The 72089-nt window shown below is 41.1% G+C and overlaps 2 protein-coding genes across 6 annotated transcripts; one reads left to right on the plus strand and one right to left on the minus strand.

The window, feature by feature from the left end:
- Positions 1 to 3320: 3320 nt before the first annotated feature.
- On the plus strand, positions 3321 to 24729 carry CSTF2 (cleavage stimulation factor subunit 2; the record flags this gene model as incomplete). 5 transcript variants are annotated; one of them, XM_084258712.1, is made up of 14 exons in its annotated part: positions 3321 to 3378; positions 4497 to 4575; positions 4907 to 5076; positions 5855 to 5991; positions 6477 to 6596; positions 6713 to 6850; positions 9073 to 9196; positions 14603 to 14665; positions 17942 to 18001; positions 18637 to 18778; positions 19872 to 20047; positions 20324 to 20616; positions 23846 to 23956; positions 24607 to 24729. In XM_084258712.1, 14 exons carry the CDS (start codon positions 3321 to 3323, stop codon positions 24727 to 24729), a joined length of 1794 nt encoding a protein of 597 aa, XP_084114838.1. The 5 variants fall into 5 exon arrangements, with proteins under 5 accessions (XP_084114838.1, XP_084114840.1, XP_084114839.1 ...); XM_084258714.1 differs by having other exon boundaries at positions 18715 to 18778; XM_084258713.1 differs by lacking the exon at positions 17942 to 18001.
- A 7012-nt stretch (positions 24730 to 31741) lies between these two features.
- Positions 31742 to 53660, minus strand: NOX1 (NADPH oxidase 1; the record flags this gene model as incomplete). The annotated part of the gene is made up of 6 exons (XM_084258950.1): positions 31742 to 31819; positions 35134 to 35274; positions 35801 to 35890; positions 43326 to 43458; positions 43543 to 43720; positions 53504 to 53660. The coding sequence occupies 6 exons, from the start codon at positions 53658 to 53660 to the stop codon at positions 31742 to 31744; spliced, it is 777 nt and encodes a 258-aa protein (XP_084115076.1).
- Positions 53661 to 72089: the final 18429 nt, after the last annotated feature.

A 72089-nucleotide genomic window follows, 5' to 3' on the forward strand; every position in this document is an offset into this window, starting at 1 on the left:
GACTCAAACGACATTTGCACACCCATGTTCACTGCAGCATTATTCACAAAATGGAAAAGGTGAAAGCAATCCAGTGTCCATCAATGGATGAATGAATAAACAAATGTGGTATATACTGACCTTAAAAAGGAAGGAAAGAAACTGAGCCTTAAAAAGGAAGGAAATTCTTACACATGGTCTATTATATCAAGCTTAAAAAAAAAGGAAATTCTTACATGTGGTACAACACGGAAGGACCTTGAAGAAACAGGTTTCTGGGAAAGGAATGAGGGAAATAAACTGATTCACTGAGCATGCATTGAAATAGAAGTAGTTAGGGAAGAAATAAAAAATGAAAATGCTGAAATCAAAAGATCAGAATAATCAGCTATGATGGCTTGGAAAAGTATTTGTAAGGTAGCCTCAGGGCTGAAGTCTCAAATTTTCCCAGAAAGTATACACATTGTTGCAGAACCAGTTTGATAATTTAGCAGTACAAAACTTAGGAAGGATGTCTTCTTTCTGGAAAGCTAGTCAATTGGTACCTAGATTCAGATACTGACAAGGATCTCTGTGTGAGCATTCAGGTGCTGTGAGGGCCCCAAGTTTCCTTAACTTTTGCAAGTACTGCTCACTGAGGGTTTCTCCTAACATGGTAATGCTACAGTGTCATCTGGAATCTTTACCAAGCAATGATGTCTGTTCAGGAGTTACTGCATTTTCAGATATTCCCTGCAGGACCACTGAAGGATTTCATTCCATGACTCTTTGAGGAGCTTTAAATACAGGTCAACTATGATGTACTTACTAGTTACCCTAGCCTTGGAAGTTTTAACTTCTATGGCCATGAGAAAAACCCTGAGTGTTTGTGCGCTCACAATCTTGAAGTCATTGCTTGCTTCATACCTTATTCAAGATTTTTACTGTCATAAACCAGACTGGATAAGAATTTGGGACTTTCCCACATAATGTTCTGCCAATGCCCCAGCATAGGGTAAATGGTTTTCAGGCTTTTCTGCCCTCCCACCATTAGGATTACCCTGCCTGATGGGGCACCTGCAGTTGTTACATTGTTGTGTTGTTTACTTCTGTGGGCCATGGGAGGAGTATAGACAGAGTCACCAAGAGAAGCAGAAGCAGGAGAGAAGCAGGAGAGATAAGGGGAGAAAGAAGCCAGAGAAGCCCAGAGTGAAGACTTGCTGGGGGCTTGGAGGACTTCCGGCCTTCTGGCACCCCCGCCTGCTGTGTACCTGGTTGCCACACTACATGTAAAGCTCAATAAAAGCCTGTTAAAGCCACCTAGGACTCCAGGACTCCTCCTTTACCCGTCTGCCGGATCATAGATACCCTGTCCTGTGCCTATCCTGCCACTACACTCACAAATATTAATTGCGGCTTCCCAAATTCTTAAATTCTCCACCATGTACTCTTTCTCTTCTACTCAGAGTCTCTGAAACATTTATCCTGTATATTTCATCCCATTTATGTAGAAATGCATCCTCCTTAGTTTCCCCCTACCTCTTCACACTGCATATATCTTGTTGAGGCTCATTAATAACACTTACAACAGCATCAGATGTCCCACCTTCCGTCTTCACTTTGCTATAACCTGGAGGCAAAAGAAATGCTGTCACTCTGGGAGCGCCACAGTGATGGGAAAAGATTCTCATGGACAACAGGCACTGAGGCAGCGGTCACTAGCACATAAGTGAAACGAACGATTAAAAAAAGAAAAGCTTAGAAACCATCCCTTGGCTCACACCTCCTCTTTTATAACCAGTAGAGCAAAACGGGTTGATGAAGTGATAGAATAAACAGTTCATTCTTTACAGATGATTGATGGCAGCAAAACGAGCCCTACCTAGTGTATCAAGGTATTCCTGGGTGTTTCATTATGAAGAACTGTAACAGGGTGGTCCCCAGGAAAGGGGGAGGTTCCAGGTTCCCTGCCCCACCCAAGGAAGGGTGGAGCTGAGCAGGAAGAGGAGAAGCTGCAGAAGAGACTGAGGAAGGAGGCAGGATGGAGCCTAGAGACACGTGAAGAAGCTGCGTTGGTCGTGGACGGGGTGACACAGATGTGGGTGAGACCCATGGGGAGGTGACAATGGCAGCTTTTATCTTGATGTTGATTTTGCTCTTTTCCTTCCGGGCTTGTTTGGTTGTTTCTGACTCTTTTCTGTGGGTCCTCACTGGAAGATACTTTAGACTTGTGGCAGGCTTTGGGGCCTTGCTCTGGGCCAATCCCATTTGGATGGACTTTTACCCACGAGGTGACGGGTAACTTTGGGTGCTTCATTTAGAAACTAGACTCTTTGCCTTACCTATATTGTTTCCTAGTTTTTATTAAAGTTCCTTCCCATTAAAGTCTCATATGTTTTGTGTTGATGCGGCGGATGGCAGAACCCATTTAGAATAGACAATAGGCAGGTTTGCGGGGTTTGGGCTGCCCCTCTCCCTGTCCTATAACAGATTCACTGACCCACAGTTACCTTGTCACATGCTCTAAGTTCTTTTCCAAAAATTGATAATCAAATATGTTCATCCATATCGTTTCACTTATACTGGAAGGCATTAGATACAGCGGTTTGGCTGTCAGTCTCTGGAGTCGGAGAAACGTTAAGTTCAAACTGTGCCTCAGCTGACTGTCGTGTACCACCGATCAAAGATATTTTCTGATACCCTGCTCGGCAAGGTCCTCGGCCAGGCCACCCCCTCACCACCACCAAGCACCTGGAACCGAGGGGCTACAGGGGGGTAGACAGGGGCTGTTCTCCTTTTACCTCCCTATCTCTCAGCAATGTTGGCACCTTGACATTGACCACCCCTCACTCTTATTTCCTAGGCTGCTCCTACTCTTTCCGCACACTCGCAGCTCAAGCAAAATGGTAACTTGCACGCTGCTGGGGAGGGGCCAAGAATTGCCCTCCCTTAACCGGGCGGAATTAAAACGCAGGCGTCCCGGTGTTGGCAAACGACTTCCCTGTTACCGCGATAAAGCCGCTGCCGCCATCTTTATTGTGGTCGACGATTCTCTGCGTTAGCCGAAAAGCGAATGAGCTATAAGGAATTCTTCCAACTAAAAGTCTTCCGAGTCGGCCTGGCCCGCCCGAATCCGGCTGGGAAGTGAGTTATTTTCAGGCGGCGGCCCCAAATGCAGGGGTAGAGGGCCCTCGGGAATCGAATGCGCGCCTCCACTAACGGAAGGACGCCGGGGGCGGGGCCGTGCGTCCGTCCGGCCCTGGCACTTCCGGCTCACGCGTCGTCACGAAGCGTGTTGGCGCCGGGCTCACGCGCCACACGGAAGTGTACTGGGGCGCACCGGAAGCCGCCGGAAAAGAGCGATGGCGGGTTTGACTGTGAGAGACCCTGCGGTGGATCGGTCTCTACGATCTGTTTTCGGTGAGAAGAACGCGGTGGAGCCAAGCATCGGGGAGGGACTGAAAGAGGCGGGGTCCGGCGAGAAACGCCTTTTGTGTCTCACGAGTCGCGTGGGAGCCGGTGATGGAGCGGGCGTTCAACTCTGCCTCCCTCTGCTCTGGGGCGGCCAACCTGGTGAACTCGGGGGCAAAGTGATGCACCCCTCTTCCCGAGGTCTCACAGCCTTTCCACGGTGTGGATGAGGAAGTTAAGCTAGAGTTCAGCGTCTATGAGTTTCTCCTTTCGTGAGCTTCAATTATTATGTAGAAGTGAGGACGTGTGGCAACTCTCCGGTACTACTTCTTGCCCCCATCCCGGAATACAGATTGTGTGCTAAGGGTATAACCATCCCTGTCACCATTTCCCGCCCTCTCATAAGCACTTGTAGTACTCTATTTTTATCTGTAACGTTTTAGTTCGACGATCGTGGTAACGGTCACCTGGAGTCTTAAGGTGGATTCTAAATAAATACAAATGAATGGACGGTTAAGACCTTGTCAAAGAAATTTTAAAGAGGCTTGAGTCTATTCAGTGTCATCTTTTCAGCCGAAATAAGCTGTGTTTTTAAAGTGTGTGTGGTGATTTTAAAGCACCCTTTGAAAGGGACATGACAACAGCTGGGAGTAATTTGTAAGCTTCCTCCACTACATTCATGGTCATTCTCCATTGAGTATGTATATGTATAGAAATACAGATGTGTGACCTGGTTTTAAAAATTATAATTTTGGGGTGAGAGAGAGGGAGAGAGAGAGAGACAGACTTTGCAGACCTTGAGTAAATTCTACTGTTAAAGTATTTTCCCCAAAGTTAAGGTAAATCTAATACTCTTCAGATCAACCAGAAAAGTAATATTTAGGGGTGCCTACATCATTTTTATTTAGGCTCAGTGGTTTATTTCTTTTGTAGTTCGGGTCTTCAGCAGACAAGACTTAAATCTTGTCTATGGGAGTATTAATGGTGCTGTGGTTGAGGAACACTTATTTTGAGCCAATTGTTACATCATTATTGATATGAGTTGATAGAATGAACTGTTTACTTTCTCACTAGGAAGATCTAGGTTTTGAACTCAGAATTTTAATGTTAAATATTTTCTTCCTTAGTGGGAAACATTCCTTATGAAGCTACTGAAGAGCAGTTAAAGGACATCTTTTCTGAGGTTGGACCTGTTGTTAGTTTCAGGTGAGAGCCTCTTACACTTCTTGGTGGTAGTTTCTTAAAAATCACCACCTATTTGGCCCTAATGTTAATGCAAGGTTTTTACTAGTGACTTTTCACATGCATCCTTCTTGTTTGTAATGGCTGTGTTGAGATAATTTGCATACCAAACCACTCATAACCATTTTTACTATAAGGTGTTTTTTTTTTATTTAAACATGACTTAAAATAGAATTTCAGTGAGGCAGAGTGATACCGTTATTTGTCTCACAGTGGACCAAGTTAGAGTATGCCAGTGTTCACAGAACCCTGTGTGTATGTAACTTTGTGTCTGATACTTGGTTCTACTCTCCAGATTGGTGTATGATAGGGAGACAGGAAAGCCAAAGGGTTATGGCTTCTGTGAATACCAAGACCAAGAGACTGCACTTAGTGCCATGCGAAACCTGAATGGCCGTGAATTCAGTGGGAGAGCACTTCGAGTGGACAATGCTGCCAGTGAAAAGAACAAAGAAGAGCTGAAGAGTGAGTATAAACCCAAGTTGTATGCACCATGAGTTAGTAAAGATGTAACATTGAAGATTGTCCACTTATGACAAGTTTTAGCATCTGCTGAAATGGTTAGCCACATTGCTTCTTTAATTAACCAACTTGAGATACCTGTGTTAGGGAAGTATATCTTTGAGAAGCAGGGTAAAGTTGACTTTAGAAGTCTTTCAGTTTGTAAGTAGTTGATTTCCAGTTGAAAATGAATCCAGGCTCAGCAGGCCATTAGTAGTGTGAACTATGCCAGTTGTGTTTACCAGTATTTTCCACTGTTGCCAGATCTTCTGTAGCTGGTGGAGGAGTGTAGGGTACTAAAGCATTCTTAAGACTTTTTTCATGAGGCAAGAGGTCCTGGAATTCCATTTTAGAATTAGCATCTTTTTCTGTGCCTTTTGCTTCTGAAATGACTTGTCAAAGGAAATTAGTATGCCTACTTCCTGATTAGGTTAACAATGTCCTCCTGTGTAAGCCTGGTCCTAGCTTTCCTTGGGAGTGGAAAATACACTCGGACACTTTCCCCCACAGAAATAAGAAACTTTCAAATTACTTATTTCTCAGCTTCAGAGAATTTAAAGTTATCAACTGGTTCTTACAGCCCTGGAAAATGGATACAATAAGTCCTCACTTGACGTTCTTGGAAAGGTTCTTGGAAACTGCAACGTTGAACAAAATGACATTGTTCGAGGACCTGCTATACTTGAGATGGTTTAGCTCATTATTTGCCTCCTTAACTTTTTTGTACTTTCTTCCCAATCAGGCCTTGGCACTGGTGCCCCTGTCATTGAGTCACCTTATGGAGAGACCATCAGTCCTGAGGATGCCCCTGAGTCCATTAGCAAAGCAGTTGCCAGTCTTCCACCAGAGCAGATGTTTGAACTGATGAAACAAATGAAGGTGGGAGGAGGCATTAAGTTATGAATTTAGGGATGAATAAATCAAATCACATCAAATTTTCAAGGAGTTAATTGATCAAGTTAATGGAAATGATTCCCTGGGCTCAAATAGAAGGTGTGCTTAGACCACCATTTCTTATACCTTCAAAATTCCCTGTGTGTACACTGTATTTTACATTTTGTGCAAAGAGCTTTCCATTTTTGTGCACAAACAGCTACACATTCTCTCTGGGTTTTTATGACCCACAGATACCTGATGTAGATATTAAAATGTGGCTTTTCCCCTAAGTGATGGTATTATGGTATTTGAAATGCCTCTTCCTTCTCTTGCCTGCCATGACCGAGATTTTGTGTGCTATGCAAAACCAATGATAGCTTTAAAAGTCTCTTGAATATCACATTTCTCAGATGGGACTGGCTCTAAATCACTATCAGTTTTCAAGTAATCAGTATTGAGCCTGATGATGAATCTGTTTATCTTCTCAGCTCTGTGTCCAGAATAGCCCCCAAGAAGCACGGAACATGTTGCTTCAGAATCCTCAGCTGGCTTATGCTTTGCTACAAGCACAAGTAGTGATGAGAATTGTGGATCCAGAGATTGCCCTGGTGAGTGCTTCTGGTTCTTTTATAGATGTGCTATGGTTAAATTTGAGTGGGGTAGGAACTACCTGATTGCTTTGTTAAAACAGACAGCTCATAGATTTATTTTTTTCATTTTTTAGAAAATTCTGCATCGCCAGACAAATATCCCAACGCTGATTGCAGGCAACCCTCAACCAGTTCACAGTGCTGGGCCTGGCTCAGGAGCCAATGTGGCAATGAACCAGCAGAATCCTCAGGCCCCTCAAGCCCAGTCTTTGGTAGGGCTTTCTCTGATAACATTTCTTTTATGTCTCTTAGAATGTCGTTTTCATTTTAGGAGGATATGTCAAAAGAAGAATGGTCAGGAGCTGGAGATCATAATTGTGATTTCCAGTTTATAGAGTACATGACATTTGAATGAATACAGTTTTGGTTCCAAGTTTGTATAACAAAGAGATCCTTTCTGTGCGCCCTATTTTTGAGTTAATTTTGTGTGTGTGCATGTGTGGCATGGTAGTTGGCACTTTGTTATTCCATGTACATTATCATTCAATACAGCAATTATATGAGATTGACACTCTTGTTATCCATTTTTATCAAACATGACACAAAGACCAGAAGTCATAAAAGATTGACTTGAAAACTGAAAATTTACTATATGGAGAAAAAAAAAAGAAACATCAATGAAAAATTGGGAAAAAGTTTTTGTCATACTTGTGATGGTTACCTAATAAAGAACCCTTAGTTTAGAAATGTTTGCTGCTACGTTACAACAGTGAAAAATTGGAAGCGTCCTGAAATGTTTATCAGTGGAAAAATGGGGAAAGTGTGGTATGTTTATTCAGTGAAATACTCTATACCAGTTAAACAAACTACATGTATCAACATGAATGACTTTCAAAAACAATTCTGTATCACAGAAAAGATGAATTAGGATATATGGTCTCAACGCAGGTTACTCAAAAAACAATACCATACAGAAGTGAAAATGAATTCCCAAAATGTCGTATCTGTGTCTGCATATATCCCAAAAATGTATTGAGTGAATTGCAAAGATTTATGTAATGATTTACATAAAATTTGAAAACATCTATAAGAATTCTTATGTGGGGGATTCAGGATGCAATTGGGGATGACCATATGGGAAAATATAATCATAAATATAATTTTATTTCCTAAGCTGTGCAGTTATTTTATTCTGTATACAATTTATCAATCTGGAATTTTTTATAATAAAGACATGAATTAGAAAGAAAATTACAACTCACCTAGTAAGAAGTGTGCAGTGAACATAAATAGTTCACAGAGGTAGAAATACAAATATGTAATATACAAAAAAATGCTCAACCTCAAAATAAGATAAATTTAAACAGCAAGTACAATAAGCTATCATTTTTCACCTATCAGATTAGCAGAGGTAAATAATTTGGATGAACACATACAAAGGTATATATAGTATAGGCATCTGCAGACAGTTTCTGACAATTGGCAAATAGTCAGAATTTCTGGCTTTGCAGGCCATGAGGTCTGTACCTATGACAGATCTGTTTCAGCTCTGCCATTGGAATGTGAAATCAGCCATAGACAATATATAAGTAAATGCACAAGGTTGACTTCCAGTAAATCTATTTACGAAAGTGGGCAGTGATCCAGATTTGCCCATGGGTCATAGTTTGCTAGCCCCTGCTTTAATTCAATACATACTTTTTCAGAAATAGAAGGGAAATAAATTAAGGCTCAACTGGGTAAACTGGATCCAAAAGAAACAATTATAAATGGTAAATCCAGGACCTGAACCTAGTTTTGTCTGATCTCACATCCTGTTTTCTTTTATCTAACTCACTATACAGTTTACTCTTTTCTACTTTGGAGTTTTAGTTGTGTCCTCTGACACTATATGTGTTTTTTTGTTTTAATAACTTTTATTCTTTATTAAGCTCTTTATGTTCCAAGGGACTTTAAGTTCTTATGGACAGCATTACTTTTCCTTCTAGAACTTCAATGTATTAAAAATAAATACATACTCCTCCCAAACCGGAATTATATCTGAGGACAGGGATAAGAAAAGATTTGTCAAATAAGAGAACTTTCATCATAAAAATGTAAACTAACAACAGTTAATTTTTAAAAAAATAAAAGTCCTAATCCCTTTTTCTCCTCGGGTTCAAAGCACATTTTTTAAAACCTTATTGCCGGGTCCCAGCCATGAAGTCAACAATAAGTGCTACCTATGGCCTTGCCACAGAGCTAAGAATTGTCAATCTCTGCTTTTAGAATATGGCCCATCTTAACCATGTTCTGCATAACCAGGCTCATTGTGTGCTTTGCAACTTTTTTTCAAAGTGTATTATAAAGCCAATGTGGATTAAAACATGCTGTAAGAAAAGCATATTTGGGAGACTTTGGAGGTGTCAATTTAAATAATTTTTGAAGTCCTAGACTTTGTGTGTTGAGTCTCCACAAAGACATGATTATATACTCTGGTTTTTCTCTTGGTCAGGGTGGATTGCATGTCAATGGTGCGCCTCCTCTGATGCAAGCTTCTATGCAGCCTGGAGTTCCAGCACCAGGGCAGATACCAGCTGCTGTAACAGGGCCTGGGCCTGGTTCCTTAGCTCCTGGAGGTATGTTTCACTTAGAGTCATCATCATTTTTGGTATTTTGCTAAGTTTTGTTACAGCAAATGACATGGTATAGCTAAATCACTGTGTGATGATGAGATGTTGATATAGAATTAATACATAATTAGGAAGCGTATACCCCAAGTGGAGGAAATAGTTAACTTCTTACATACAAATTCTATGCCTGATGATTAAAGCAAGGAAAAGGAGGGTAAAGTGGAAAAGTACAATAAAACTTTCCAATTAGGGCCTCCCCTGGTGGCGCAGCGGTTGCGTGCTGGACTGCGAAGCTGCCCACAGCCTCTGCAATGCCGGTTCGATCCCCAGCCTCAGGCGAGGGTCCCACATGGCGCGCAGACCTCTCCTGCCGCCCGCTGCTCCCCTCAGCAGTGTGTTTCGTCATTCTGCCTGTTCTATTCCCCGCTCTGACTCTGGTGAATCCTCTCACCCTCCCACACTTCTGACTGTACCCAGTGTTTGTATGGATAAATAAATAAATCTTTAAAAAAAAAAAAACAAAACTTCTGAATTAATGAGGGGAAAAATGGAATGAAGGGAAACTAGACCAAGTCAGCAAATTTGGAAAAAAGGAAATGGCATTGTAATAATAAAGGTAGAATAAACGAATGGAATAAAGTGTAGTAGAGTTACTATTCTACTAAATGTGAATGGACTGAATTCTCCTATTTAAAGGTAGGAACTGTTAGTTTATAAATACATGAAAAAAGCACATAAATATATAATCACATTATTTTATTTAATAGACATAAAATTGCATTTCATAAAATATATTCAGACCAAACAACAAAAGGAAAAAAAGTTTTAACAACTGTATGTTCATTGAGAGTGTTTTTATAGGCAATGGATGGAGTATTGCTTATACACTTGTAGTTTTTGTCATTCAACAGTAACTATTCCCCATATGAATGACCTGTATGAACCTACCATGTATATCAGTATTTAATGTCTTTAGACAATGAGCTTGTTTTTTGTTACTTTACCTAATCTCATTTAGATTGACTATGGTACTACTCATGGGTGTTCATTTGGATCTAAAATCTGTTTTGTAGAGAAACCAGTCTAGAAAGCTAAGTTGACAAGAATTAGAAGAAGAAAATTTTAAAAAAATTTCAGCAAACTCAATTTTTATTTATCCTTTATTTATTTATTTATTAAAAGATTTATTTATTTATTTATTTATTTATTTATACAAGCACTGGGTATAGTCAGAAGCACGGGAGGGTGAGAGAATTCACCAGAGCCAGAGCGGGGAGCAGAGCAGAGCAGGCAGATGGACGAAGTACACTGTTGAGGGGAGCAGCGGGTGGCAGGAGAGGTCTGCGCGCCATGTGGGACCCTTGCCCGGCTGCCGGGGATCGAACTGGCGCTGCAGAGGCTGCGGGCAACTTCGCAGCCCAGCGTCAACCACTGCGCCACCGGAGAGGCCCTTATTTATCCTTTAGAGGTATAGTTGAATTATCTTTTAATATTATAATAGAGTTTATATTTTATACATTTTTTGAGTTATAGGTGCCTAACTTAGCTTAAAATATCACAAGTTGTAGGGTGGTCCTGCCACATGTGACAAGCATGCAACTCATAACATGCAGTTGAAAAACACCCAAACTGTTCTATACCTCACTGTTTAGTGAGACAAGTGTACTAGTCATGCACTTGGATGTCACAGCAGTATTAAATTGCTATGTAAGTTTTTTTAAGTGTCCTCCATTTTTGTACTTACATTGTCATACAGTGTGTAGATCACTGTCACCTGCGGAACACATTTTGAAAATTATTGTGCTGGTGGGCAAAATACAAGTTAATGACATTGAGGAATGAAATAATGGTATCAGTAAGCTTGAACTAACATTTAGAGGGAACGTTATCTCTTTTGACTAGAAGAATACATTTTCCCCACACCCCCATGACCATAGAAGCTTTTAAAAAAAATTGACCTATACCTCTGAATCATACACAATGTTGTAAATCAACATTGAATAGAATTAAACATTCACAACCAAAAATCTACCCACACGTTTACAAAATTCCTCAGGAATGGTGCTATCTCCTATAAGGAGGCTTAATGTGCATTGACTTCTTGCCAAGATTTTAGTAGCAAGTGAGATGAAGTATTCTTAACCATGAAGGGCTTAGGGAAAAGGGGAGTTTTAGGAGAAAAAAGTTTTTAAAGTTGACCACGTACTAAGCATAAAATACAAAACAATTTAGAATATAGAGATTTTACAGGCCACATTTTTTTATTTTAAACCAATAAAATGAGAAATAATATAAAGGTGACTAAAAAAACTTGGAAAATTAAGGAACATAATTCTTGAATTAAGAGGAAATAAAAAATTTATAAAAGACAACAAAAAGTACATTTTAGGGCCTCCTGGGTGGCGCAGTGGTTGAGCGCTGGGTTGCGAAGCTGCCCACAGCCTCTGCAGCGCCGGTTCGATCCCCGGCTGCTCCCCGGCCACTGGAGGAGGGTCCCGCATGGCGTGCAGACCTCTCCTGCCACCCGCTGCTCCCCTCAGCAGTGTACTTCGGTCCTTCTGCCTGCTCTGCTCCCTGCTCTGGCTCTGGTGAATTCTCTCACCCTCCCGCACTTCTGACTGTACCCAGTGCTTGTATAAATAAATAAATAAAATAAATAAATAAATAAATCTTTTTAAAAAAAAGTACATTTTACCTAAAAATATACATGAAATAGTGAAAGCAGCATAGGAATTTATTTTTTTAAAGATTTTATTTATTTATAAAAGAACTGGGTACATGTCAGAAGCGTGGGAAGGTGAGAGAATTCACTAAAGACAAAGCGGGGAGCAGAACAGGCAGACGGACCGAAGACACTGCTGAGGGGAGCAGCCGGCGAGGAAGGAGAGGTCTGCCACGCCATGTGGGATTCTCGCAGGCTGGCCGGGATCAAACCCATGCTTCAGTGGCTGTGGACAGCTTCATAGCGCAGTGCTCAACCAGCTGTGCCACCAGGGAGGCCCAGCATAGGAATTTTAATAAGTAAATTTTCCAGTGATTTTTTTTCTTGTGTGTGTGTGAGCTTGTATTTATACTTATTAAAACTTAAAACTTCACTTAGGTTTTTGAGATACCCTGTACAAATCTCTTTGACAGTTGATGAGAAGGGGGAACAACCTAGTAGGAAAGGATGCAAAGGAAATGAAAAGGCATTTCATGAAAGAGCAAATCCAAATGCCCAACGATAACATTCAGGGAATTGCACATGAAATAACAGTGAAATTTCACTTTCTTTAAACACATCACAAGCATAAGTTTCACAGAGGGATGCCACAATATTGGCAGGGAAAGTGGACACATAGACTGCTGGTGGAAAGGTAGATTCTTCAGCCTTTTTTTTTTAAAGATTATTTTTTGTTTATTCAAGAACCGGGCTACAGGCCAGACGTGCAGGAGGGTGAGAGGATTCACCAGAGGCAGAATGGGGAGCAGAACAGGCAGATGACCAAAATACACTGCTGAGAGGAACAGTGGGCGCGACAGGAGAGGTCTGCCACGCCATGTGGGAATCTCCCTGGCCGGCTGGGAATCGAACCAGCGCTGCAGAAGCTGCAGACAGCTTCACAGCGCTCCGCTCAACCCACTGCGCCACTGGGGAGGCCCTTCTTCAGCCTTTTAAGCAAATAGTCCCACATTAAACATTCATCTGTATTTTGATCCCCCATTTCCACTTCTGGGAATCTAGCCCGTGTACCATGTGTGATGGTTTATGAGAAATTTTGTTTATACTTCCTTCTGCCACTCCTTTCCTCAGACCCTAAGTCTTTGTACTGATTTGGTGGGTGTTATGACTAAATCATAGGATGTTATGGTTAGAAGAGAGCTTTAAAATCATGTAGACCCATGGTTTTCAAACTTTAGTGTGCTTACAATCACCTAAGCCTTATTAAAAAACATTACTCATCCCTACCCCTTAGGCTTTCTAATTCATCAAGTCTGAGGTAGGGCCGGATAACTTGCAGTTCTAACAAGTGCCTGGTGATGCAGATGCTGCTGGGTTGGGGAACCGTATTGCTAGAACCACTGGTTTAGATCAACTTCTTTACAAATGAGGAAGCCTGGTGATACGTTTATTTTATAAAATCGCTTGTTTAAAATCACAATTTCTTAGGGCTAGCTCAGGTTCTGGTTCCTAATCCATGACTCTTTGGTGCTTGGCATGTTAAGTAGAATGAGAGAATTTGATGTGTACTTGATATTTTGGGTAAATATTAATGAACTGCAAGCAGTTCTGCTTATCATTTCTCCCCACTTAAGCATATGTTATTCCTTTGAGGGAAAGAGACTAATTGCTCTGTGGAAAGTTCCAAATGAGGACTTGTGGTACATAGTTATTTGTATAGCAGTCATTATACCCCGGCAAGTTAAGAGTAGACCAGGGGTTTTCAACACTGTTAGACTCTGTGGTTGTTTTTCATAACAAGATATTTTGCAGTGGCTCTGTACTGTGCTGAAGTGAAATGCACAGGTGATACAACCTACTTAATATGATTTTAAAAACCTATTTATAGCACCCTAACTACAATATGGAGTAAAAGAGAAGTAAAAGAAAATTATTTATAATTAAGAATGTTTTATTATGCAAGTGTTCAGGGACAACTCCAGTAGAAAACAATCTAACAGTCAAATGCTTATACCTTTATCATGACTAAAAGTTACAATTGTAGACAGAAAATGCTTATGTTATTTTGGCTACTCAGATACCACGAGGACTGTGGGCATTGGTGATGTGATTTTGAAAGTGGTGAAAACTCTTGGCTAGGTTCTTAACAACATACAGTACCCATGATTTACTTCATAGTTGCATTTCTGAAAAAGCGTACATATAAACAAAAGGGCAAGTAACCGTGTTTATAAATAAAACAGACGGGTTCTAAATACAGATGACTGTAGATAGGGTTTCATTTATATGAATGTTCAGTGAGACATTCAAAATGTGGCAAGGCAGGGTAAGTTTTGATTTTGTGGGACTATCTTCTGCATTGTAGGCCATGTAGTATCCCTGTCAGCTTCTCATTAAATGCCAGCCATGCCCCTACAAATCTTCACAACTAAAACAGTCTACCCACACATTTGCAAAATTTCTCAGGAACGGTGTGCTATCTCCTGTGAGGAGGCTTAATGTGGGTAAGTGCAATTGACTTCTTGCCAAGATTTTAGTAGCAAGTGAGATGAAGTATTCTTATTTAACTCACTTTTCTGTCACAAAGCCTTAATTTATCCTAAGAAACTCCATCTTCTGTCTAGTTGCATTGTTCAGTAGTTCCTTTGTAAGTTTCTGTTGGTGGGGCAGAAAATTTATCAACTCAGCCACTTTGATAGTTTTTCCCCACTGCCTTAATTTGTTTTCCTCTCTTGCCCTTTATCCTCTAGGAGGAATGCCGGCCCAGGTTGGAATGCCAGGAAGTGGACCAGTGCCCATGGAGCGGGGACAAGGTAAATAAATACTAATGTCTGATTGATGTGGACTGGACTTGGAAATGTTCTCTATCTGCACTCTAATGTGGCAGCCACTAGCCACATGTGCTTATTTGAATATTAAATAAATTAAAATTAGATAAAATCTGAAGTTTCTCATTCACACTGAGCACATTCCAAGTGCTCAGTAGCCACATGTGGCTAGTGGATACCATACTTGACATTGCAGATATATAAAGAAAATGCCCATCGTTTCAGAAAATTCTTCTAGACAGCACTGATCTAGACTTTCCATCTAGTGATTCAGAGCCCAGCTCTATAAGAATGGATGATGAAGCAGATGGGCCCTTCATGTCTGTTTAATTTGTATTGTCTTTTCCTGATAGTCTAATGATTTTGTTGACATATTCTCTCTCCCTCTATGGATCTCTGTTGACTGAGTACAGAATTTGAATAACGAGCATGTAAGATGTAAGATGGGCTGGGAGGGAATGAAAGGTCTGTGAAGCCTTCCTGGTAAATGTATGTTGTACTGTGGCAGTAAACTAGATACCACAGCAGCAGCCACTCCAAAATCTCCACATTATTTCTCCATGTTATTAGAGTCTGAAGAAAAAGAAAATTCAGTGTTTTACTTGAAAATAATGTCAGGAGGTGAGAAAATAGAATAAAGTGACAGTAAAATTGTGCATGCTGCGGGCCACTTTAACATTCATAAACAGCCTAGTGAGTTGGATGGCAGCACCCCAGTTTTACAGTAAAAGATGGAAGCTGAGTGTTAACTTACTGAAAGGGACATGGTAAGTAAAGACTGATATCTGAGTAATGTGCACTGGACTTGATGTGTGCATTTCTCTTCCAACTAGTAAGTAGCAGAGCTAAGATTTAGAGGTCTTGGGTTCCAAAATCGATACTCTGTCCATCCATACTGCTTCTGTTAACTTCCAAAAATATTCCTTAGTGTCTTCTATTTTTCATTAGGTCCTTGTGGCCAGAGAAGACTGCTTTGGACATAGAGAAGGTTAAGTTATTTCTTCTTAGCATATGGCCTATAAGTGAAATCTGTTGTCTTAAAAAGCAGAATATTTAAGCAACAGACCTGTGTACTAGAAGGGACGTCCTCTCTTAATGTCATCAGTGGGGTCTAGGAAAAATATGACTTTATATGATGAAACCAGGTCCTCAGATAACATCACTTCATTCAGTGTTGACTGGGAATTTTTTTTTTTTTGTCATCAGTGTTACAAGGAAACAGAATTTTCAAGGACCTGCTATGCTTTTTCTATGGTTTGTACACTGGGCTTGATTGCTGAAGCAACAACTAATAATCTTGTCAGATGGTTGACAGTAGGACAAGCTCCTGTCCAAATACTTCATCTGAACAGCTTGTGCTTTTGTGCCCACCCCCTTGGCCGCTGTCAGTACATTGTGTACCACAGTGTAGTTCTGTAATTGTGAAAAAGGATTCAGGTTTCAGTAGTGCTTATACCTCTCCTCAGGCCCCCAGTCAGTGACCAGCTGTCTAGTACATACCTGACAGGCCTTCCTGCTGTAGTTATCTTTACCTTTCTGGGAAGAAGTTAATGAGGGAAATGATTTATATTTTGAAGGTATATCAAGCATGTCTTCCTAAAGAGACAGTGAAATGAGTTTTATAATTTTTCTTCAGTAGCTAGCAGAGGAAGCAAGAATCTTTTCATTTGGGCCCAATTTGTCTGTCTTTTCTTGGAATCCATGCTGCTTCTGCACATTTCTAATGGTGAAAAGTGACTGTGACATGTTTAAGAAGATACTTCTTGCTTTCTGCCACTTTTGTTTAGCATTGGTACACCTGGCATCTCATTAATCTTTATTAGATATTGTTCTGATATTTGTTAGTTATCAAAGAGTTGCAGTGGCAGAGTATTTCTCTTTTTTTATTAATTATTTTTCTTACATTGTTGTAGTCCCCATAGATCTCCCACCACCTTATCATCCATAAGACATCACCATATTCCCTTGTGTTCATCCCTCCCATTCCCCCCACATCCCCTCTTCACTGTATGCCTCGGTTCTACAGTCAGTTTACTAGTTTTAATTTTTTCTTGACCTTTTGTTTGGTTTCTCTATATTCCACATAAAAGTGAGACCATCCTGTATTTATCTTTTTCGTTCTGACGAATTTCAGCTAGCATAATCCCCTCCAGTTCCATCCATGTTGCGGCAAATGGCATGAGTTTGTCTTTTTTGATTGCTGAGTAATATTCCATTATATAAATATACCACAACTTTTTGATCTGTTCATCTGTTTTGGGTCATCTGGGTTGTTTCCATATCTCAACTATGGTAAATAGTGCCGCAGGAAACATTGGAGTACATGTTTCCTTTCAAAATAGTGTTTTTTGTGTCTTTTCGGGACGATTCCTGGGAGTGGAATCACTGGATCATACGGTAGAGCCATTTTTAGTGTTCTGAGGAACCTCCACACAGCTTTCCATAGTGGCTGGACCAGTTTACATTCCCACCAGCAGTGTAAGAGAATTCCTTAATTTCCACATCCTCTCCAGCATTTGTTGTTTCCTGTTTTGTTAATGTGGGCCACTCTTACTGAAGTGAGGTGGTATCTCATTGGTTTTGATTTGCATAGCTCTGATAATTAGTGATGTTGAACATTTTTTCATATGCTTGTTGGCCACTGCATTTTTTCTTTGGAGATGGTGGAGTATTTCTTGAGGGATAATATATTCTCTCCTTGTCTAAAATCCATTCAGTTTTACTTCCCCCATTTGATAATCTTTGATAGCAGAAATTTTTGTGCTTTAAAATATGGCAAAAATAGTACTACCTCACTTCTGTTAAGGGCCTCTACAGAATAAGTCTTATCTTCCAGGTCCAATGCTTCCCTCAGTATTTCTTGCATTTTTTGCTTAGGAAAATATGTTTATGTTCTTTGTCTAACTAGATATTCAAAACTATCCTTTTTATAATTTGTGTTTTTTAATTTAATGGTATCATAAGGAGGTTTAGGGGAAATTATGGTAGCAGAGGTGAAAACTGAAAATGGCTGGCTTATTCCTAACAAGTAAAATCAGTGGTCCACAAGTTTCACCTGAGGGAGCTATCGCATCAAAATGAAGCAGTTTCAGATTTCAAAGAAGTGAATATAATTTTGGAAGATTTTGTATCCTGGCTCAAACTCTTGAAGTCTTGGCTAACTTACAAGTGTAACTCTCCAATATGTATATGTTTCTGCTTGTGTGTGCAAGCTCTTTTAAGTGTCTGCTCTTTCTCCTTTTGAAATTACTGCTTACCTAGGAACCCTACAGCACTCGCCCGTGGGACCCACCGGGCCTGCATCAATTGAGCGAGTTCAAGGTACCCATTGTATCTGCCAGTTTCCATGTGCTTATGGTGATCAGGGTGGGACGTTGAGAGTGCAAGGGCTGCTTGGCAGTCATCCTCACGTTCGGAACCCAAAAAAGTAGTGTCTTTGGTTTTTGTCTCTTTAATTTTTTCCTGTTAAGGCCATAAGATTGACCTCTTCACACGGGTCACAGAACATGGATGATATGGGCATCTGTCTGAGGCTGTACTCCCTGCCTACTGGTGTCAGGAGGCTTGGATGGAACAGCAGTCTGAGGGGACAGCAGGTTCTTGCAGAGCCATGGCAGGGTTCAGCTGTGCCAACACCCTACCTCTCTTTTGTGACTCAGTCTTCGAACTGATTGATTATAAGGAAAACCAGAAGCATAAGTTTCTTCAGGTTGCAGTGCTAGTCATTGGCAGATTGCTCTCCTGTGTGCTCTCTGTATAATTCCATCCATACCTCTGATATGGCACAGATTCTGTCTACACCCTGCTTCTGTTCTTGAGCTGCAAGAGGAATCCGCTGTGGTGACATTTCACCCACTCCAAGGTGTCTGAACTATGTTCTCAGTGGTACAGAGAGTCATTTCTTATTTCCTTATGTGTCTTTAACAGCAGTAACTCCCCGTTTGTTTCCCTGTCAGTGCCGATGCAAGACCCCAGAGCAGCTATGCAGCGTGGGGCCTTGCCTGCCAACGTCCCCACTCCTCGAGGTCTGTTAGGAGATGCTCCGAATGACCCACGTGGAGGCACTTTACTTTCTGTAACTGGAGAGGTAGAGCCAAGGTAATCACTAACATCAAAGGGAAAGATGGGGGAAATCAGAATTTTCTCTTGCTTTGAGAGTAAAATCTGTGTACTTGTTTGCCTACTTCAGAAGATAAATGTTCATGGCTGCTGTCCAAGACTAAGCACTTCTAAGGCAGAACTATGTACTTGAGTATGTAATTTTGAGGTAACCATGACTACTGCATCTTTGGAAATTGAAAATTTTAGAACAAGTACCCAAACAAGGAAAACTTATGTTATTGGAAGTAGTAGTAGTTGTCATACTACTAGTAATAATTGACATTAATGGGGATTGTGCCTGAATATTTAGAGCATTTCATTTCATCCACTATTTCATTCATTCATTATTTCATTCTGTTAATGAATATTATTTTTTTTTATAGAGGCATGTTTTATTTATTTATTTGTTTGTTTGTTTTGTTTATACATGCACTGGGTATAGTCAGAAGCGCGGGAGGGTGAGAGAATTCACCAGAGCCAGAGCGGGGAGCAGAGCAGGCAGAAGGACCGAAGCACACTGCTGAGGGGAGCAGCGGGCGGCAGGAGAGGTCTGCACGCCATGTGGGACCCTCCTCCCGTGGCCGGGGAGCAGCCGGGGATCGAACCGGCACCGCAGAGGCTGCGGGCAGCTTCGCAACCCAGCGCTCAACCGCTGCGCCACTGGGGAGGCCCTGTTAATGAATATTATTTTGTTAAATCCACACAACCCTGTGAAATAGATACTAATAGTAGACCCATTTTCCAGATGAAGAAACTGAGGCTCAGAGAAGCTAAGTAATGGTCCAAGGTAGTACAGCTAATCAATGATGGAGCCTAGATTTGAACCCATGTTTTTAAGCACTGTACTGTGTGATCATTGTATTGAGTGGATAGGCATTAATCCTTCCTAAATTATGAGTGCCCCAACCAAATAGGAAATTCTAGAATACGTGGATATACATCCCATAGCTTTTCTTTGATACTCTCTTGTTAGCATTTATAGAGTGATGTTTAATACAAGTTCTTTGTCTGATTTTTGCTTGCTAGTCTTCTGGTTGATACTTTGTTGTTTTGTTCTGTTTGAAAATAAAATGTTTTTCTCTACATCTAGAGGTTATCTGGGACCACCTCATCAGGGTCCACCCATGCACCATGTCCCTGGCCATGACAGCCGTGGCCCACCCCCACATGAGATGAGGGGAGGGCCATTAGCTGAGCCCAGGCCTCTGATGGCAGAGCCAAGAGGACCCATGCTAGATCAGAGGGGTCCACCTTTGGATGGCAGAGGTAAGGCTGGTTGGTACTTGTAGGCTGATGGTGAATCCAGATGCCTTAGTCTCTAATCTGGGCTAAAGAATGCTGGAGCAGTAGGGCTGGCAAGCATTGTTAAAGTGTATCTGCAAATCTGAGAAAGTGGGGAGGAGAAAGCAGTCTTAGGTAGGTGGGGGGAAATGTGATTGGAGAAATAGATTCCTATCTTTGACAGTAAAGGTTCTTGGTTCTTGGCAGTAAAGGTGAGTAGCTACACAATACACAGTGGTATTCTTGCAACTTACTTTATAGGCGGAAGAGATCCCCGAGGCCTGGATGCACGAGGGATGGAGGCACGAGCCATGGAAGCGAGAGGACTAGATGCCAGAGGGTTGGAGGCCCGTGCAATGGAGGCCCGAGCAATGGAGGCCCGAGCGATGGAGGCTCGAGCGATGGAGGCCCGAGCTATGGAAGTCAGAGGAATGGAAGCCAGAAGCATGGATCCTAGGGGCCCAGTCCCTGGCCCTAGAGGGCCTATACCTGGTGGAATCCAGGGTCCCAATCCAATTAACATGGGGGCAGTTGGCCCCCAGGGATCCAGACAGGTATGTGTAACACATTCATAGCTTCTATGTGACATACTGATCTATTTAAGAATTGATTATTGAGCCCTGACTACTATTGCTTTTTGATTTGGGCTATTTTCTCAGCTTATTAGAGAGGAAAGATTAGTATTTCCCTTCCTTTAGTTTTTCAGTCCCTTAGGGTATTGATTTTTCTGGCCATCAGTATTATAGTCCGAAAGAGCAACCTTGCCCCCTAATTTTGGGGACTCTTTCATTCAGAGCAGAACTCTTGAACATTCAGGGGATAGAGAGCACACCAGTGGAATCAAGGCATGGATAATTTGAAAAGATTCCCCCAGGTGATTCTAATGCACAACCATAAGAACCATTGTGTTAGAGCTTATGAAGAGTTATTAATAGTCATTTAGGTAAAATAGAAACCTATTTTAATTTACTTTCATCACGTAGCCTGAAGGCAAGTAGTGGCATATAAAAGGCAATTTACTAATGCTTCACCTTAAGACCCATGCAACTGAATTCTTGTCTCTTCTTTCTCTGTTGGGTTCCCTCCAGTTATGTGTATGTGGTGTCTATGGTTGCTTGTGTGTTTTCAACACCTTCCTCTTCACCCCCAGTTGGTTGTATGTATGTATCCTTCCTGAGCTCCTCCACCTGCCATCTTCCTATATATGTCTTCTTCATTGTAATTCTTTCTTTCTTCTCCCAAATTCTTATGTGCCCCTTACTTTCCTCGTATGAGAGTCTGTGCATGTGGTGAGTGTGTATGAGAGAGAGTGTGTGAGCACTCACGCGAGCTGGAATGGAATATGTCAGCCATCTACTTCTCTCATTTTATAGGCCCAAGAATTCAGGTGACTTGTCCAAATAGAATTAAAAAGTGGCAGAGCAAGGAATAGAACCCACTATTTTTTCCACTCTATTTCTGTCCCATTATCTCTGTGTTGTGTTTATGTCTGGGTATCTGCCTCTCCCTCTTTAATACAAAATTTAAATGTGCTTTTTTCCTAGTATGTGTAAACTGTTCTATTTTGGTAAGTTTTGCTTTTTGAAAAATGTGTTTCCTGGGCCTTGATTTTTATTGTGCCCTCTCTGGTAGCCACATAATATAAATTGTTTTTGTGCATTCAGTCAGACAGTCAGCAAGTATTTGTTGAGCACCTACTAGGTACCTGACAGAGTTACAGGTAATGAGGATATAGCAGTGTGAACAAATGAAGTCTCTGCTTACATTCTATTATAGTTGGAGAGACAGACAACACATAACTACCTGATGTGTTTATGTAATGGCTGTGGATAATTCTCTGGAGGAAGATACTGGAAACAACGGTTGGAAGACCATTTCTGGAAAATGTCTTACTCCTTTATAAAGTTGTTTAAATTAATACTTAAATATTATATAAAAGTATATATCAAGTATCTTCATTGTTGTATAAAAGATGCACAGTACCCATCTTCCCTCTCACCCTCATCTCCTATAATCAATTTAATTAGATTTTTAATGTATCTTTAATACATATTCTTACTTTTTCAAATGTCAATGTATATTCTTATTCCCCTCCCCCTTCACTGTTCTGTGCCTTTTTTTTAACAGTCTATCCTTGATTTGTAATTTTAAATTAGATTTTAAAATAAGCTCCAGTCCACCCAGTTAGAAACTTGTCAGTGCAAGGTTTATTGTTACTAGGGTGATTATAAAATTTTATCATACAAACAGAGACACATTTGAGAATAAAAGTGAGTTCTGTTTGTACCTGGGACAGAAGTATAAAGTGAGATTGTCTTGGCAAATCTGGGTATAGGGTCACTCATATTCCTTGTCTGCCTAGAATGGCATGCTCAGAAACTTAACATGGCCATTGAGTGCTTCAATCACATTACAGTACCTCAAATTAGTATTGACTGAAGCTTCAAAAAGGTTATTCTCATAGATGTTTCAAATCTGTCACAGAGCATCAAGTTTGATATCAGTCTGTGGGTGCAGTACTCATAAGAACAGAAACTGATAATATTCTACCAATCTCTACAGAGCATACAATGCTTTATGGAGTATCTTTGGGAAATTAGTTATTGCTTGTAAGTAAATGTTCCAGGTAATAAAACCACCCTATCAAGCTTTTAAACTATTTTGATGAAAAATAATTTATAGTGTATTATACTTCCTTCCTTTCTTAAACAGGATGTGGAAATAATTGTAATTGTTTTTGATTATTCAAGATCATCATTAAGTGCACCCATTATTGTATGTGCTATAATTGAAAGCATAGTTATCTCCTGTTTTGGTTTCTGGTCTCCTCCATCAGACTGTCACCTGACTCTTCACATTGCTATCATGGTATCTGCTCCTAACGTTTTATCCACACTTCTTTTGTGCTTTGTTGCTTCTAATCTGCTGGGAAAGCAGGTAACAAGTTTGTTAACAGTTTGTGTTTTAAGAAGAGTACCTAACCTCTGGGTGAATGCCTGAGTTGAACTTAACTCCAGCATAGGGACCTTTTAACAGTTATTCTAGTTGCTCTGTGGCTTTTTCCTTGGGTTTTGGTAGTCTCCCAAAAGATTGACCTCACTGACAGAAGATCTTAACTACCAATAAGTTATGACATAATTGCACTTTGTTTTTTTAATTCACTTCAATCATATTTCTTGGTCTGTATTTAGCAGAAAGTATCTGTTGTGTATTCTCTATGGAAAGTTTTTTATAAAAAGCAAATGTTGGGCTAATAGCAATCTTTTCCCCAGAGGCCTTCCTTTCTGCCTCTGCAATCATGATCATCTCTGCCTTACTTGTGAGGTAGGGCCCTTTGGGATGAACCTCCTTTGTCTGATTGAACAGAGGTAGGTGGTGTCCCTGTGAGTGTAGCTTCCCCAGTAGACCAGCATACGTTATCTCGAATCCCTCGGTTTTCACTTGTTTCCACAGAGCACTGATTTCCAGGATGCTGTTAGTTTTCCTTGTGCTTATATGGCTGAATTTTGCTTGATTTGATGGTGTCCAGTTGTGCTGTGTGGTATTTATTGATGATGCTAGATCTGTCGTAAGCAAATGTGTCTGACTTGCTAGTTGATCTCTGGCTAACTCTGCCTTCTGCTGTTGCTATAGTAGGAAATGATCTTCAGATTCCTTTATTTGCTTTTTTTTCTTAAACTCACATCCATAATCAGATCAATTTTTTTTAATTGCTATTACTGAATTCTGGTTACCTATATGTGAAAAGTTCTGAGCATCTTTCTTCATCTTTTGTGCACATAGGTTCCAGTCATGCAGGGAACAGGTATGCAAGGAGCAAACATTCAGGGTGGAGGCCAGCCTGGTGGCTTTAGTCCTGGGCAGAACCAAGTCACTCCACAGGACCATGAGAAGGTAAGCATGGCTCTCTTACTGCCTCCATATGCACAAAGCTTTTAAAGTCTTCTTCACAGTTACTGGGAGGTTTGGGTCTTCAAAGTCCCTACAGAGTCATGTTTTATAGTCTAATTTTGAATTCTTTTTTGATTTTCTTAACTGAAAATATGTGCTCATCTGCCAATAGTGGGGATTTTTTTTTGTTTGTCCCTTTCTTCTTCTCCTTTCTACCTTATCCCTAAAAAGAATAGATTCCCCACGAGTATATCTTTCTATTTCTGTATTTGACCATTGTGGGGAGCCTCATGGTGATGGAAAAGCTAAACCTTATGAAAAGGAGAGACTTTCAGAACAGAATTAAAAGCTGAAGACTTCCCAGGGCTCACAGATAGCATTTTAGTCTTCAAGAACATTGGGTTCACGGAGGTATCTTCTTTAAATCTTTTGATCTTAGGTATTGCTATACTTGTGCTTTTCATTGTACCTTTTCTAACCAACTGCTTTTGGTTTTTTTTTTTTTTTTTTTTTGGTTTTTTTTTTTTTTTTTGGTTTTGTTTTGAGGAAGCCTGCTGTTTTCTTGTGTGAAATATCCCCTGGACAGAAACTGGTAGTGTGTTTTTCAGCTGCCATTATTAAACCGTACTACCTTTTTTCCCCCCTCTGCACAGGCTGCTTTGATTATGCAGGTTCTTCAGCTGACTGCAGACCAGATCGCCATGCTGCCTCCCGAGCAGAGGCAGAGTATCCTGATCTTAAAGGAACAGATACAGAAATCCACTGGAGCACCCTGAAAGGTGAGCAGATTTATCCCGCCAGAGTGGGACAAGCTCCATGTGCATTTGGGGTATATTCTTTCAGCCTTAAGTGACAAGGCTCTCTGGATCTCAGTACTCTCTGAGGCCTGCTCTCCTCTGGGCTAGACTTTTCACCCTTCAAGTGGCCAGCCCTTATCAGGATCCAGAAGGCTGCAGAGCATTTGTGCAGTTGTTAAATCGTTTTGTAATCATCTTCAATCTTTTCCCCGATGGCAAAAGCAATGTATGCTCATTTTAACAAAAACTAATCAAATACAGAAATGTAGGAAGTTCAGGGTAAACAGCTCTGCTTCCTCAGTCTCATTCCCCAGACATAACCTCTAAATGTAGTTTGGTGCGTGTCCTTCCAGAATCATTTATATTATTTTTTTTTCCAAAATGTCATATTAAGATGGAGAAAATACAAAGCATTTGAATAAAATTTGTAAATATTTTCATTTCCATTATTTCTTTTATATTGACTCTTTTGGTGTTAAACTATTACTGCACATAATTTAAGATAGTAAATGTCCACCATCAGTCTCTATACATTTTGGAGGGTGCTGTACACTGCTGCCCTGATTTTTCTTGCTCATCAGCCAGGTAGAACCTAAGTAATTGTGTGACCTAATTCGATTACATGTTTTGGTGTTTCTTTTTAAAAAAATTTCCCCCCTTACAGCTTTGTATTTCATAAGGAATTCTGTTTTCTAAAAATGGTTTAAATAAAAATCATTTTCCCTATATCAGCTGGATGTCACATTTTGAATTTCTATTTTTTATACCACCAGAATTACAGATCCCCATCCATATATTAACAAATGATGTGAACTTTGTTTATACTAATTTAGCAATCTTGACTAAATATATTTCAGTCCATAATTGTACTGTCATAACATCCAAAGTGGAAATATGCATCATATTTGTGCAACTTACTTCAAATGACAGAACTCTAATGGGAAGCTGTCCTAGGTGCATGGCTGGCTTGACTTTTGGTATGACTTTTGGCATAACTCTTCAGCCCAGACACCCAGGTGTTGTTTTTTCAATAAAAGCATAAACTACCTATTCGGAGGGCTAGATAATAACTACTCCTCTTTTTTACTTTCTCTAATTTATTCATACCAGAAAAGGCATTCCCTACAATAAAAAGAAATTATTGGGGTAGTGGAGGTAGAAGTATACCTGAAAGTTCTTTTATTATGTATTCTTTTTTCTTTTTTTTTCCTGAAGTTAGCCCTAACATATTTAAATTAAGTGTTCCTTAATCTAGCTATCATTTATTCAACAAGAAAAAAATTAAGCACCTAGTTTTCCAAATTCTGTGACTTATAAGTTTATCTTCTTATGTATTCTTGCTTATAAGATAGTTCGTTTCAAAGCCTTGCACATTAACCACTGGGCAAGGTTTGTTGCTCAATCTTTTATTCTGAAATAATTATAAACTCATAGGAAATTGAGCCAGTAATACAAAGACCCTCATGTACCCTTCACCCAGCCTCCTAAAATGATAACATCTTTTTAATTGCGGTATCATTGGTTTACAGATGATACCATCTTGAGAAGTTGTTGTACACTGCCTTTTTAGTTTGTAGTACAAAACCAAGAAATTGACATTGGTATGTTACTATTAAGTAGACTATAGGCCTTATTCCATTTTCACCATTTTTGAAGCCTACACTAAGGGAGGGGTGTGTGTGTGTGTAGTTCTGTACAGTTTTACACAGGCAAGGTTTTAACATGTATTTGTGCATACTGTGGCCATAAATTGGCTTTCCCTCCATCCTGTGACCTTACTAGTTATAATCCATCTCTGCTATCACTGGCAGGCTTATATACATACTATTACCGTTAGATAATTGCAGTTTCCGCCCTCTGCAGGACATTTGGAAATGTCTGGAGACATTTTTGGTTGTCACAATTTTAGAGGGTATAGTGTGCTACTGGCATTCAGGTGCTGCTAAGCATCCTATAATGAATGCATAGGACATCCCCTGTTCTCCACTCACCCCCCCCCCCATAACAAAGTGTTAAATGGCCCCAACTGTATCTAGGGCTGAGGTTTAGAATATTGCAGTAAGGGGTGACTACTTTAGAGAGGCAAGAGGTGGACACCTTGGAATCTACCCCTGGTGCTCTGTGCTGACACCTAAGAGCTCCCTCCCCCAGTCTTCTAATTTTTTTCCTGATGTTTGGGGAAAAGAGAATTTTATCTCCATTTCTAATGACTTTCTCCCAACTTTTCCCTACAGGTTTTCAAAAATACCTGGCAACAAGTCTGGAAATTAATTCCAAAACTTTGTTGAAATATTGCAAAAAGATGACTTCTGCATCCTAACCCTTGAACGATTCAAATTGGTGCCAGGTGGAGGACTCCCATCACCTTCTCTCAGAACAAAATCAGTTCATTCTTTTGTCTTAGTTTGTATATTTTCTGTGACTTGAAATAAACTTTGGACACAATTTTAGTATACTGCAAATTGATAACACATGACCTTTTTGCTTTTAAAAAGCTGAACACTGAGGGTGAAACCTTAGATGTGTTTTCTACCCTACTGCAGTATTGTACTTTAATATTATATTGCCATAGTTCTATTTTTCCTTTTAAGTTAACCATTTATTCTTGATGATATTTGAGGATTTCTCAGAAGCAATGTTTTCTGGAACTTGGTTTTTGCTTAGTTTGCTTCCAACAGGAATAAGATCCACCCTTTGAGAACTTGCTAGAACTTCTGAGTCTACTGGGAGAAAATAGCATGAGCTGTAAAATGGTGAGAAGGCCAACAAAGCCAGGAGCCTAACAGAGCAGTGTGTTTAGGTTAGAAAAATCCAAATATCAAAATGCATTTTATGTCAATTAGCAGGCCTGTTCGCATGCATGTTTCAGAGTTAAGACAGATATATTAATGCTGGTTTGAGAGTATCAATAAGACTAGAGGCTGTTGACATTTATTTGGTCTAAAACTTTTCAGTCTGGGTAGTCAACCTTAAAAGTTTAAAAAAGCCACTAATTTTTCACATTTCAAGATGAAATAAAAACGGAAATCAGATGGACAAAATACATTCATCCTATCTTCTAGATAATCACTAACCTACATCCCTACCCTATAACTAAATTTATTCTGGGAAATTAAAACATAAAAACCCCTAAAACTTTCATATTCTCATTTATTTTAAGAGGACCAAAATATAGAACACAGATTGCCCATTAGGTCTGCCCCTGCCTGCTTCATTGCAGATAGGTATGAACATAATTAGTGCCACTAGCTCTAACTATGGCTCTCCCAGCCTTGTATTCTCTCTCTCATAATGACATTAAGGAGGAATATGTTTTCTCTTCATCAGGCCAACCTCAAGAGGTTAAGAGGTGCCTTAATAAGTAAAGTTCTACTGGAACTACTCTTGAGCCTATTTATATTCTCAGAATCCTACCCCCTGGGTTAGGATTATGGTCAAGTGAATTAAAAGCCTGCCATGGGCTTAGAGAATGTAATAGCATATTGCTTACGTGTCAAGCAAAAGAATGCAAAGATAATCAACTTCATGAGAGACATTGAAATTGAGGGATTTTCTACTCTGATATATGAACATTTACAACAGAAGTGTACTGAATAAGATACTTCATATTACAACCTAAAAAGTAAAACTTGCTCGATAAAGCTGAGGAGCTTTCTGGGTATCCTGCTTATCCCCAATTCAGGCTTGGATACTGATTACGCATTGGATTTGTTATCGTTACCTTTTCTGCCTACTTCCAGGGATATCCTAGGCCTTGATATGTTGTTTTTAACAGCAGTCATATCTTGAAGTATCAAAATATTTAGACATTGAGTTAGAGAGTGAAGTCTTTCTAATTAGGAACTCCTAAGTTTCAAGGGACACTAAGATTCCAAATCAGTCTTAGAAGATCAAATTATCATTTGGTCAGCAATTGTCTAATAAGAACCATATCATCAAGGTTCTATTGTTCATTTTCCTAAAGCCTTATTAAATTTAAATAGATTGAAATCTGGGAAATTGGCAATAGCAGGGGTATCCCAATCTATTCCTACGGAAATAACCACTAGTTTTTTTTTTTTTACTGATGTCCAGTTAATAAATCAAACACTGTTAGTACCGTGAGTTCAGGACCTACCTTTATTTTGTTCAGCATAGTGACTGAGAAAAATCTATCTTACTAATCCTTGAAGTCATACAGGTTTCTGTATAATTAGAAACAACTATTTATTCATTCTTGGTCACTTAATGATAGAGAAATAGGTGCTATAATGCTAATTCAGTGGAAACATTCTTAAAAATCTATAATGAGGTGAATTGTCTTTGGGCACAATAAAGTGTGGGTCCCCCCCACACCTTTTTAAGAGTCCCCAGTCTTCTTTCCTTTTACTGATTGACTGTGACTGTGAATACCCTAGGTCCAGGTGGATGGGAGAAATAAAAAGCATTTTGATAAGAGAAAAGGCATTTTACTTAACATCATTAGGTGAATGAGTCCTTACTGAATAGGTAGGTGGGAGCCCAAAAAATGTTATCAGAAGTCTAAATACCTTTTTTTAAAGCTAGACTTTAATAAAAGTGATGATAAAGAACCCCTGTTGACTAGGTCATGTAAACATGGAGTTCAAGTTTTCACAATTATTTCCAATAAAATAATACATGCTAATGACAATGTAGCTGACTTTCAATTGTAATTAACATACGTTCAAGATTTTCTTTTCCAAATGGAAAGTGCAGATAAAGTAACAAGACTCATTAAGCAAAGAAGAAAATCCTTCATTTTTTGACAAGCAAAAATAAGTAAGGCATAAATTGCTGTTCACACTGGATAAGACCATGTTTAAAAACAGTAAGAATGTACATAGTCAATGTTATATAGGATTGGAATTCTTGGTAATCTTATGTTCATTGTTTTACTATTTATGCTAATATGCTTTGTCATTAATTCAATAAATTTGTATTTAAAAAAATATCCTACTTAGAAATCTTCTTTGAGGGTGGGAGGGAGGGGGATTATAAAGCATAAGTCCAGGATATAGTTAACACTTGGAATCAACAAAATCCCCTGGGGTTAAAGCATCTGTCCTCACCTCTGTTACCAGGCTTTGCTGCAGTCATGGCCTTCCATACAGGATTTTCAATTATTTTTCCAGAAGACTTTGCAATTATTGTGACTTCTGACATTCTTAGGTTTCTGAAACTCAGTGACGACCAAGTTGAATTCAATTCAAAAAAGTGCAGGGAGTCAAGGTTTAAGAGGTATATCGTTGTCCATATATGGCTACTCAAACCTGACCAGACCAAGTAAGTTACTGAACATACTAAAAGGGACTAAGCACAAAATAACATCCTGCTGCCTGTATTTCAGGAATTTTCTTGAAGTAAAACTGAACTTTCGTAGGATCCAGATTGGAATAACAGTGACAGCGTTTGTGCAGATTCCTTGCCAAAGTCTGAGGCCCGCCTAAGACTCCCACCACACACCTGCAATAGAACAGTAGTATGGCTAGAATGCAGCCAAGGCCGCTTTGTTTATCAAATAAGAATGGGACACTACCTCTGCTAGGCCTCCGCTACGCCTAACAACCTTGTGTCAAAATGGAGTTGTTCATGCCTTTTGGTAGTGTTCTCCCCTTTTCTACTGGTAAGCCCCAGATGTGCCTCCAGTCCACATCACTCAGCCTTATTCTCCTATCAGAACAGATGATCAGAATGGGTAGTACGGTGTACTGGTTAAGCGCCAGGTCATTTAGGTTCAAATCCCAGCTCTGATATTTGCCCCACGTGTGTGACTTCAGGCATGTCTCTTCACCTGTGTTTCATTTTTCCCACCTGCAAAATGGGAATAAAAATAGTATCTCCCTCATAGGGCTGTTCTGCAGTTTAAAAAAGTCAAGTCAAAGCAATTTGAAAAATACCTGACAGCAAAATGTGTGAGCTGCCATTGAAGTCATCCAGTGCACTTCCCCCCACTTCAGATGTCACACTGAAGACATGGTGCTTCTGGCCAAGGACAATCAAACTATCCTCTAGCTCTCACCCTCTTGATCCTCTCGTGCCTTCTCTTTTTCACTTGAGTTATAATTCACATGCCATAACATTCACCTTTTGAAAATGTCCATTTAGTGCTTTTTTCTACAGCCCAAAGTCATGCAACCATTGCCATTATCTAACCCAAGAACATTTTCATCATCCCCAAAGACATGCCACATAATTAGCAATCATTCCTCATTTCCTCCCAACTGCTGCCCTCCAGTCCTAGACAATCAAATCTCCTGTCTCTAGAGTTGCCTATTTTGAACATGGTGTCTGGTTTCATATACAATGTTTTCAAGGCTCATTCATGTTGCATATCAGTACTTCATTCCTTTTTTTACAAGCGCATAATAGTCCATTGTGTGGCTGTATCACATTTTGTTTATGCATCTGTTGATGGACACTTGGGTTGTTTACACTTTCATGTGCAAGTTTTGTGTGGACATTTTTTTCATTTGTCCAGGCTATATATTTAAGAGTGACATTGCTGGGCTACCTGGTAACTGTACGTTTAACATTTTGTGGAATTGCCAGAGTTTTCCCAAAGTGCTGCACCCATTTTACACTCCCAGAAGCAACCCACAAGGAACCTTCCCATCATTTCTCCACTTCTTTGTCAACTCTTATCTTTGCCTTCTTTTATTATGCCCATCCTAGTCCTCTCCCCCTTTTGTATATTTATTTTACCTCTGTCTACTGGACCCCATTTTGTCTATTAATATGCTTAGGTTGTCCTGAAGCTATGTATGTACTTCCTGGCCCTGCTACTCCAACACCTTTGACCATGCCTCTCATTTTTCCTCCCTTTTGTGGCACCACTTCATGTTGTCCTTCTTCTCTGGTCCATCTTTTCCCTTCCCACATAATGTAAACATTCCTTAATACTTCATCCTCCACTGCTCTCCTCGCAATCTCCCATGCTCACAACTTCAGCGATGTCAACTCGACACAATAATTAACGAGTAAAGCCAGGCATTCACTGATATAACCTCCATCTTACAGATGAGGAATCTTGAATCTGAAGATCACGGTTTTCTAGGTCAATGTCCCAGAGCTAAAAAGTGTTAGACTTAACATTAGGACCCAGGATCATCTGAATCTGAGTCACTAAGTGTTCTTACCACTGCCTTCATGAAGCTTTTCCTGATCACCCCCATGTGACTATAGACTTTTCTTCCCTCAGTGTCCACATACCTGTATCATGGAGAGCATCGTTCTGCTTTGAATTGATTGTATGCATCTCATTAAAATGTGTACTCCTTCAGGGCAATAACCATATCCTATTTCTCCTCCAACCTCCAAAGCTTCTAGAATTAGTGCTCAGCTTCTAAAAGAAAAAAATCAAAATCAACAAGCAACTATGAACCAGGGAAACACTACAGGGGTGGGGGGAGAGGAGAGGAGGGATTAGGGTCAAAATGAGGGGGGTTGGGAATTGTATGGGGGCTAGAACCGAAATGAAAATGCATAGATTATGCAAAAATGAAAAATGATGTAAGAATTATATAAAATAAAATATATATAAAAATAAAAGATAACCAATGTTTGTAGAATTGATCTTCACTTGCCAACTTTTTCTGGGGATTTATCTAACACAATCAGCTTATCTCCTTTCCCTTGGAATGGCTGATTACATGCCATCAGCTTTTCCTATATACTCTAACGTGTCTCAAACTCCTCCAGAAACACCAAGGTCGGGTAGTCACTTAAGTAGATAATACACTCCAAAGCCTCATTACTTTAACTAAAGTTCATTAAAGGCCCAAATTATGCATTTGAATTGTTTGAATTCTCTGCATGTTTTGTAGTAGAGGTATAGGGTAAGGTAAACAAGTATCAGGCTTTTCTGCCCTTCCACCATCAGGATAGATGATGGATCCTTGTCCTGAATGCATGCCTGATGGCGGGCACCTGGAGTAGGGTGTGGGCATAAGTAGATGGGATTCACCTGGGCTGAGACTGGGCTTTTAAGGGCGGCATCATGGGGACGCCAGCAGAAGCCAAGAACGAGCAGAAGCTGAGAGAAGGCCGGAGAGCCCAGATAGAATGAAGACTTGCTGGGGGCTGGGAGGCCTACCAGCCTCCCAGCACCCCTGCCTGCTGTGTACCTGGTAATCCCAATAAAAGACCTGCAAAAAAAAAAAAAAAAAAAAAAAAAAACACTGAGGACTCTGACTCCTCCTTTACCCGGTCTGCTGGATCCTAGAAAACCTGCTCAGTGGTCATTCCTGCCTCTACAAGGTGATACCTGAGTCTCCTTACATTGTTGCTTGGGGGATTGCCAGAGCAGCAAAGGTTCTTCTCAATTAGAAAATCATGACCTTTATTTTGCCAAAATCCCCAGATGAAATTTTCTCAGTTTAAAGCAAGCATCTAAGAAAGGTACAAATCATTTCTGCCTGAGACCTTTTCCCAGGAGTGTCCAACATTCTGCATTACCTTTCTAAAACCCTAAATTTGCAAACTCAACTAACTAGAAGAAGATACACTTACTTGAGGTGGTGTAACAGCAGGAAGGGTACAGAGCAGGATCCGAGCAGACCGGGTAAAGAAGTCCTGGAGCCCCCGGTGCCTATTTCAGGTGTTTGAGTTTACCAGGTACACGGCAGGCAGGGGTGTTGGGGGCCCGGGAGGCTGGCAGGCCTCCCGGGCCCCCAGCAAGTCTTCATTCTTTCTGGGCTCTCCGGCCTTCTCTCGTGGTCTCTGCTTCTCCTGCTTGTTCTTCTGGTGGTTCTCTCTTGTGCTCTGCTGGTGAACCCGTGATGCCACCCTTATAAGCCCAGTCTCAGCCCAGGTGTACCCACCTACGCATGCCCACACTCCACTCCAGGTGCCCGCCATCAGGCATGCATTCAGGACCACAGGGATCCATCATCTATCCTAATGGCGGGAGGGCAGAGAAGCCTGATACTTTACTTACCCTACAGATGGGTAGGGAAGCAGGGAAGGAGTGGGAAGGGTGATGTGATGGTATAGTGGCACAAGCTTTGGTGGTGGGCGAGTAAGCCTGTGCATAGGCAGGGGTGTGTAGCTGGACTCCCGAAATTATACAGCTTTGTAAATGAATGGTAAATCAATAAAAATTGATTTTAAAATGGAGAGAGCGCATAGCCTTATTAATAATAGCGCCCTTTACAATGTCACTGTGGTGACATGATTGTGTAAATATACTCAATATTTGTTGTTCACGTCTAAGGGTGACCCAAAAAATCACCTCCACAGAGCAGTGGGCCTTCAGTATAAAGGATGTTCTGACAACTTGTCTTACAGATAGAGACATCCAACATCGGCATCTTTGGTTCATGATATTAAACCCCAAATTGAAAAAAAAGACCCTGTTCTTATAGTGAATGTGTAGAAGTGGATGCCTTGGAAGAGAGAAATGATGCCCCATTCTCCCAACTCCAGGAGGGTTTACTCTCCTATCAACTGTAAAATACTAAGCCCGTGAGAGCAATGGGTCTGTCAGGTCGAGACCAGATGAAGTGGCTTGCGAGAGTGTGCCTTCCTGCTTTGAGGTTGTGATCTGTGTGCCCAAATGTGTACAGATGGACTTCAAGATAGAAGTGAAGGGGGTAACCCCAATCCCCTCTCCAAGCAACACAGCCACTTCAGACTGGGAGTCTCCCCAGACAGTGCCAAGGGACCATCCATGGCCGTACTTGCAGAAGATGGAAGACAGTGGGCAAGTGATGTCTCACCTCTGCCACCAAACATCCTCCCAGAAATGTAGCTGTTCCCACAGCTGATATCCACTTGTTTGTTTTAATCCTTTTCTATTGTACCAGAGTTAGAAAGTTCAACAAGGAATTGCTTTCTCTCTTCTGTCTCTTGGCACCCGGGTCTGTCTTGCTTTCAAGGACTCCCCTGGGACATGGTGAATGCTGTTGTTCAAAAGCCCTTAGGAGAGTTTCCATCCAGTCTCCCACTGCTGGAATATGAATGGGAAAGAAGTCTTCCTCTGGAGCAGAAGTCAGAGGAGAGAGATGCCTCTCCAGGGAAGAGACTGATGGGCAAGTATAGGGTAAGTAAAGTGTCAGGCTTTTCTGCCCTCCCGCCATCAGGATAGATGATGGATCCCTGTGGTCCTGAATGCATGTCTGATGCGGGCACCTGGAGTGGGGTGTGGGCATACGTAGGTGGGATACACCTGGGCTGAGACTGTGCTTACAAGGGCGGCGTCACAGGGATGCCAGCAGAGTGAAAGAGAGAGCCAAAGAGAACCAGGAAGAGTGAAGATTTGCCAGGGGCTTGGAGGCCTGCCAGCCCCCTGGCCCCCCATCCCCAGCACCCCTGCCTGCCCAGTACCTGGTAAACTGAATAAAAGGCTGAAAAAGCCACTGAGGGCTCCAGGACTCTCTCCTTTACCCATCTGCTAGGATCACAGAGATCCTGCCCTGTACCCTTCCTGGCACTACAGCAAGTAACAAAAATATATTGTCCCCCTCCCATGCTGAAGCCATGCTTGTTCATCTGCAATTCCAAAACTTTGGATGGGTGCATAACAACTTATGAATGAAGCATAGAGAGCAAAGGAGGCAGATTGAAATGGCGACGGGTGCAAGCAGATAGAGAGAGTAAAGCTTGCGCAGTGACAGTGAGCTGCAAGCACAAGGCCTTTCTAAAGGGGGCAGCAGTGACTTAGTCAAGATAATGGTGAAACTGCAAACTGCGACTCAGCGGGTATCAGGTTTCCTGAATCATCAGGGGAAGCCAGAAATGCCATTTTTAAATGTGAAAGCCTCCATCCTGATTTTTAAATCTTAGCAACAAATTTGACCTTCTAAGCAATCAATGTGTGGGCGAAACAAATTATCTGTGGGCTAGATCTGAACCAGGCTGCCTGCTTGCCGCCCTATGCTTAAGATTTCTGCCAAACCCATAATTCTGCCCAGCACTTAGAGAAATTGAAGTATGTTGCCCCCAAGCCCCCAGTTCTTTTTTCCTCCCTTCAGAGTGACAGCAAGGCAACTTATTTCTATAATCAGGAAGAATGGAACACTTATCACAGCTAAAGGAAGTGCATATTCTTTACTTTGGTAATCACAACCTGCTGGGAGCGATAGAATGGGAGGATCCTTCCAAAGATATAAAAAATGACTGGTGCAAGGATCCACTCCCAAGACTGCACAGAGGTGGAGTAAAGAATGACTACACATTATTCTCTCATTTACAATTGATCTGTCTGGCAGTTCATTCCTTCATTCAATGAATACTGAGTTCTCTGATATGTATCATTATTAAGCCACTAATTCCACCACATCTTGAGGATGGAGATGGAAAGGCATAAACGACAATGATTTGATTTTCTAAGCTGTTACTTGAACAGCAAGCCATTTCCTGAAATTTTACAGGTCTCACCAGGAAGCAAGAGCTAAGCACTGATTTAAAACCCATGGTAATTGCATATAAAAATTATATAAAAAATTCATTTTAAGACTCTAAGATGGTCTTCCAGGACTTCTTATCTAATCTGGAAAACCAACAGAGAAAACATATATAGAAGCAGATGATTAAAAACAAAACTAGCAAAAAAGGCAAAGTACACGACATGACTAAAGCTCTTGGTAACAACATTTAAAATCTGGTGCTTATATACAGATTCAATGCTATTCCAATCAAAATTTCAATGTCATTCTTCAAAGAAATAGAACAATTATTGATGAAATTCATATGGAATCACAAAAAACCCCGAATAGCCAAAGCTCTCCTGAAAAAAAAAGAAGGGAATGGAGGCATCAGACTCCCAGACTTCAAACTATACTACAAAGCCATAATCATCAAAACTGCATGGTATTGGAACAAGAACAGACATACAGACCAATGGAATCGAATAGAAAATCCAGAAATAAACCCACAGATTTATGGTCAACTTATCTTTGACAAAGGAGCAAAGACTATGCATTGGAGCAAAGAAAGTTTGTTCAATAAATGGTGCTGGGAAAACTGGGTCGCTACATGCAAAAGAATGAAGCTTGACCACCACCTCACACCATACACAAAAATCAACTCAAAATGGATTAAAGAACTAGACATAAGACCTGAAACCATAAAATATATAGAAGGAAATATAGGCGAAACACTACGTGATTTGCACATCAAAGACATCTTTACAGACACATCACCCAAAGCAGTGATAGTGAAGGCAAAGATAAACAGCTGGGACTACATCAAATTAAAGAGCTTTTGCACAGCAAAAGAGACAATAACAAAAACAAAGAGAAACCCCACCAACTGGGAGAACATTTTTGCACCCAACACTAATGATAAAGGACTGATCACAAAAATCTGCAAAGAGCTGATGAGACTCAACAACAACAAAGAAAATAATCCAGTCAAAAAATGGGCAGAAGAGCTTAAAAGAAACTTCTCTGAAGAGGAAATGCAAATGGCCAACAGGCATATGAAAAAATGTTCAACATCACTTGTCATCAGGGAAATGCAAATCAAAACTACCATGAGATACCATCTTACACCAGTGAGAATGGCACATATTAAAAAAACTAGCAACAACAAATGTTGGCGAGGGTGTGGAGAAAAAGGAACTCTTCTGCACTGTTGGTGGGAGTGCAAACTGGTCCAACCACTGTGGAAAGCTGTGTGGAGATTTCTGGACCTACTAAACATAGAGCTTCCATATGACCCAGCAATTCCACTCCTAGGTATTTACCCAAAGGACACAGAAACATCAATTCCAAAGAACACCTGCACCCCTATGTTTATAGCAGCACTGTTTACAATAGCTAAGCTTTGGAAACAACCCAAATGCCCAAAAATAGATGACTGGATCAAGAAGATGTGGTACATATATACCATGGAATATTACTCAGCATTCAAAAAAGATAAACACATGCAATTTGCTGCAACATGGATGGCGCTGGAAGGGATCATGCTCAGCGAAATAAGCCAAAAAGAAAAAGAAAAATACCGGATGGTCTCACTCATAGCAGGAATCTAGAAAACTTAAATAAGGGACCAGGAAAATGAATAACTATAAGAAAGTGAAAATCAAAATCAACAAAAAACTATGAACCAGAGACACTTTTAGGGGGGCGGGGGCGGGAGGGGAGGGATTGGGGTCAGAATGGGGGGCTGCAATTGTATGGGGAATATAACAATAAAATTTATAAAAAAAAAAATAAAATAAAATGAAAAAAAAAATAAATAAAATCTGGTGCTTGGCCATCACCTCTTTTTTCAGGTGCACAAAATACTTTCTATCTTGCCAACATTTTTTTTTTGTTAACTGATAACTCTTGTTTATAAACACTTATTATAAAATGATAGAACATTCAAAACCTAGAGCAAAGGCCAAATGGATCATCGAAATCTCACTATACTAATACGGTCTTTTCTTATCCATTAATCTTGCCACAATGGCTGTAGCTGCTGTTCACAATCTGATTTCCCCCTACTTGTCTTTTTAATGCATTATTTTTTATTGAGCCAACACTGGTTTACAACACTGTATATGATTCAGAGGTACAAGTTTACACCTCGTCAGCTGTGTGTCGCCACACCACATGCACCGCCTGGGCACCCATAATCTCCCACCACAGTCCATCGGGCGCCCTCTCCCCTTTACTCTCTAGCCCCCATCCCCCCTTCTCCTCAGGAAGTCGCAACTCTAAAGTCAGATTTCTAGGGTTTACTTTGGGTTAATTTTTTCTGTTCCTTTATTTTGTTTCTCTACATTCCACATATTAGTGAAATCATCTGGTAGTTGTTTTGCTCCTTATTGCACTTAGCATAATCCCTTCCAATTACATCCATGTTGTCACAATGACAAAATTTCATGTTTTTGTTGTAGCCGAGTAGTATTCCATTGTGTTTATAAACCACATCTTCTTACTCCACTCATCTGTCCTTAGGCACTTAAGTCATTTCCATAACTTGGCTATTGTAAGTAGTGAGGCTAATGCATTTTGGGGGTATATACCTTGGCGTGAAATTGTTGGATCACATGGTAGATCTGCTTTTAATGTTCTGAGAGGCCACCATAATGTATTCAACAGGGAGTGGACCAGCTTACATTCCACCGACAGTGTACAATGGTTCCTTTTTCTCCACACCCACAGCAATACTTGTTATTTCTGGTGTTTTTTGATCTCGGTCATTCTCATTGGAGTGACATGGTATCTCACTGTCGCTTTGATTTGCATTTCCCTGATAAGTAATGGTAAGCATTTTTTTCATGCATCTGTTGGCTACTTGTATGTCTTCTTTGAAGAAGTGTGTATTTAGCTCTTCTGCCCATTTTTGAATTGGGTCATGTGTTTACTTTTGTTGAGTTGTGTGAATTCTTTGAAGATTTTAGATATTACCTCCTTGTCAGATGTATGATGTGCAAATATTTTCTCCCATCTTTCAGGGTGTCTCTTTCTTTTAGTGATAGTTTCTTTTACTGTGCAGAATCCTTTTAGTTTAGAAAAGAAAACCCCCCACCCTCACCCATAACAATGTGGAAAAACTTTTGGCCTCAGAAGTAATCAGAAAAATGAATATTAAAACAAGATGGCATTTGGCTTCTCAGTTGGGAAAGCAACATTAAACAATAATGTGCACCATTAATTGGAGTGCAGAGAAATGAGCACATTTACATGTGCAGCTGGTGGGACTGCAAATTGGTAGCATCTTCCCAGGGCAATAATGGCAACTCATCTCAAGAGTCTTAAAAGCATTCTTTCTGTTGACCCAGAAATTTTTCCTTCTAGAAAATGGAATATAGAGGCCTCCCTACTGGCGCAAGGGGTTAAGCACAGCACTATGAAGCTATCCACAGCCTCTGCAGCACGAGTTCGATCCCCGGCCTGCTGGGGAGCTACCCTCACAGTGCAGCAGACCTCTCCTGTCTTGCCTGCTGCTCCCCTCAGCAGTGTATTTCAGTCATTCTGCCTGTTCTGTTCCCCACTCTGTCTCTGATGAATTCTCTCACCCCCCCGTACCTCTGGCCTGTACCCCAGTTCTTGTATGCATAAATAAATAAATCTTTTTGAAAATATAAAGAAATATAGAATATAAAGAATATAAGGAAATAAAGTGTGCAAAGCATATGAGCATACAAATGGCCTTATTATTTACTATGAAAAAAAGGTATATCATACAACTTCTTCAAAACAAATGTTTCAGAAGAATATTTGCCAACAGAAGAAAGCATCCATGATAGATTAAGGAAAAAAATATACCTTCTAGGTTGTAAAACTCTGAAATTTTTATTTTTTTCCAAATATTTTCCTATGTTTTCTAAATTTCCCACAATATGCATCATTTTTATGATTTTCAGTTGGAGAGAATGTGGAGAGAGTATATTCTTTCATGTTTATGGAAGAAAAAATATCAACACATTTAAACAGTTGACAAAACTGATGTTCTCCCCTTTGGGGTATTATGAGACCAATCAAAGCAACCCCCTGACCCTTAAGTATACCCCCAAATAGGTCAAATGTACCTTATCTCCAGTAATAGATGTGGGGAAAGAGAGAAATTGATGTGTAATGTAAGACAGGGAGTTGACCACTTTAGATAGTGTTATAGCCTCACACCTACTAATCAAATAATACCCAAAGGTGCGTGGTTATACTTTACAAGTTCCTCTAACTTTACAAATGGAATGTGCTTTTAACATGTGCTAGGCGTGTCACCTTAAAATTATTTTAAAATAGATAGTACATGTACATGGCACAAAATTCAAAAGTACAAAAGGGATTACAAAAAAAAAAAATAGATCTCCCTCCCATCCTTGTCCTCTAGCTACCCAGAGGCAATCAGTGTCATCATTTTGTGAATTCTTTTGGAGGAATATGTATCTAAGTAATAGTACTGCATTAAACCACAAAAGGTTGTTGTGTATATGCACATTAGTACCCTGGTCCACATTAGTACCCTGAACTGCCTCTCTTTTTATGACTGCACAGACTTTTCATTGTAGGAAAGTACCATAATTTAACTAGTCCCCTAATAATGGACACTTATTTCCAACTTTTCTTCTATTAAACAATGCAATAATGGATAATCAAATCCACGTAACTTATCTTGCTTGTAAAATAAACTCCTGGAAGTAGAATTTTAATGGTTTTGTTTGTAAATTCTGGGCTGTTTTTTTTGTTGTTGTTCTAATAATCCTCTGAAAATCAATGAACTTTTACATATTCACTGTAAAAGTTTTCCTTTTTTTAAAGTTTTTATTGAAGGCACATTGGTTTACAACATTATATAAGTCTAAAATACTACCAAGTAAACCTTATAAGCAGTGGTATAGATTTACACACTCAGCATCAATGCATGAGAGTGCAAACATAATAAGTGAGCAAAATTCTTATCTTTGCAAATCTGTTAAGTTAAAAAAAATCTTAGTGTAGTTATATTTTGCATTTTTCCATTATGAACCGCATTAGACATCATTTTATATTTAGACATATTTATATTTAGACATATTTTATATTTTTATTTTTATGTTTTATATGTTTATATTTAGATATATTTTATATTTAAAATGTATCTCCATTTTTGTGATCATTCTGTTCCTATCTTCCACATTATTTTTAGCAGGTTGTTTGGCTTTTGCTTGTTGATTTGTAGAAATTATTTATATATTAGGAAATTAATTCTTGCTTTGTGAGTTGTTAATATTTTTCCTACCTAGTAATTTGTCTTTACTTATGATGAGTTTTTTTTCTTTTTGCTTTGCAAAGTATGTAATATTTCTATGGATGTATGGAAAGATAAATTTGAATATATGTATTCAAATTTCAATATATATAGTGAGAATACATATATTCAAATTTATTATCTTTCATTTTCTGGCTTTGATGTTGTTTATCTGATTTGGAGAGGTCTTCTCCTACTCCAGTATTAGAAAAAAAATTTCCCATGTGGTCTCAGGGTACATTTATGAGTTCTTTCTTTTTTTAATGTTTATGTCATTGCTCAATATGTTAGTATAAAGTATGGAATAAAGATACAGCTTGTTTTCCTAACTAGCTATCCTATTACCCTAAAATGTTATGAATAACCTTTATCCCACTGATTTGAAATTCTAACTCTAGGAGATTCAAATAATACATATTTTTCCTTTTCTAGACTGAACTGGGTCATTCTTAATTCTGCATGTGATTTAAAGACTTTAATCTTGCTCAGAACACTTTGAGGCACTACAATTAACCTTTTCCTTCCATTTTATTCCTCAATATAACATATTTTATGAGCCAATAAATGCAAACCATAATATCCATAATAATCACCCAGAGACACACCTCAAGTTTTCTGAAACCCAGTTTCTTATTACACCAAAGAAAGCCAAATTCAAGAACGCTTTTTAATAAAAAAAAGGTGAACTCACAGAAACAGATTAGGAAGGTGATTAACCAGGGGCTGGTGAGGGGGAGGAAATGGGGAGATTCTGATCAAAGGGGACAAGTGCTCAGTTATAACATGAGTGAATGTGGGGACCTAATTTACAGCATCCTGACTATGGTTAGTAATACCATATAACATACTTGACATTTCCTAAGAGTAGGTCATATGTGGTCTCATTGCAAAAGAAAGGGAAAAAAAGTTAGCCATATCCATAGCTGTGCTAATGAACATGATTGTAGTAATCATTTCACAAAGGATATGCACATCTAATCATCACGTTGTACACTTTAAATACATATAATTTTATTTGTCAATTATACTTCAAAATGCTTTTTTCTCCTCCAAAAATTGATTGGGGTTTCACAGCTCAACTTAGGGATGTTACGGTGTTCAAGAGTACGCTCTTTCAAACCCAAAGGCCTGGGTTTTTACTCCAGTTCCACTAGTTACTGATTTTGAGGGCTTGACAGTTTACTTAATCTCCATGAATACCAGTCCTTTCATCTCAGAATGGAAACAAAAGAAGTATCTACCTCACAGGTCATTGCCATGTGTAAGGGAGCTAACTGGTGTTATGCAGCAAGCCTGGAACATGGCAAACACTGTTACTAGGTACTGTGGGTTCTCATTATTACCTTTGAAGAGGGTCTCACAACATACAATAAATACTAATCCTTCCTCTTCAAGCAATCCTGATAATTAGTGATAATTAATTATTAATACTGCTAATTCCCTGGTCTGATCAGGTGATACTGGAGCTCCATGAAGCTAGAAGCCTTACGTATAAATCCTCCAGGGATGGATGAGGTAATAATAGTGATAACAGTAATAATAATAAGAGTAAAATAGTAGGAACCTCCCTAATGGTGCCAGGAGTTAAGCACTGCACAGAGGCAGTCCGCAGCCTCTGCAGCACAAGTTCGATCCCCTGCTGGCCAGGGAGCAACCCACGTGCTGCAGCGGACCTCTCCTGACTCGCCCACTGCTCCCCTCAGCAGTGTATTTCTGTCAGTCTGCTTGTTCTGTTCCCTGCTTTGTCTCTGATGAATCCTCTCTCATACACACCTTTGAAGATGGGGTACACCCCATCTCTGGCCTGTACCCCAGCTCTTGTATGCATAAATAAATAAATCTTTTTTTAAAAAAGAGTAAAGTAATAACAACAGCTCCTAAGAGGAGTCTGTCCTTGTCCATAGGGCTCTTACCTCAGCAGGGACCCCTTCAAATTGGGGATGCTTGCAATGGGAGTCATGATCACCCCACTTCTCAAAAGGCTCTGTACACCTGTGAGGATGACTCCCTCTCATGCACTTTTCTGTTTGACCCCAGACTATTCCACTGCAACAGACAAAGAAGGACAGTTTGGGGCAAAAGAATTATGCAAGGTGCTGGGGCATGAGAATGGAAGATTGAAGACCTTACCCCATGCCATAGATCCCTAAGGCAATGAAGCAGATATTTAAAAGGTGGTGTGTATACGAGAAGACCTCAAAAGAACTGCTCCAGATAAACTCCACAGCTGAAGTCACTGTGAGAATCAGAGCGACGGTGATGAGCACCTCAGTGAGACCAGCAGTGCTCGTGAATGTCCCCCGCTCCACTGCCCGTGAAGGGAGAAATGTCAACCTGACATGCATCTGCCAAGGACACCATGCACTTCGTGCTTATGACCAGATCCCGTCAAGTCAGCTTACTGTGTTTGGGTATGGGATGGGGTTTAGCCAAGCATCTCCTTCTATCTCACCACGAGATAGGCTGGAGAGAATGAAAGCGAAGGGTCCATCTGTGGCCTGTTGGCTTCTGCTCTATGGTTAAAAGTTAAACAAGTGTGCGATGATGTGACTATCTAAATGGAAGGGTTAAAAAGACTGTAAGAGGTGTTTCAGGAACATCATGGCAGGTAGGCCTCACTAGAATCAGAGAATCCTATCAATGGTGTGCAGTGGAAGGCCAAGTCCACAGAAAGTGCCCAATGCACCCTTCATTGCAGAGAAATCTAAGCTCTTCTTTATACTCACTCTGTTCCCATAAAAATAGAATATGCTCCATGAAAACAGGCCTGGAATAGTGCCTGGCAAATAATGCCAGGTAGTCAATAAATATTTTTTGAATGTCCATCTGCATGGATGAATGAGTCTAGACTCTGGATGTGTTGGGGTCTGCAGTTTCATGGTTTGCCTCAGTTACCTGTGTGTAGACATATCATGTACGCCTCCAGTTGGTGGAAGGTGAGGTTGTGATCCAGTGGCTTTCTCAGTGTGAACTTGTTGAACAACAAATGTAAAGGCACCAAGTCAGGTGTCTCCAGGAAGCTTTATGAAATTCGCTATCCAACACGTCTTACACAGACCTTGCCAACACCCGTCCACATTTGCCCATCCCATGGCTACCAAAGGAGAGCTCTGGCTTTCATTCCCAGGGGCTTGGTGTTCAGTGGTCTTATTTTTTTTTTAATAGATTTATTTTTTTATTTATACAAGCACTGGGTACAGTTAGAAGTGTGGGAGGATGAGAGAATCCACCAGAGCCAGAGTGGGGAACAGAACAGGCAGACTGACGAAATACACAGCTGAGGGGAGCAGCGGGTGCGACAGGAGAGGTCTGTCGTGCCATGTGGGACCCTCGCCAGCTGCCGGGGATCAAACCGGCGCTGCAGAGGCTGTGGGCAGCTTTGCAGCCCAGCGCTCAACCGCTGCGCCAGCAGGGGAGGCCCTTCAGTGCTCTTATTAAGGAGCCAAGATTGCCTTGCCTTTAATGTGAAGGTTGACCTAGGAATGGTTAGGACTCACTGAGCAGGCCTCCCTCAGGAAGGATGGCAGATTTCATCACACTGGAACCAGGACCAGCTGTTAAAGTTTGGACAAGAAGCAGAGGTTCCAGTGCAGGCCAAGGCCAACTGGAGCAGAGCAGAGAAGAGATCTTCAGCCTCTTCATTTCTCCATCTCTCAGGTGAGCCTGGTACTAGTCCACTTACCTGAGATCTCGAAAAGGGCAGGGCTGCCCCCTCCTCCCCTCTTCCTTCCCGGTGTAGTTAGTACAATCAGGCCAGGCTCCTTGTTTGCAAACAACAGAAAATTTGCTGAACTTAATATTGAAAGGAGAAATTTCCGGGCCTCCCCGGTGGCGCAGCGGTTGAGCACTGGGTTGCGAAGCTGCCCGCAGCCTCTGCAGCGCTGGTTTGATTCTCGGCTGCTCCCTGGCCACCGGGCGAGGGTCCCACATGGCGCGCAGACCTCTCCTGCCGCCCGCTGCTCCCCTCAGCAGTGTATTTCATCAGTCTGCCTGCTCTGCTCCCCGCTCTGGCTCTGGTGAATTCTCTCACCCTCCCGTGCTTCTGCCTGTACCCAGTGCTTGTATAAATAAATAAATAAATAAATCTTTAAAAAAAAAAGAGAAATTTCCATGACAACGGTTGGGAAAGGGTTGACTATACATTTACCAATTTATTAATTCCTAATCTATTTCAATTTCATGTTAACAAAGACATTCTATGGATGTAATATTTTGCAACAAGTATATTTGCTTAATACAGTCAGTTATGATTTTGTTCGTCATTTGTAACACAATCTTTAAGATCACATATATATCATTTGCACTTATGTAAAGCTTATATATTTTAAGGCAGACAGAGTGGGGAGCAGAACAGGCAGATCTACTGAAATACACTGCTGAGGGGAGCAGCAGGCAGGACAGGAGAGGTCTGCTGCACCATGTGTGTTGCTCCCTGGCCGGCTGGGGATGGAACTCATGCTGCAGTGGCTGCAGATTGCTTCATAGTGCGGTGCTTAACCCCTTGCACCACCAGGGAGGCCCAACCACTTATATTTTTAATGTCTTCAATAACTGAATAAAGTCTAGGCCAGACTAGTAAACCCCTCAGGGGATAATTTTTAAAGTTTGGTAGAGATTTGTAAGGGGAGAACTTCTGAGACTAGAATTTCACATTTCCTTGGGTGGCCTGGCAACATACATCAAGAACAAAATGATACTGCAGTAGAAACTGCTAGAAAGCACGAGATCAGTGCTTCAAAGACGCATTTAACATGGAAACTAGCTTGACGAGGCATAGTCTGGACAGAATATGCTCAACATCCTGGTAGCTAATTCCAACTTCTCACCAACTCTGTCCAACTGCTCCCTGAGTGGAGTTGTCGTACCTGGGACTGCAAGATCTGGACTCACAATTTCACAGCAGCAGTGATGGCAGCAGTAGGTTTTAATTTTTTTTTAAGATTTATTTATTTATACATATAAGAACTGGGGTACAGCCCAGAGGTGTGGGGTGTGTGAGAGGATTCACCAGAGCCAGAGTGGGGAACAGAACAGGTGTATTGACTGAAATACACTGCTGAGGAGAGCAACGGGTGAGACAGGAGAGGTCTTCTGTGCCATGTGGGTAGCTTCCTGGCCGAGGATTGAACTCGTGCTGCAGTGGCTGCTGATAGATTCATAGGTTGTATCTTAACCCCTTGCACCACCAGCGTGGCCCTCACTAGGTTTTAGAGTGTGTGGTCTAAACAATAAACAATATGTAAACAATATTCTAGACTTAATCATTATACAACATTTAATGTATGTCTGCAAACTTCTTTGGAAATCCCTGGTCCATTTATGATATTGTTAGTGTAATATTTTCCTTTTAAAACTTATGAGCTTCTCTTATGCATTTCTAGTTCCATTTGGTAAGCACCAAATTAAATTAAATTTAGGAATTATAATGGAATTTAGGAATTATAATGGAAAGGTCACTTAATTTGCAGATGGCCTTAAAATTGACGTCATATCTGATGTAAAAGGCAGCATAATTTACAAGCAAATCTAGTCCATGTACACTGCCTTAATTTTAGATTTGCTACAAATTGGAATATAAAAGAAAACTAAAGGATAAGATGGCATGAAAACTACATTTACATTTTAATGTGTCTTATATAACAAGTGATAAGACATCTTAAACCACTTTGGTAATGTCAATTATTACTAACAAAATAATGTTGATGAAATTTGGTTAATCCTCATGGGTTTTTCTGTAAATACAATTTTCTCATCTAAAAATCAAAATTTGCTGGCCAGTTAGCGCCAGCTTACTGGCCAGCTTTTTACAGGTGTGACTGTCAATGCATTGCTGAAAGGGAGACTATGGGTAAGACTTAACAATTTCTTGGCTTTTTTCTAATAGTCTCTTGGCACAAAAGCTATTTTACCATACAACCCAAGCACCGGACACCATGACAGCATTCAGTAAGCGAGGCTACACTTCCACAGCGGCGTGCAACGTGAGGCAGTGCAGTGAACAAGAATTGCCGTACTGCTTTCCATTTCTGGCTCTTCCACATGACCTGTGTTTTCTCCCTCTGCTGAGTCACATTCCAACTGTTTTTGGTAGAGACAGCTTGTTCCATTTCTGAGTAAATTTTCTCTGCTCATCTCAAAGATCCTCCCCATCCACCTTGATCTCCACAGTTTGCTTCTTTGAGTCACAGGGGTTTCTTAAAATGAAAACTGACAAATGAATTGTAAACATAGGACTGTGATATCATGGTTCCATATTCTAGAAGGAGCTATCTGTATGGGATGAACACTTTTTAAAGCAAATCTTTTTTCCCCTTTGCAGCACATTGAAATGTCCCAATTTATGCTCACTTTTCAACCTCAATAGGAACCCATGTTCTAATTGAGCTGCCGCTGTCATTAATGCCTCATTGGCTATGGATTTAAATTGCTTCCTCTCCTACTTGTTTGCTCTGCTTCATAGTGAATCAAATAGCTCTGTAGATTTTCCTAGAGGGAGCACAAATTTAAGAAATACCCTATGGATGATTAAACAAATTATGGAACATAAATGCCATGAACTGTTATGCTCTTAAGAGGATAAGAACAACTATATGCAAGGTACAGCCTAGGTAAGTGTTTAATAACCAGCTTTCAGGGGAGGGGGATCTTGATTTTCAGCATTTGCCAATTTACATGATGTAAATGCTCCCACGATGGCAGGTTTCAAGATAACAACTTGATGCCATTGAACATCACTTAATGCAGGGTAGGAAAGAAATGCACACAGCTTGTTTTTGTAAGCTGGTATGAGCTGGTTCCACCACATCACTGGTTACATACTCTCAGGGAAAGATAGCGGAGACTCATTAGTGTAAAAAGCAATTTCCAGTCAACATCTACAATGTGATCCCTTTTTTTGCTTGAAACCAAAAGCTGTGTCCTAGATACACGTTTATAAAAACTCCCAGAGTGGCACACCAAAAGAGAAAATTGTATCAGGAAATTTAAACAGTAAATAAAAATAGTACCGACCTCAAAAACAAAACGTATAGGTCTGATGTGTGTGACCACACATCACTGAGTATCTGTACACACACACCCCAAACTAGCAACAGTGGTTCTCTCAGGGGAGAGGGGCAGGAGGGCAATTTTACGTTTTATTTATACACTTACATAACTTTGATCTCATTGAAAGCAGTATTATTTATAATTACATTTTTTCTAAAAGAGAGGACTTTTAAAAAATGAAATGTCTACAGGCTATGAGCATGATTCATTTTGCTGCTGCTGACTTTTTGATCATAAAGCAATTCAGATCTTAATAACAACTCACATTTATTGCATCATTCTCTTAATAAAAAGCTATTTTTAAAACGAATTAACACTGCCTCTAGAGTTATAGTTTTCAAAGAAAGATCAAGGACCAACATCTAAAATGGAAAACAGCAGGGTGAAATAAACCATGAACAGAACATTCAAATTAGTTGTGATCTCAACACGGATCCTTTGATTGTGGAGAGAAAAGGAGTATTTTTAAAAAGAACAAGCTGTCTTTAAACATGTATATTGGGTGGGTTTTTATGGAAAGCTAACCCTTCCTACAAAAAAGAAAGGACACCCTTGAAAAGAAAGTGATATAACTGAAGTCCCTACCTGGTACTGAATAAAAATTGGCTTTTCTAATCAGGTAGTGACCAGATTGATGAGTCTGTAAAAGAATGATTCTCGCCTCCATGCCTCCTGCTCACCTCCACACCAATGTGCCTTACCCCTCCCCACCCTTCCTTTTCTGGGTTTGAGCTGCCAATTCTCCAATCTTCTCTATCCTGTTGTTAGTCTGATCTAACCCCACCTTTCTGCAAGCCTTGAGTTTTGCCATGGCCCCCTCCACAACACACCCCCACCAAAGCATCCTCTCTTGTGTGATATGTTTTTCTGTGAGATCAGTCAACAGCAATGGTTTTCAAGTTGTTTTCTATTTCTCTTCAATCAGACTCTTAAAATCATGAGTCCATTACATAAAGGCTGCTTTATTTGAAATAGAGGGCACCTATAAGAGCACCTGATTTTCCATGGAAACCAGTTTGAAAACCACTGCTTAATTGTTATCTTTATTGTGTGCTTTCATTATTGGTTCTGGGAAGATTATCTCAGACAAGGCTGTCAGATTTATTGAACAAAAATACAGAGCACCAAGCTCAACTTGAACTTCAGATTAAAAAAAGAATATTTTTAGTATCCCTATGTCCCATGTACTATTTAGATGTACTTATACCAAAGAAAACTGATTTCATATTTTTCTGAAATTCAAATTTAACTGGGTGTAGGGTAAGGTAAAAAAGTATCAGGCTTTTCTGCCCTCCCACCATTAGGATTGATGATGGATCTGCGGTCCTGAATGCATGCCTGATGGCGGCCACCTGGAGTAGGGTGTGGACATATGTATGAGATGTACACTGGGAAAACTCTATCTTCTCTGCTGGTCAAAAATCATCTCTGCTCTTGCAGAGTGTATGCATTTTCATCTTGGTTATATTCCCCATACAATTCCCATCCTCCTTATTTTGACCCTAATCCATCTTCCCCTTCCCCTGCCCCCACAGTGTGTCTCTGGTTTATAGTTGCTTGTTGATTTTGATTTTTACTTTATTATAATTAGTCTTTTTCTTGGTCCCTTATTTAGGTTTTCTAAATTCCTGCTATGAGTGAGACCATCACTGTGCAAAAATGATGTAAAAATATATAAAATTAAATAAAATTAAAAAAAACAAGTACCCCCACGAAATTTAGTAATAGCACTCACAGAATCACTATACCAACTGCTAAATAAATTTGGTTGTTTCTACACCTTTCAAAAAAACTGTCTCAAAATTGGAGTTGCTTAATAGTCCATTAAAGTTTCTACATAGTGAGCAATAGCATTGCTTTAAAAATATTTTTCCAAAATAAAAGATTAGGTAAAACATAAAAAACAAACAAACAAACAAACAAACAAAATCATCTCTGCTCTTCACGTTGTTTCTTGAGATTGTGGTACAAACTTGTCGTCAACATTTTGCCCCAGATGTGCAAGACAACAGGAAGAACAAATCTCTGAACTACCCTATCACAGACCCATCACTGCCCCCGCTTCACAGTGCTAGAGCACATCAATTTATCACACCCCCCCCACAACTGTAACTCATAAATACCAGGCATTAAGACTGTTTTATTCACTATCATTCTTCATTCTTAGTATAGTGCTCAGTGTATCTTGCTAAATAAATAAAAGCATTTGTTGTTACATTTACATTATAATGTAGGAAAAGGGGAACAACAGAGCAAAAGGAGCAGAGAACAAGGCCATGCATGAGAGAATGCCAGAGATCCCAGAGAGTGAAGACTTGCTGGGGGCTGGGCGGCACCCCTTGCCTGCTGTGTTCCTGGTAAATCCTAGTAAAAGCCTGCAAAAAGCCACTGAGGACTCCAGGACCCTCTCCTTTACCCATCTGCTCAAATCATAGAGATACTGCTCTGTGTCTTCTTGCCCCTACACTGGGAATCCTCTATTTCATCTAGCAACCCTACCCCTGGAGGAAATCCAGGCACTGGTCCTCCAGGGCCTGGGGTCAGAAATAAGAAAAAAAGAGAATCCCCACATTACAACTATGATACTCACCCCCAGGATTTCTCTTGTGTAGAAGTACTTGCGGCCTTCTCATATGACAGGAAGGCACGCACAAATATAACAATAATCAGTCCCAGCTAAGTAACCTAGAGAAGGAAAAAATAGCAAAGAATAAAGCTTGGGTTTGGGGAGGAGTAGATAAAGGATAAGAAAGAGTCATCATTTTGACTATTTTGCATTAGTCTCTTTCAATTTTTAAAAAAGATTTATTTATTTATGCATAAAAGAGCTGGGGTACAGGCCAGAGGTGTGGGGGGGGGGGTGAAAGGATTTACCAGAGACAGAGTGGGGAACAGAACAGGCAGATTGACCAAAGTACACTGCTGAGGGGAGCAGCGGGCGAGTCAGGAGAGGTCTGCTGCGCCATGTAGGCTGCTCCCTGGCCAGCTGGGGGATCAAACTCATGCTGCAGAGGCTGCAGACAGCTTCATAGGTTGTGTTTTAACCCCTTGCACCACCAGTGTGTTCAATTTAAATAAGTATAATGCCCCTAGTATCTAACTTGCTTTCGGAGTTTCTTAGCACTTTGAGACACACATTAGACGCCAATGAGCAGTGTCAGCAAGCCAAGACCCATGGGCCAAATCTGCCTTACCACATATTTTATACAGCCAGCAAGCTAAGAATGGGTTTTATGTTCTGTTGTTGTCATTGGTTGATTGGTTTTCACATATTTGAATGGTGGAAAAAAATCAAAAAAATAAAACTACTTCATGACATGTGAAAGTTAAATGAAATTCAAATTTCAGTGTCCATAAAGTGTTGTTGGAATTAGCCTCGCCCACTAATTTGATACAATGAAAGAGTTGACTAATTGTGATGGAGACAATATGGCCTGAAAAGTCTAAAATAGATATTAACTGGCTTTTTACTGGCCTTTTATCTAGTCCTTGTTAACTCCTGGACTGGAACATTGAACAATTGCCCCTGAAAGATGGCAATGAGTGAATAGATGGATTTCTAAAGAAACAAAGAATAAATTTAACATCTGTAACAATACCCATCTGAAAGGGACTAAACCAATTCCAGATGGGCCAGCCTCTTTAATTACACCCTAGCACACACATTTTCCTGTTTTTAGATTGTGAGTCTCTTTGCAAATTAACCTATCATTGCTTTGGACTCATTTGAGCTCTTCAGACTGCTTTTGTCTATCCCAACTCTGCCTCTGCATTGGCAAAGGTGGAAATAAGGAACCCACTGCCCAGTGCCTTGGAGACCAACCAACTTGGGCACTTGTTGCCCATACTTGGAGGAGCTAATCTGTAACTGAACAGAACTCTAAGTTACTGGGATTCCTCTAATATTTACCCTGACCCCAGAATGGGTCAAAACCATCCTAGCCCCTGAGTAAAGAACCTTAAGCCTAATACATTGGAATACTCACACACCTTGAGCAGCATAACCTAATGATTGGAATTGTGTTATTGGACTCAAACTCCTTGGGCTCTGCCAGAGACCAGCTCTGGTGAACATGATTGAGGAGAGGAATCTGAAAGAACCAAGGAATAAAGAAATGACAGACATATAATAGAGTTTAAAAGAAGCGGAACCCAGGAGACACAAGGCTTCTCAGTCCAAGCTCAAGTGTCCCGAGTTCCCAGTGCAACTCATTTTTATTGATACAAACTGTCACCTTCCCCTCTTTGTTAGTTATTAGACAACGAACCATTCTCTTAGTATTCAGCCTTGTCTAGGCACACATTCATGACCAAGGTTCTGTGTTATCAGGTATATTCTACTCCCTTTCTATTCTTGACTGTTCCTCAGGCATAGCTTTGCTGACACAATAAAGGACATCGTGGTCTAGACACAGGCTAATCTTCCAGCCCATGTTGACCAGTCTTCCAGTCATGACCTTGACATTCTCTTTGTCTCAGTACTTCATGCCTTAGGGGGTCTCCAACATCTCCCCCTTTTTGTTTTTTAATGCAGCCTTGACAGTGAATATGGTAGTGGGGTGGCATTCACTTGTTTCCACTCCCACTGGGCTTCTTCCTTTGCTTTTGTGTAGGATTATGCAGAGTAACAGATATGCAAAAACAAGTTTTAGTGTAATGAATAATAGGGTGGCCTCCTCTTACAGGGATATCAGCCTAGCTTTAACACAAAGAGTTTTCTGCAACAGGCAGCACAGGGCTTTTAAAATGACAAGAAAAAATTAACAAAAATAAACCTATACCAAACAAAATCCAAACTCCAACATTGAGTCCTGAGAACCAGTTTTGTTGGATTCAGCCAACAGGCAATGTCATTTAAATGTGCCAATGTGGCATTTTGTGCTTTCTGCTGCAATCGTGTCAATTGTTGCTGTAGTCTGTCTCCAAAGTCTATGACATCAAGTCCAAGGTTACTATGGAATGTACCATCAAGTTGTCTTTGAACGTATCTTCGGGAGAGGTTGTACCAAAAGGAATAGGAGCTACATAGAATGGTATCACAAACCACAACTGAGTCTGTGGTGTCCAGAGGGCTTGTTGATATTCACCAAGTCAGCATACAGCAGCCTCAAGGACATCAAGTCTGGATCTAATGTCGTGGAGGACTGCACAGTCACTGGGAAGGGATCCTCCTTTCTCCTTTCAACCCGCATAGGTGGCATCCTGGGTGGCAACTGGATCGCTAATGGCTGGAGCTCTGGAATAAGACTGGTCCTTTTTTGTTGGAACCCAAAGCAGTCCTGTTGGTGATAAAACAGAAACATACCCTCCCCTCCATGTTAAATATTTTAAGGTCCCAGCCAAGTTAGTCCTCACAATGGACAAGATACACAACCAAGGGTCCAAGATCTGGTTCCACTGGGACAAAATGTTGCTCCACTGCCGTGAGGCCAGAAATATTAGAAATGAAATGTTGCTCAGTAGTTGTTAGGCCAAAGCAATTGCAATTCAAGAATTTAAAAGTAAATAAAGGGGCCTCCCCTGGTGGCGCAGTGGTTGAGCACTGGGTTGTGAGGCTGCCCGCAGCCTCTGCAGCGTCAGTTCAATCCCCGGCCACCGGCAAGGGTCCCACAAAAAATAAATAAATAAATAAATAAATAAATAAATAAATAAATAAATGTAAAGAAAACTTTGCACATAAGTACCTATGGGGGGCAAGTTATCCTCTAGAGGGCTCAAATTCTAGCTCCATCACTTCTAGTTCTATAATCTTAACTTCTCTGAACACCAATTCTTCACTTGTAAAATGAGAAAAATAACACTAACCAATCAATTTATTTTAATCAATCAATTTCTAGAGTTGGAGTTTTTTCCCTTTTCTAAAATGAGGGTAATAATACTATCTCACAGCAGTGCTATCTCACAACATGAAATAATGATGTGAAGTGATTAATACAATGTTTGGTGCAAAGTAGGAGCTCTGGCTGGCTGCTGGCTACAGTTATATTTCCAAACTGATTTTACCTCTCAATTTCTTCCTGTATCTTTTGCTCAGACACACATTCCAGCATTGAGTATCTTCCAGAGATTCTTTGACCCTAGTGGGAAAAGAAAGGTAAGATCCTTAAACATCTCAAGAGTTCATAAGACAAAGAAGAGAAACTTATTTAGAGGGAGCAGAAATATTTCAGGATCTGAGATGGACACAGAAACAAAGAATTCTATTAGTCCACCATCAAAGTGAATGATGAAATACAGTGTCATCTGCGAGGATTTTCCACCTTGACTATCATTTCCTCCACCATAAGTGGAAAAAGAAAAGATAGTACAAGACCTCACAGGAAGGAAGGGTAAAAACATTTTCTGAGTAATTTATTTTTTTGTTAAAAATACATCATGCATAGAAGTATATGTCAGAGACAGCACGAAGTCTGAGCCTCCCAGCAAGATTGGTGGAGGATGGAAATTCAAAGCCAGATAGTTAAATGTGAGTTATGGGTGATAAACTTTCCAAGCAAAAAGTAAGACAAAGGTAAAAAATGCAAATGGGGCCTCCCTGGTGGCACAGGGCTTAAGGACAGCGCTATCAAGCTATCCCTAGCCACGGTAGCACCAGTTCAAGTTCGATCCCTAGGCAGCCAGGCAGCAACCCACATAGCACAGCAGACCTAGTCCTGTCTAGCCCGCTGCTCCCCTCAGCAGTGTATTTCAGTACATCTGCTTGTGGGGGCGGGGGTATGGGGGTGTATGTTAGGGGGTGGGGTGGGTTCAGAAACGAAAGAATGAAGCTGCGGGTTTAGAGAAGGGGGTTATGTCTAAGTGCTATGGCAAAGGAGTTCTGACCTGAACCCGGGAAGCTGGGTTTGAGTGATGGCTCTGCAGTCAGTTCACTGCGTGACAGTGTGACATCTGCTTCTCATTTTCCCTTGTAAAAGCCAGGAGTTGGTCTCTGTCTGCACTACACAATGCCATAGCAATCCCCCACATGTGGTTACAGGGCACTTGAAATGTGGTTAGCCCTAATTGAGATGTGCTGTAAGTGTAAAATACAAACTGAATTTCAAATATTTAGTACCATAGAAGAACGTAAGTTATCTCAGTACTTTTAATATTGCTTGCATGCTGAAAAATGCTGAATACATTTTTCATGTATTGGGTTAGACAAAATTTACTACTAGACATTAATCTCTCTTTTTTTTAACCTTCTCAATGTAGGTATTAGAATTTTAAAAATTACAGATGTGACTCACATTATAATTTTTTCCTCCTAAACACCCTCCCTTTTGACTGATTGTATTTCTAATGGATACTGCTGGCTTATGATTTCTAAAATCGTGTCTATATTAAACAATCATGATTTCTATGAAATTTTTATTGAAGAAAATTCGTTTATAATATCGTATAAGTTTCAAGAGTATAGATTCACATCTCAATAAATATGAAATCTTGATGTGAGCAGTATAAGGAAGAATGAGGATAAATCAATGCTCTGTGGCACTAGCTAGAGGTAAGATGGAAGAGAATAAGAGAAAGAAAAAATGAAAATAGAAATCCCAAATTATGGTTTATGTTATTTGTTCCTTTTATCAAACAATTTCTAGAGTTGGAGTTTTTTCCCTTTTCTAAGATGGTAACAAATATCACACACAGAAGACTATATAAAAATTATATAAATAATCTTGAAGTTGGAATTTTTAACTGATAACTGGCGTTGATGAGTCCAATATTGGCATGGAATCTTTCCCTTCAAGTAACTTTGTGAGTATTAACAAACATAAAATCTCTTTACTGTGTTAAAAGTAATTAACAGGAAGTGAAACATAACTTACCAGAACAAAAACTGAGAGGCAGTGGTTAATAATCCAGTTCCTCATTGTCACGAGGTGTTTTGGAATCTGTCTAAGCAGCAGGTTAATTAAGCAACCTGGATTCTGGAGAGATTTTTCAGGAATGAGACCTCTGTCCAGCTCAGGATCTGTGAGTCTTTAAGATGCGAAAGATGCACACAAACCCACAGAGTTTCTAGGAATTAATAAATGCATTCTACTTTCCTCCCCTGGTTCAATAGGCCAGCCCTATCTAAGAGAATCATAAGTATTTTTCCCTAGTCGGGTGTTTTACCTGTTCAGGGAATAACAATCTTCTTGGGTAAGGGTAAAAATATTCTCTCTTGTCTCATCATTGCCTTCCTTGATAAGACATTTACTAGTATTTCTCTCAAGAAAGGTTTCATACATAGTGGCTACCCATAGGTGACCTCAGGAGAAGCAGGGCAGGAAGCAAGTATGCAAAGGAAATTGCCTTAAGGTGGCTTTTCAGAAGAACTGCATTTACCCACTGCCATTTTGACCTCAGCCAAGCTACCTTAGAAACTTCAGTATATCAGCTCTCCTGGAGGATGATCTGACTCTGGGGAGAGCTTGACTTGCTGGAAGTAGTCGAATAGAGCAGCACTATCCACAAATGCCAACTCATAAAACCAACCTAAGTGCCCATTGACAGACAACTGGACAAAGAAATTGTGCAACATATACTCAATGGACTACTACTCAGCTATTAAAAAAATGAAACAGTGCCTTCTGGAACCAAATGGGTGAAGCTTGAGGTCATTATGTTAAGTGAATTAAGTCAGAAGGTGACAGATATCAGATGGCTTCGTGTATCTTTGGAATATAAATAACAACAACAACAACAAACCCATAAACTGACAAAGAAATCTTAGATGTAGTGAAAAATATACTGGTTACCAGAGGGAAAAGCGGGTAGGAAGGGCATGGTGGGAGAAGGAAGAGAATAAGGCACGGGCACAGGAGGTGTGGTGGTGGGCGAGTGAAGCTGGTGCACATATGGAGGAGTAGCAATGTAGCCCTGGAAATCTGGCAGGATGGCAGCAGAATGAAGACCCTGGGCTGGCCTCCTCCAGATACTCACAACACAATTTTTATAAAACAAAGCCAAAAAGACGTGAGGGGAGAACTGAAGATCACAGCTCACACTAGAGCATCAGTAGGTAGAAAGCTATAGGAAAAACTTTAAGTGAACTTGTTTAGCGTGATAACAGGTCATTACAATCCACACAAGGGGGAAGTGGGTGCTATTTAGAGCCCCCTATAGCTATTGACTCTGGCACATGGCAACATTGGGGTTCATTTTTATTTATTTTTATTTTTTAAAGGATTTATTTATTTATGCATACAAGAACTGGGGTACAGGCCAGAGGTGCAGGGGGTGAGAGGATTCACCAGAGACAGAGCGGGGAGCAGAACAGGCAGACTGACTGAAATACACTGCTGAGGGGAACAGCAGGGCGAGACAGGAGAGGTCTGCTGCGCCATGTGGGTAGCTCCCTGGCCGGGGATCGAACTCATGCTGCAGAGGCTACAGACAGCTTCACAGTGCTGTGCTTAACCCCTTCCACCAGCAGGGAGGCCCAACTTTGGAGTTCTTAAGACCTGGTCCTTCACTGGATAACAGGGTGCACAAGCAGGTACCCAGGATATAGGGTACATTGTTGGAGAACTGCATAGGTGGGGCCACAGAGACAGGATTACGAGCTTGAATTTGAGATTTGTAACACAACAGCTGTGGCCTGAATTGGGTCAGAGCACCTGGACTTCCCTCTAGAAGAGGGCTTTCCCTATAGAAAGCCCAGGCTGAGATATCCAAAACACCTACCATTCCCACGAAGAAATACTTAAACTAGAGCTTGCTCACCTACCTACAGCTGAAGCAGACACCCCAGGATAAGACTCTGTGATGGAGAGGAATGAGAACAACTACTTGCCTGTGACCTCCAATATCAGCTACAATCTGTGCTCAGCTCTGCATCTATTGCTTAAAAATAGCCTACAGTGGATATGGACATAAGACTGTAAGAGGCACTGAGACTGAGAAGCTGGCTTGGAAGAGGGGATCACTGTGTGGATCCCCACCATACAACTCTGGCACTCACAAATGCCAAAGGAAAAAAAAAACTAACTAAAAGGGGTCCTGAATCATTGGAGTTTCAGAGCATGACAGAAGAGTTAAAAAGACAAGACAACCAAAACAAAATATAACAAAATGTCAATGAGCACTTATGTTGCAATAATAATCTTAAATGTAAAAAGCCTACACTCACCAGTCAAAAGATGTAGAGTGATTGAATAGATTTCAAAACAATGTCCAACATTCTACTGTTTATAAGCAAGACAAGTATAGACTTGGGATTAAAGACTGCAAGACAGTTATATAAGCAAACGACAAACAATCAGGAACAGCTATATGTATATCTGATAAAATAGACTTTCAACTAAGAAAGGCATTAAGACATAGAGAAGTACACTTTATTATGACCAAGGGTCTAATACAGCAACAAGAAATAACACTCATAAATATATATGCACAAAATGATGGAGCACTGAGATACATAAGACAATAACAGAATATAAATGAGATATTAAAAACAACACAATAATACAAGGGAAACGTAATACCTCACAACAATGGACAGATCAACAAGACAAAGCATAAATAGAATAACAACAGCTTTAAAGTGAGGAAATGGACCAACTAGGTCTAACAGACATCACCTCAAAACTGCTGCATACATGTTTTTTCAATACACATAGAACATTTTCAAGAATGGACTTTATCTTGGGGCACAAGTCAATTGTCAAAAACCTTACAAAGATTAAATTATACCTAGTATCTTCTCTGACCATAATGCCATAAAAATCAACTATAAATTTTCGGAGATCAACTACAAATACATAGAGACTAAACATGTTGTTTAATGGTAATTGGATCAAAGAAGAAATCAAAGCAAAAATTAAAACATACTTTAAGATGACCAAAAACGATGATGCAAGCTGCCAGAATCTATGGTATGCAGCAAATATGGTCTTCAGGGTGAGGATTATTGCAAAACAGGTCCACATTAAAAATACCAAATAAATTATCTAATATCATACCTAAAGCAACTTGAAAAAGAGGAACAAACAAGGCCCAAATTGAGAAAGAAGGAAATAATAAGATAAAAGCAGATATAAATGAAATAAAGATCAAAAAGACTACACAAAATAAAAATCAACGAAACTAAGCTGGTTCTTTGAGAAGATAAACAGAATAGCTAAAACTCTAGCTTGACTGACAGAAAAAAGAAAGAAAACATTAATAAACAGAATCACGAATGAAACAGGAGAAATCACCACAGATAGTGATAAAAATAAAAAATAAAAAAATCACAAAAATAAAAAAATCATAAGAGATTACTGTAAACAGCTATATGCCAATAAATTCAATAACCTTGAAGAAATGAATAAATTTCTAGATCAACATAATCTACCAAGACTAACCAGGAAAAGGGTCTCCCCGGTGGCGCAGCGGCTGAGCGCTGGGCTGAGAAGCTGCCCGCAGCCTCTGCAGCGCCAGTTCGAGCCCCGGCTACTGGCAAGGGTCCCACATGGTGCGACAGACCTCTCCTGCTGTGCCCGCTGCTCCCCTCAGCAGTGTGTTTCATCAGTCTGCCTGTTCTGCAACCTACTCTGGCTCTGGTGAATTCTCTCACCCTCCCGCGCTTCTGACTATACCTAGTGCTTGTATAAATAAATAAAATAAATCTTAAGAAAAAAAGACTAACCAGGAAGAAATAGATGAATTGAACAAATTAATCACAAGCCCCCAAATTGGAAAAGTAATAAAAAATGTTCTGGAAAAAAAAGACCAGATGGCTTTATATATGAATTTCATCAAACTTCTAAAGATGAACTAATACCCACCTTGCTTAAATTGTTTTTAAAAATACATGAAGAAGGAATGTTCCCTAACACATTTTATTTTTTTAAGACATCTTTTTAAAAAGATTTATTTATTTATGCATACAAGAGCTGGGGATCTGGCCAGAGTTGTGGGAGGTGAGAGGATTCACCAGAGGCAGAGTGGGGAACAGAACAGGTGGATCTACTGAAATACACTGCTGAGGGGAGCAGTGGGCGAGACAGGAGAAGTCTGCTGCACCATATGGGTCACCTTCTTGGCCGGGGATTGAACTCGTGCTATAGCGGCTGTGGATTGCTTCATAGTGCTGCATCTGAACCCCTTGCACTATCAGGGAGACCCCAGGGTCCTGGTTCTTCATGGAGAAAAATGTTTAAGTAGTATCTATGAGGACAGGCAGAAGAGGGTGGTGGCAGGGAAGAGGAGTGAGGCAGTATGTGTAGTGGTTAACCCAGATTCCAAAGTCAGTCTACTTTGGCTTGAAGTCTACCTCATTTAATCAATCCATAAAGTGGGCTGTGAGAACTAAATGAGTTAAAATATGCAAAGCAACCAGAACATTGCAGTCCTTGGTTGCTTACTGCTATGATGGTGATGAATGACAGTGATGATGAAGGACAATGTTGATGAAGATCCCTAAGCAGAGGGTTCCAACACAGTAGTGCGCTTTTTTTTTTTTTAACCTCTGAAAAGAGTACAAGAAATTATAGTTTAGATACCACCATAATATAAACTTTGAAGATGATGGAACATTTGTCACTCCTTTATCTCTATTACTTTGATACCATTTCTCCAGAGTAGTTTTCAGGTAAACCTTACAATTAAACAAACCTGTGTGCTTGGCTTCAGGGCAGCCAGGAAGTGGGGCAGTAATGAGACTATGTCTCATTCTACAGTTTGGCTTAAGGAGACAGTGAGGAAAAGGAGAGAAAACTCGCTGTGTCCCGTGGCTGGAAGGAAGAAGGAAGATGGGGAGCAGACGTAAACCTGGAAAAGGGTCTGGGGATTTAAGGATGACAAAGTCCACGTGGTTCCCTGCCCTCCCAACTTCCCTTGGGGCTGTGGTGAACATCACATGAGATCCTCGCAGTGCTTTTTAAGCTGTTAAGTGTTATGGAGACATTACTTGAATAGCAGCAAGTACTTTCATGTTCCAATCATTACACCGGGAAGCTGCACTCAAAAGTGTGTATTGTTAAAAGATAAACTGAGACATATTTAAAATTTTAAGAGTTTATTTGAGCAAAAATCGATTCCAATCAGAGTCAAAGCAGAAGTGATTAAGAGCGCTCTACCAGCAAAAGCCAGGGGAAGGAATGACAGTTGACCCTTGAACAACACAGGTTTGAACTGTGTGGATTCACTTAAATGGGGATTTTCTTGTAAACAGATGATGTAAACACAAGATGTCAATACATACATTGTACTTTCTCTCTATAAATTGTACTTTCTCTCCCTTGTGATTTTCTCAGTATTTTCTTTTCTATAGCTTATTTTATTGTAAGAAAACAGTATACAATACACATAACACACAAAATATGTGTCGTCTATATTATAGGTAAGGCTTCAGGTCAATAGTAGGCTATTAGTTACATCTTTGGGGAGGTGACTTTTGACTTGGAGGTCAGCAATGTCCCCCAGCTCAACTGTATATAGAGAAGGTGCAGATGCAAAGAAAGGAAATTGATTGGCCACAGCTTTAAGCCTTGTTAGCTGTAATGGGTTATCCTTAGGTTTCAATTTCTTAACCAGAAGGTATTTATAAGCTTAAGTTTTGGTTTGCTTACATGGGCCACCAAAGCATTAGAACCACCTTAGTATAATGAAATCCTTCTTTAATTAAGTTAACAGTATATAAGACTTTTTCAACTAAAACTATATTCAAGTCTTGCCCTTTCTTAAGGCCTGATGGAGCAAGTTCTGCCTCTTCCAGGAAGCCTTCTCTTGAAGGAACACTTCAATGATCACTCCACACCCCACACCCTTTTCACATTTTCAGAGCAGAAACTCCTGTTATCTTCTTACCTCTCCTGGGGTCTGTAAAACCTTCTATTGTTATTTACCCTTTCCTAAATAAATTCTGTCTCACCCAGATGGCTCCTTGAGACAGAGCACAGTGGTCTCTGTGCATATTAAGTGCTCAATAAACTCTTGTCAGGTGATGGTGTAGTAGATAGAATAATAGCCCCCCCACCCCGAGATGTCCACATCTTAATCCCCTAGACCTGTGAATATGTCACCATACATAGCAAAGAGGAATCAAGTATGCAGATGGAATTTAAGTTGCTAATCAGTTTACCTGAAAACAGGGAGATTTTGGATTATACAGAAAGGCTTGATGTGATAACAGGATCCTTCTTAAAAGTGGAACAGGGAGGCAGAAGGGGAGGTCTGAATGACATGATGAGAGAAGACCATGACTTTCTGTTGCTGACTTTCAAGATGGAGGAAGGAAGCTAGGAGCCAAGGAAAGCGGGCCACCTCTAGAAGCTAGAAAAAGCAAGGAAAGGGGTTCTCTCCCTAGAGCCTCCAGAAAGGAATGCAGTCCTGCCAAACTCTTGATTTTAGCCCAGTGACACCCTTTGCAGATTTCTAATAATGCAACGCTGATAATGAATTTGTGGTATTCTTAGACACCAAGTTTGTAGTGATTTGTTATAGCAACAATAGGAAACTAGTACAGATGGCAAGAAATGACTTTCCTGTGACTAAATTCATGGGTACTAAAGTTCCTCTCCTGCCTCGGAAAGAAGATAAGCTCTCAAGATTCAGAGCCCTACCATTAGCGCAACATGTGATGTGGAGTAAATGCATTAGAAGAGTAAAGCATTTTGGTATTTTAAAAAGTCTTTTCATGAAACATTGTTATTTCACCATAAAAGCCTTGCATATTTCTTGTCTGTTTATTTCCAATACTTCATATTTATTAATGCCTGACATTTTGAATGACATTTTAAATTTTATTTGTATCTGTCATCTGTATAGGATTCATTTGATATATTTATTTTGAATCCAGGAAACTGGATCAATTCCTTTTAATTCCAATAACATATCTGGAGATTATTTTGCATTTTATAATTTGGAAACTAATGAAATTTATGGCCACCTTGTAAAAAAATGCATTATTACTTAATGAAAGTTAGACAATATTTTCCAAAATATAAGATCTATGGAAGGAAATATAAAGAAAGACGTCTTAGGCGATTCAAAGTTGTGATCACTATGTTATCTAGTCATAATGATGTACATTCATCAAAGAAAATTGAATTTTATGTTCAATGTTGTATACAAGGCACGAGGAAGTCAAAGATGAATAAGACATAGTTGTTTCCTTCAAAGGAGTTCAAATATAACAGGAGACATGGAAAAGGAGTGCTATTTATGCAGAAGACATTGACTTTGTAGTATACCATTCATTTATCCCTCCAGGCTCCAGTGATTTTTGCTTTCATTATTGTTTATTTTCTCAAACCTGCAATTCAAAGAACAGAAACTATCTTGCAGTGCTGTAGGGATAAAAGAAGCTATTTTCAGGTGTATATCTCTGTCCTTTCTAATGGATTTCTTTCCCTGTCATTGCTCTATCTTTTCTATTCCCTGAGAATAGAATTTGGTCCAGCCTTTCTTACCGACAGGCCACATAAGGTTGTTGACCAGACTATTGGAAGAGGTTACTTATCTTTGGCTTATGTAATCAATTAATTAATGTAACTTTTAGTGCAGGACAGGGTCACTAAGGCAGAAGGAGGACATGAAAAGACTGTAAAGTATACCATAAGTAGAGCAATAATTTACATCTTTAGAATGAAAAATTTATACTTTGAGGAGCCCTTTTTCATTCCAATAAATGGGCATAAGAATAAGCCATGTAAAATATTTTGTGGTGTGGGTTGAAATCCTACACAAATAGTAGAAATTACAGGAAAATTGTTGGGTGAAATATTGGTCAAATAATATAGGGATCCTTTAAGCGTCAGTAAATACCAAATAATGTATTATTACCTGCAGGGAAACCTTCACTCAGATCTCTGTTGCTTCCCTTGCTTTGGAATTGCAACTCCTTTGGACATAACAATATAATAGCTGGTCTTTCGGCAGTTTCATGATTTGCTTCTAAAATAAGACAGTGTTGCTTTTAATGAGACCAAGCAGGTGAGAGGTAGAGCAGTAAGTACAAATTACATTCCTCCTCCCCACCCCACTTGAAAAATAGCCTTTTTACTAATCTGTGACAGGATTTGCTGTTTTTGCCATTGGGGTTATTCTTTTTGGGGAAAGCTTTGTTCCCAGAGGCTGTGGTTAAATTTCATTGCTACCTTGTGATGATGGAAGTCTGGGTGGGATTGTTCTGGTGCCCAAGAGAGAGAGGGAAGTAATGCAACCCACCCACCATCACCTATTACTCATCACATTTTCATAGAGGGCAGGTGTAGCCACAGGAAGGCCACAGGGCAGGATCTCCTATGAATCCAGCAGACGGGTAAAGGAGGCGTCCTGCAGCCCTCGGTGGTTTTTTCAGGCTTTCATTGGGATTTTACCAGGTACACGGCAGGCAGGGGGGCCAGGAGCCTGGCAGGCCTCCTCCCCCATACACACCCCCCGCCCCCATGATCTTCACTCTTTCTGTGCTCTCTGGCATTCTCTTGTGGTCTTGTTCTCTCTCTTCTGCTTCTCTTGCTCTCTTATTTTTTTCTGCTGGTCGTTTTGTGTTCTGTTCCCGTGATGCCACCCTTTTAAGCCCAGTCTCAGCCCAGGTGTACCCACCTACATATGCCCACACCCCACTCCATGTGCCTGTCATAAGGCATGCATTCGGTACCACATGGATCCATCATTAATCCTATGGCAGGAGGGCAGAAGAGCCTGATAATCACTTACCCTACAGCAGGGTCCAGAGATAAAAGGGCCTAAGACAGGTTAATTTGAAACAGCAGCAGAAACAGAAAGATGTATAACTGGGGGGCCTCCCTGGTGGCCTAGGGGTTAAATGTCAGAGTTATCACCACTTAGGCCTGAGTTGGATCTCCTGAAAGGGAGCCAATCCTCACGGCACAGCAGAGCTCTCTCCTGTCTCACCTCAGCAGTGTATTTCAGTAGATCTGCCTGTTCTGCTCCCCACTCTGTCTCTGGTGAATCCTCTCACCCTCTGTACCTCTGGCCTACACCCCAGTTCTTCTATGCAAAAAAAAAAGGACAAAAGAAAGATGTGTAACTGGGGTAACATGGATGTAGGGTAAGGAGAAATGTCAGGCTTTACTGCCTTCCCGCCATCAGGATAGATGATGGATCCTTGCGGTCCTGAATGCATGCCTGATGGCGGGCACCTGGAGTAGGGTGTGGGCAGAGGTAGATGGGATTCACCTGGTTTGAGACTGTGTTTTTAAGGGAGACGTCACAGGGATGCCAACAGAAGACGAGAAGAGCAGAAGAAGCTGAGAGAGAAGCAGAGAAGGCCGGAGAGCCCAGATAGAGTGAAGACTTGCTGGGGGCTGGGAGGCCTGCCAGCCTCCCGGCCCCCCAGCACCCCTGCCTGCCGTGTACCTGGTAATCCCAATAAAGCCTGCAAAAGCCACTGAGGACTCTGACTCCTCCTTTACCCGGTCTGCATAGGATCTTAGAAAACCTGCACTGTGGCCATTCCTGCCCTTACAATTGGTGTAAGTCGGCAAGATGATCCATGCAGATGGGTATGGAGCCCTCCGAAGACCTGGAGGGACTAAGGAGTAACAGACTGTTTCCCTGTGACGATGCTGGAGGCGTCATGGCGGCACAGAAGGTGGATACGGTCCGAGAGCTGCGGGACGAGACCTTGCAGGGAGGAGACGCCTGAGAGGACCAGCCAATGACCCCTGAGAGGACCAGCCAGTGACCCCTGAGGCAGCAAGAATCGTCGGGAAGAGAGGACTACGATTCAGAGCTTGCCGGTGCTGATGCCAGGGAGAGGCCTAATGGACTTGGACTGATGGACTCGGACTGACGAACTTGGACTGACAATCCCGCCAGAAGGCGGAGGACCTTGGCAGGTTGTTTTTTTTTGGAATCTGGGGTGGCCAGTGGGCCTTTATGGCCAAAAGCAGCCTGTGTGTATGCTCAGGAGCCAGGCAGAGGAGAAAAGCCAACTGAGAAGGCAAAAGCCGGTGCTGATGTTGAGAAGCCCTGAGCGGCTGTTAAGCAGCCTGAGTATGCTGAAGCCCTGTGAGTCTCGTAAAATCACCTGTGGGTGATGCCCTGCTCATTTTTGAGTGAGGGTGAGGAGCTGAGGAACCCGTCCTTGGGGGATGGGTGGGGAACGTGGCTTGGGGTGGAGCCCAAGCCGAATGTAGAGTTTGGATCCAAGGACCCCCGACCCATGTGCTTGTGCAGTGGGTTGGCCTGAGTGCAGGGGTCTGCGAGTCGCATGGGTGGCTATGAAGGCCGAATGTTGGAGCGACTGCAGACAGAAACCCTGAGGGTTGGCGATTACCCCCAACAGAATAGAGTCGCTAATCCAGAACGAGTGCATCCTGGGGGTGGATGTGGTGTGTGGCTTGTAGCCGAGACTACAGCCAGAGAAGGCCAGGAAGCCTGACGGCTCCTGGTGTGTTACAGTAGATGCCGTGAGTGGGTCCCTCTCTCGTATGAGCAGTGCCTTCAGCAGCAGATACGGTGGCTCATCTGCTGGTACCAATAATTGTCTTTTGCCACTAGGTTGGGGCCCTGCCTGGACTTATTTGTGTTCTGTTGAATTTTGTTATATTGTGATATATTTGCTTTTGTGGGCCATGGCTGCATTGTTTGTTTGCTAAGAAAATTGTATATATATAGACTGTATGGCAGAAAACCCTGAGGGGGTGGACTGTACAGTAAGGAGAAATGTCAGGCTTTTCTGCCCTCCTGCCATTGGGATGGATGATGGATCCCTGCGGTCCTGAATGCATGCCTCATGGCGGGCACCTGGAGTAGGGTGTGAGCAGAGGTAGATGGGATTCACCTGGTTTGAGAATGGACTTTTAAGGGAGGTGTCACCGGATGCCAACACAAGCTGAGAAGAGCAGAAGAAACCGAGAAGGCCAGAGAGCCCAGATAGAGCAAAGACTTGCTGGGGGCTGGGAGGCCTGCCAGCCTCCCGGCCCCCCAGCACCCTTGCCTGCCGTGTACTGGGTAAATCCCAATAAAAGCCTGCAAAAGCCACTGAGGACTCTGACTCCTCCTTTACCCGGTCTGCATGGGATCAGAAAACCTGCTCAGTGGCCATTTCTGCCCTTACAGTGGACAAGGTCCGGGAGCTACAGAATAAGACCACGCCTGGAGGAGGAGACTCCCGAGAGGACCAGCTAACGACCCCTGAGGCAGCAGAATCGTTGGGGAAGAGAGGACCACGGTTTGGAGCTCGCCAGTGCTGATGCAGGGAGAGGCCAACAGACATGGACTGATGGACTTGGACTGACAATCCCACCAGAAGGCGGAGGAATTTTGGCAAGTTAATGTTGTTTTGGGACGCTGGGGGAGAATGCTATTGTTTGTACACCCCAGGAGATGGGAATCTGGGGGTGGCCAGTGGGCCTTGATGGCCAAAAGCAGCCTGTGCATGCCCAGCAGATAGGCAGAGGAGAAAAGCCAACTGAGAAGGCAAAAAGCTGGTGCTGATGCTAAGTTTAGGAGGCCCCGAGTGGCTGTTAAGCAGCCTGAGTATGCTGAAGGCCAGCGAGTCTCATAAAATCACCTGTGGGTGATGCCCTGCTCATTCTTGAGTGAGGGTGAGGAGCTGAGGAACCCGTCCTTGGGGGACGGGTGGGGAACATGGCTTGGGGTGGAGCCCAAGCCAAAGAGGGGACCCAAGAGAGGCCGCATGTAGAGTTTGGATCCCCAACCCATGTGCTTGTGCAGTGGGTTGGCCTGAGTGCAGGGGTCTGTGAGTTGCATGGGTGGCTATGAAAGCTGAATGTTGGAGCGACTGCAGACAGAAACCCTGAGGGTTGGCGATTACCCCCAATAGTATAGAATCGCCAGTCCAGAGTGAGTGCATCCTGGGGGTCGATGCTGTGTGTGGCTTGTAGCCGAGACTACAGCCAGAGAAGGCCAGGAAGTCTGACAGCTCCTGGTGTGTTACAGTAGATGCCGTGAGTGGGTCCCCTCCCTCGTATGAGCAGTGCCTTCGGCAGCAGATTTGGTGGCTCATCTTCTGGTACCAATAATTGTCTTTTGCCACTGGGTTGGGGCCCTGCCTGGACGTATTTGTGTTCTGCCCTATTTTGTTGTTATATTGTGATGTATTTGCTTTTGTGGGCCATGGCTGCATTGTTTATGTTTGCTAAGAAAATTATATATAGACTGTATGGCAGAAAACCCTGAGGAGGTGGACTGTAGGGTAAGGAAAAATGTCAGGCTTTTCTGCCCTCCCGCCATAGGATAGATGATGGATCCTTGCGGTCCTGAATGCATGCCTGATGGCGGGCACCTGGAGTAGGGTGTGGGCATAAGTAGATGGGATTCACCTGGGCTAAGAGTGGGCTTTTAAGGTTGGCGTCACGGGGACGCCAGCAGAAGCCAAAAGAGAAGCCGAGAGAGAAGCACAAGAAGCAGAAGCTGAGATAAGGCCGGAGAGCCCAGATGGAATGAAGACTTGCTGGGGGCTGGGAGGCCTGCCAGCCTCCCGGCCCCCCAGCACTCTTACCTGCTGTGTACCGGGTAAATCCCAATAAAAAGACCTGCAAAAAGCCACTAAGAACTCTTGCTCCTCCTTTACCCGGTCTGCTGGATCTTAGAAAACCTGCACTGTGGTCATTCCTGCCTCTACAATGGAGAACTACAACAGAGAGCTTTGGAAAGCAGGAGTGCATGGGGCATTTGAAAGTGGCCTGCAGTCAAAATGAGTGCTTGAATGGGGAAGTTTGAAGACCCACTCCATCCACCCTGTAATTCCCACTCCATCCACTCCATAATGCCCACCTCAGACCTAGTGAATCAGAGTTTTCATTTTAACAGAATCACCAGTTGATTCACAAGCACAGTAAATCTGAGAAATTGCTCTAAATGGTCTGCAACCCACAAGGCCTCAAAAACCAACTTAAGTAGGTTTGGAAAGAGATTAGATGGAAAACAGTTGGCTTCTGAACTCACAAACTGGTTTCATTAAATCCCTTCCTCTCTTTATTTAAAGATCAACTGTCTTTTAAGAACTAATTTAAAAATTAAACCTGCCTCCCTTTAGCTTGAATCTTCCCAGGTCACAAACTACAAACAATCCCTCCTTTTATTATTATTATAGGAAAAGCCTGAGTTTTGGTGAATTAACATCAGAGATTTCAGTTAGAATCCTCCTTTGATCTTTAAAAGAAATATGAAAACAAACAATAATCCAAAATCCCCGAGACTTTATTTAAATATCAATTTATTGTAGCACCTGTCATAGGCCATTCAGACTGAAACTGGGAGGCAATTGGAGGACATTGAAGTTGCCCTTCTACTTTCAGGTCAGAATTCAAGGTGAATCATTTTTTTAAAAATCTTTTGAGGAACAAAATATAGCCATTGCTCTGACTTAAGGCTCAACATTTAGAAATATCAATTGGAAGTCAGCTCAGTTCCTTGGCCTTTTCTGAGCCAGTTGATCCAATGAAAGGAATCCCCTTTTATTTTCTGAATGGCAGTCCAGCCAGGCCGTGAATGTGTGCCTACTGGGCTTGAAAAGAACCAGCCAGGCTGGATGCAGAGCAGGTGCTGGACAAGATTTGAGGAAAGATTGAATATATGCCTGTGCCTTGGAACAGACCCCTCTTTGCTCTGATGTTTTGCCACTGTCAGGTGGTTTCCTGATAATACAAACAGAGGGAAAACAGGCAACACTGGTGGAGAGGAGTAATATTATATTATTATTTTATAATTGGCCTCTCAAAGAGGATTAGTTCATTTCAAAGGAAGAAAATAAATACCTTGAGAGTTTGGGACAAGTTCCATTTTGTCAGGGAAAATTTCATTCTGTTGGGCTTTCCAGAGACTAAATCAGAGAAAAAACATAGTGAGCGTTAGCTCATTCGGTGTTCTTTCAATGTTTATTAAACATTTTCTCTGTAACAGGCAATGTATCAGAAGCTAATGATTCCTCAGTAAATAGTAGAGAGAAGCGGGCCTCCCCGGTGGCGCAGCGGTTGAGCGCTGGGTTGCAAAGCTGCCGGCGACCTCTGCGGCGCCGGTTCGATCCCCAGCTGCTCCCCGGCCACCGGAGGAGGGTCCCACATGGCGTGCAGAACTCTCCTGCCGCCCGCTGCTCCCCTCAGCAGTGTACTTTGGCCCTTCTGCCTGCTCTGCTCCCCTCTCTGGCTCTGGTGAATTCTCTCACCCTCCCGCGCTTCTGACTGTACCCAGTGCATGTATAAACAAAACAAACAAACAAATAAATAAAAAAAAAAATAGTAGAGAGAAGCTCCCTATCCTCATGGAACTTACATTCTGGTGGGAGGGACAGATCAATACAATAAAAAGATATATTTCAGTGATGGATGCTGTGAAGAAAACTGAAAGGCAAGGAAGTCGAGGGTGAGGTGTGTGGTGGAAGGACTATTTTAGACCAGGGAAGGACTCTTTGAGGAGATAAAATATCAGATAACACCTGTGTGCTAAGAAGGGAATAGCATGCTTTTTGGGGTTCTAGACAGAAAGGCTAGTGTGTATAAAGAACTGAGGAAGGAATGAGTTTGGGAAGCTAGAGGAACAGCAAGAAGGCCAAGTATTATGGATTGAATTGGGTCTCCTCTAAAATTTATGTGTTAGAGGCATTACCCCCTCAGTACCCCAGAATGTGAATTATGTGAATATAATTAGTTGAGATGAAATCATACTGGAGTAGGGTAGGCTTCTGATCCAATAAGACTGGTATTCTTATGAAAAGGGAAAATTTGAACACAGCACACACACAGGGAAAACACCATGTGAAGATGAAGATGGAGATCAGGGTGATGTTTCTATTAGCCAAAGAGTGCCTGAGATTGACAGCAAAGTGCCAGAAACTAAGGAACAGGCCTGGAATAGATTCTTCTTCACAGCTCTCAGATGAACAAACCCTGTCCACACCTTGATCTTGGACTTCTAGCCTCTAGAAGTGTGAGATAACAAATTTTTTTATTTCAGCCACCCAGCTCACAGTACTTTGTTACGGCAGCCCTAGCAAACCAACACAGGCTTCGTTGCCAAAGAGAAGTGAGAGATGAGTTCAGAGAGGGCCGTAAAAGTCAAATGGTCTAGGTCTTGTCAGGCCTTTGCAAATGTGTTGCAAATGGACCTAACCCATTCTTTTTTTTTTTTTAGTAGACTTAGGAAGCCTCTGAAGATTAGAGCTAGGTGAGGGCTATAGGTCACCTCTCCCACAAATTCCTCACTATATAAAATAAGGGGGAATTCAGAATAAATTCTATGACACATACAGTTATTATCTATCAGGAACCAAAACAATCATAAGGCTATTTTTAAAAAATATTTATTTATACAAGCACTGGGTATAGTCAGAAGCGCAGGAGGGTGACAGAATTCACCAGAGCCAGAGCGGGGAACAGAACAGGCAGACTGACGAAATACACTGCTGAGGGGAGCAGCGGGCGCAGCCGGAGAGGCCTGCGGCACCATGTGGGACCATGTGGGACCATGTGGGACCCTCGCACTGCAGAGGCTGCGGGCAGCCTCGCAGCCCAGCGCTCAACTGCTGCGCCACCAGGGGAGGCCCCAATCATAAGGCTTTTATTGTAGATTGGTTCAAGCACATGCTCTCTGACCTTTAAGAACTCCAGCAAGTTCCTTGCAATAAATATTTACCTGAAGCAGATAGCTTAATAATATAGTTACAGGGTCTGCTTATATTCTGTGTGGAACAGGAAATCTTTTATTAAGTGGTCTAGATTAGTTATCTATTGCTGTGTTACAAA

The sequence above is a fragment of the Talpa europaea genome, assembly GCF_964194135.1.
Source record: "Talpa europaea genome assembly, chromosome: X".
In the NCBI taxonomy this organism is placed as follows: Eukaryota; Metazoa; Chordata; class Mammalia; order Eulipotyphla; family Talpidae; genus Talpa; species Talpa europaea.